This window comes from Mobula hypostoma, chromosome 24, assembly GCF_963921235.1.
Source record: "Mobula hypostoma chromosome 24, sMobHyp1.1, whole genome shotgun sequence".
NCBI lineage: Eukaryota > Metazoa > Chordata > Chondrichthyes > Myliobatiformes > Myliobatidae > Mobula > Mobula hypostoma.
In genome coordinates this window covers 38,787,544-38,859,632 of record NC_086120.1, presented here as the reverse complement: position 1 = coordinate 38,859,632, position 72,089 = coordinate 38,787,544, and the positions used below count along the sequence as shown (strand labels likewise).

General features: G+C 41.5%; 1 protein-coding gene across 2 annotated transcripts; it reads right to left on the bottom strand.

Moving 5' to 3' along the window:
* Positions 1-28,881: 28,881 nt before the first annotated feature.
* On the bottom strand, positions 28,882-64,998 carry fstl3 (follistatin-like 3 (secreted glycoprotein)). 2 transcript variants are annotated; one of them, XM_063032105.1, is made up of 6 exons: positions 64,877-64,998; positions 47,946-47,980; positions 46,026-46,211; positions 37,652-37,870; positions 35,163-35,390; positions 28,882-33,062 (listed from the first exon to the last, which is right to left on the bottom strand). In XM_063032105.1, exons 3-6 carry the CDS (start codon positions 46,156-46,158, stop codon positions 32,989-32,991), a joined length of 654 nt encoding a protein of 217 aa, XP_062888175.1. In that variant the 5' UTR covers positions 46,159-46,211; positions 47,946-47,980; positions 64,877-64,998; the 3' UTR covers positions 28,882-32,988. The 2 variants fall into 2 exon arrangements, with proteins under 2 accessions (XP_062888175.1, XP_062888174.1); XM_063032104.1 differs by lacking the exons at positions 47,946-47,980; positions 64,877-64,998 and adding an exon at positions 61,901-62,036.
* Positions 64,999-72,089: the final 7,091 nt, after the last annotated feature.

Sequence of the window (72,089 nt, the reverse complement as noted above, 5' to 3'; positions counted from 1 at the left end):
GGCTTTAGGTCATTAGGAGTTTGAGAAGTCTTGGTACGTCACCAAGAACTCTTGCAAATTTCTACAGATATACTGTGGAGAGCATTCCGAGTGGTTGCATCACTGTCTGATTTGGAGAGGCCACTGCGCAGGATCAGAAAAAGCTGCAGAAAGTTGCAAACTCAACCAGCTCCATCATGGACACAAGTCCCCACCCCCTGCCCCCAATATCAAAGAGAGCGTCAAAAGGCAATGCTTCAGGAAGATGGCATCCATCATTAAGGACCCCCATCACCTAGGACCTGTCCTCTTCTCATGGGTACCATCAGGGAGGAGGTACAAGACACACATTCAACATTTTAGGAACAGCTTCTTCTCCTCCGCCATCAGATTTCTGAATGACAATGAACACTATCTCGCTATAATTTTCTCTTTTGCACTACTTACTTAGTGTAAGTTAAAAAACAACATACTGTATTTATTTCCTTTTGTACTGTACCAATGCTGCAAAGCAACACATTTCATGACATTTCAATGACACTAAACCTGATTCTGATTGTGTGAAGCTTAGGGAAAACCTGCATGTGGTTGTGCTCCCATTGACTTGCTGACCTTGTCCTGCTTGGCACTGGAGGTCATAGGTTAGCAATGTGTTGAAGTAAACAAGGCCAGAAATCACAATTCATTTGGTAAATAACATGGATCCACAGAGCCATGTACTTACAAAGCACAGAAACAGGCCATTTGGCCCATCTCATCCATGCCAACCTGAGCTAATCATATTTGCCTCTGTTTGGCCCATACCTCTCTAAACCTTCTCTATCGATATCCCTGTCTAAATGTCTACCTCTACTACTCCCTTCAGCAGCTCATTCCATACACCCTCCACATGTGAAAAAGTTGCCATTCAGGTCCATTTTAAATATTTCTCCTCTCATCATACACCTATTCCCTATGGCTTTAGACAACAGCATCATTATTATGTGCTGTGTCATATGACGTGGACGATTATGGTCTTTCTATGACCATAATTGTACTTGGCAACTTTTTCTACAGAAGTGGTTTGCCATTTCATTTTTCTGGGCAGTGCACTCATTAGTGCTTGTCTGTCTGGCATTAGTGGTTGCATAACCAGGGTTTGTGATATGCACCAACCGTTCGTACAAATATCCATGACTACAAGAGACCCTGATCGTTGGGGGGCTGTGCTAAACAGGTGCTACACTGTAAGACATAGGAGCAGAATTAAGCCATTCAACCCATCAAATCTGCCCTGCCATTCCATCATGGCTGATCCCGGATCCCACTCAACCCCATACACCTGCCATCTTGCTATATCCTTTGATGCCCTGACCGATCAGTAAACGATCAACTTCCACCTTAAATATTTGCATACACTTGGCCTCCGCCATAGTTTGTGGAAGAGCATCCCACAGATTTACTACTCTCCGGCTAAAAAAATTACTCCTTACCTCTATTCTAAAGGGTTACAGCTCAATTTTGAGGTTGTGCCCTCTAGTTCTGGATACCCCTGCCATAGGAAACATCTTCTACACATCCACCCTGTCTAATCCTTTCAATATTCGGTAGTTTTCAATGAGATCCCCCAGCATTCTTCTAAATTCCAGTGAGTACAGGCCCAAAGCTGCCAAATGCTCCTCATATGTTAACCCCTTCATTCCCAGAATAATCCTTGTGACCTTCCTCTGGACTCTCTCCAATGACAACACATCCTTTCTGAGATATTGGCCCCAAAACTGTTGTCAATATTCTAAGTGTGGCATGTCTAGTGCCTTGTAAAGGCTCAGCTTTATCTCCTTGCTTTTATATTTGACTTCCCTTGAAATAAATGCCAATGTTGCATTTGCCCTCTTTACCACAGATTCAGCCTATAAATTAACCTTCTGGGAGTCTCGCATGAGGACTCCTAAGTGCTTCTGGACCTCGGGTGTTTACACCTTGCCCAAGGGTGACTTGCAGGCGAGCGGATGGAAGGAGTGCCTGACAACTCTGTTGGTAGAGACGTATCTCCACCCTGCCACTCAAACCTACCTACCCTATCCAGGGGAAAGGGCAGTGACCATTTACCTTATTTATGTCTCTTATGATTTTATCTGCCAAAATAAGCTCAACTCTTATCCTCTTACACTCCAGGGAAAAATGTCCCAGCTTATCCAGCCTCTCAGATTCAGATTTATTTATCACATGTACATTGAAACATAGAGTTCAATGCGTTGTTTGTGTTCACAACCAATGCAACCTCAGGATGAGCTGAGGGCAATCGCAAGTGTCACCACACATTCTGGTGCAAACATAGCATGCCCACAGTACTCAGTCGCACAACACAGAGCAAAACTAGCAACAAAGCAAAAACAGATAGACCAGTCACTTTCCTCCCTCACAGACACCCACCTATCCTACACACATACCCAGCCCTTCAATCCCAAGACAAGCTTCCTCCTAACACCAGCCTCAGATGGACTCATGGATTCGCAGACACTGGGCCTTCAATGTCGGCAGTGGACTCACAATGTCATGGCTCTGGCCAATGGGCTTCGAATTCCAGACTTCCGATTGACCACCGGCTGTCCATCTTTAATATTGATCCCAGAACTCACTGATGACAATGTATGAGGACACTGAACTCCAGGTCTTGACTCTAGACTCTCTGATGATGCGACCCCAAAAGCTAGGCCTCAGGCTGTGGTCTCGTAAATTTGCGTACCTAGAGAGGTCACCATTTGCCATGCCTCTTGCCCACATGGAATTCTACCGACGATTCCCCTGATAACTCAAACCCTCCAATCTTGGTAACAACCTTCTGAATCTTTTCTATATCCTTTGCAGTTTAATGATATTCAATCTATAGATGGGTGACCAGAACTATACGTGATACTGTAGTCTCATCAATGACTTGTACAGTTGTAACATGACATCCAACTCCTGTACCCAACGTCCCTGAACGATGAAGGCAAGGGCCAGACACTTTCTTCACACTCCTCCCTGTGTCTCCTCTTTCAGGGAATGATGTAACCTCACCCTTAGTTCTCTCTGTTCTACAACACTCTCCAGGACTTGCCATTTCCAATTTTAGTCACTGTACAATTGTAGTAGAGGAAGTGAATATTTTGGGTGGCTGTCAATCATTAAGAAGTTTTACCCTGGATAGAGTGGTTCCTGAGTATCTTTGGAGTTGGAATCATCCACACAAGGGAACAGAATTCCATCCTCTCCTGATGCATCCTGTAAAAAAGGTTTGGGGCCATCAGGGCATGAGTCACTCACTAAAGCCTCTAGCCAACTTGAGTAGTCGTAGCATTTCTAAGTCTTCATTTGGACACCACTTAATGAGGTAGCTGTGATCAGTGACTCAACGTGGGACCACATCATTGGTGCAGAATGCTGGAGATGGTGGACATTCTTGGCACTCAGTAATCATTCATCTTTAGAAGATCAGTTTACATGTTCCTTAACTTGATGTTTGGAGATTTAGTAATGTATTCTGACAGAACCGAGCTTGGTTTAAAGATGTATACCTAAAAATCCATTTGTCTAATCACAAGAGTCTGTCTCCAAAAATTCATTTCTATTGATTTTAAGATTGATAGGTTATGTAAGACATCACACTGCCAATGAAAGAAGAATAACTTGACAGAGTATTTGACAAGGGTTTTGGCTGATGGGACCACAATTTCAAACTAGATTGAAACCAATGAAATGAAATAAAATTCCTTTCCAATGCAAAATTTATACGTCCACCCCATGAAATGCATAGGTTTCCTCCGGGTGCTCTGGTTTCTTCCCACAGCCCAAAGATGTACTGGTTAGTAGATTAATTGGTCATTGTTAATTTCCCTGTGATTAGACTGGGGTTAAAGAGGTGGGTTGCTGGCGGTCAGTTCTTTGGGCCAGAAGGACCTGTTCCTCTAAATAAAATAAATAAAAAGAGAAATCAAACTTCTCATCTCAAAGAGATTGCGAAAATACCGCTGTGTTTAATATTTCAATAATATTTGTGTAATTTTGTGTATTAGTTTATTAAACATTGGTGTTAATTTAAATAAATCATTATAAGTTATGTGTATAAATATGAGAATTGCATACGTCATCAAGCTATGCCATTGGACATGCACGCCTCACTTAAGGTAAACACAAAGATATACCCACATTCCTGGACTCTTATATCTTCCTTTAAATCCATTTAATGTTTTGAAGTTGCAAAACATAACATTACTGCCAAGCTATTTTTAAAATGAACTCGAGAAGGCTATCAACTTGTTGAAGTGCAGTGAGTTGTTGGAACTGAAAAAAAACATGGTGAGTAAAAAAATGCAGGCCAGCACATGTTTTTCAGAAGGGAAGACACGATAGAGATTTAAAGAAAGGCAGAAAATGGAAAAATTTACAAATTCATAAAGAGTGAGTACTGAGTGACAATAATCATAATAAAGAGCAGAAATGGGTGGCTACATAGGATAAACTGACACATTTGATTACAAAAAAGATAACTGGAATATATATATATATATATACTGAGTTAATTCAACAATATTCTGAAGCAAATGAATTAACTTATGAGAAGCAAGTACCAATTTTGCTGAGTTCATTCAGTTTAAAGGCATATAGTTTGCTTAGAAGTTTGACTGCTCCAACCAAGCCAGCAGAAGTTAGCTTTGCTGATATTGCCAAAGGAAGACAGAAACGTTTAGAACTGAAGCCATTGTTGATTGCAGAACACTTCAAGTTTTACAACCGAATCAAAAGGAAGGGGAGTTCATTTCAGCCTAAATAGCTGAACTGAAGGAATGTCTGTTGTCAGTTCAGCACTGGGTTTAATCATGCTCTAAGAGATCATTTAGTTTTAGTAATCTTGCAAGAAAGCATTCAAAAGTGGCTCCTACTTGAGGGCACAAATTACATTTAAAAGAGCAGTTGAAATAGGTATTTCAATGGAAACCACCAAGAGAGATGCAAGTGAGTTGCATTCAGGAATGTAAGTGAGTGTGAGCAAAATTGTAAAGTCGAAACAGAAACCTCCTTGGCCGAACAAATTGGGTTACCATTGTGGCAAGGGCTCACATACACCAGATCAATGCAGATTTAAAGCCAAAGCTTGCAAAAAATGTAACAAAGTAGGATACATACAAGGAGTATGTCAGGCAGACAAATATAAAAGGACTGCATTGGGAAGAGAAAAAAAGCCAAATGTGGCTTGGTTTTAAGCTGGAAGAGAGCTCAAGGAGCTTCAGGAAAGATGCAAGCATTCTGCTTTTGTGCGTATACAGAACCAGAATCTATTTGGCGTACATTAAGGTTATCGCATGAACTTCAAGTGGGAGGCAAAAAGTTCCTTGTAAAAGTAGATGCAAAGACCAAAGCTGATTTGGATGGATGGAAGGCCAAAAAGAAAGGAGTCAATTGAGGTAGGAAAACAGAGGATTTGTCAGATAATATTATGGATGGGAAAACCAAGAGGAGAGATCCAATCGTAAAGGGAGCAACAGAAGGGTTAATAAAAGAATACTCCAGTGAACTAAATGCACCTTCTCAAGATCAAGATGCACAAAATAGAAGAAGAAAGGTGGCTACTGCTGTCAGAACCACTTCCTCCAGTCTCAGAATCAATTCCTACAACGAGCACAGAGGAGGCCCCAGAAACAGAGATTGCTTTCACGTCACGGCTGCGTCTCACCTGTCAAGCAGAGTGATCCCCCTTGTCAGAAAAGATGTTATCCCACAAGAGTAAGAAGTCCTGCAAGAGTAAGCGATTAAATCTTTAGGCCTGAATGGGAGAATTTTAAATTTACTATGATGTCGATGTCTCTATGTAGCAGTTATATTCTATAATATATTGTGTATGTAGTTGACATGAATTCTCTATTGAGTTGGAGTTTATAGCTAAGCAGGGAGGAGTGTTGTGTATTCAATGTTTCAATAATATTTGAGTAATCTAGCATATATATAATGGCTGATTAATCATTCTTGTTCATTTCAATAATTCATTATGGGTTATATGTATAAATACAGGAATTGCATGCATCATCACACTACCATGTGATACGTGCGTGCCTTGCTTAATGTAAACACAAAGTTAGACCCACATTTCCAGACTCCCATGAATTCCTTTGAATTACTTTAATGTTTTGAAGTTGCAAAGCATAACAAACATGACGGACAGCTGTTTCTTTGATGAAGCTGAAAGAGATATGAAGAAATATTGGATAACTTAATTTTGTGGGACTAATTCATTGCCAATACTGCCATAACTGAATTAAAGAAAGTCCATCCATGAACATCCATTAAATGGTTCTTCCTGCTCCCCTTGTTGTGTTGATAAAAATTTCATCTGTTCATATGTTCGTGTTTATTTAAGTTTGATTATTGATGTTTGCATATGTGACCGTTCTGTTAATTACTGATTGCTCATGGCTGTTTGCATTATATGATTGGTAAATTGTTGGTTGTTATTGTGTTGTCTGTTATGGTATTGTCCTGTGTTTTAAAGTACAGTGCAATAAGTCTTAGATACGTATATATAGCTGGGGTGCGTAAGACTTCTGAACACTACTGTATTTGCCAACATGGAGTGGAGAACGAGTTTGTAAATCTGGTGGAAAGAGAGGGGTGGATTCGCCACAGGAGGGGTGTTGTACCCGTGGCACAGAAGGAGTGCCAGGGTTTGGGGTGGGCATTGGGGGTACAGACACACCCAGCCCTCAGACAACAGGCAAGGTCATTTGATGCCAAACAATTGGTTTATTGATCATCACAGAATGTCTCTTTGATTCACCCCACTCCCTCCCCTCTTCCTTCCCCTTTTCCCAACCGTGATTCCCCTCTCCCTGCCCCCCTTCCCAGTCTTAGTCCACAATAGAGACCCATATCAGAATCAGGTTTATCATCACTCACATATGTCATGAAATTTGATTTTTTTTGCAGCAGTAGTACAGTACAATACATAATATTACTATAGTAGTGTACAAAAGTCTTAGGCACTCTATCTATATACTGTATTTGTGCCTAAGACTTTTGCACAGTACTGTATGCTTGGCACCAAACCAAAATCAAGTCTGCTATGTTTCACATACTGGCAATAAAGTGATTCTGATTGAGTTTTAATATTCCTACCCTTGTTCAGAAAGGAAATTTATTTTAAAATCTTGTGTACCTCTGCCATCAGATTCCTGAATGGACAATGAACCCATGTATACTACCTCACTATTTTTTCCCTCTCCTTTTGCACTATTATTTAAATTTAATTTTTCTATATATTTCTTATTGTAATTTATAATTTTATTATTATGTATCGTAATGCATTGCTGCTGCAAAACAACAAATTTCATATCGTGTAAATGATATTAAACCTGATTCTAATTCTAATCTCAGTATTACTATTGGCAAAAATGGCCTTTGACTTGCCTTTCACAATGTACAGCATACCAATCTCTTAAATAAATTAAAATCTCTATGTCTCATAAATATTTGAACCTCTAGTGTTGGTTTGTGCACTTCAAGCAACAATTGATCTCTTCTGATGCTTCTAACACCTGTTTTATTTTCATAAATAATGAATTACTGATCAATGATTATTGTCACTTTATCATGGGTGTTTTCTTTGTTCAAAGACACAAGAGATTCTGCAGCTGCTGGAAATCTTGAGAAACACCCACAAAGTGCTGAAGGTACTCAGCAAGTCAGTCAGCAGCTATGGGGGTAATGAAACAGTCAACGTTTCAGGCTGAGACCCTTAATCAGGATTCTTTGTTCAAATATTTTACTTCTGCATTTTGAAGCATTGCATGGGATTTCTCATGCTTTCATTTCCATTTTTTCATAATTACGTGCTTTTGCTCTGTTTGAAGAAGGGAACTTGCTGTCCCCTGGGAAGACCGGATTGAAGAGGCCAACGAGTGCAAGCGGGCTAGATACACAGTTCTTGTTACAGAATGCTGGAGCAATGGCTGGAGAGTTCGCTGTGAGCCAATCGAAGTTGGGTGCTGGGGCTTTGCTGGCCATTCATTACAGCAGACTCTAAAATGCCTTGGAGTTAAAGGACTGCAGTGCAGGAGAGCCACTGAGAACATTCTGGAGGTTGCTGAAAAGGCCTCGTGGTGGCTGTGGATCCGGAGGGGGGGAATCTGTGGATTAGTGCGCCACTTGGACACAAGTCGGGGGCTGATCACCCCCGGCTGGGTCGCCCGGTCAAGGATGTCTGATGATTAAAGGACCGAAACACCCTATGACCCCGAGTTCATCACTGAAGTCATGTCCAAATAGCAGCAGGTGTATTCTACAACTGCACATGAGCACTTACTGCTTTGAGTAACTTTAAAATCTAATTTAAACCAGATTTAATCTAATTTAAACCAGAGTGATTCATCTCTGATTTACATTTTGCTCAAGGTCTAAAATATACAATTCCTACAAGTAGCCCAGAGCAGTTGATGAATAATGTATTGAGGATATGTCAGTTTGGGGATGTAGTTAAAATAATAAACTGCGTATCAACATCATTTATTTTAGAAACTAACTGAATCAGAATCAGAAACAGGTTTATCATCACTGATATATGCCCTGAAATTTGTTGTCTTGCAACAGCAGTACAGTAAAATGTATAAATTATAATATAAATTACAATAAGAAATACCTAAATATATAAGCTCAAGAGATTCTGTAGATGCTGGAAATCCAGAGTAACAAAGACAAAATGTTGAAGGAACTCAGCAGGTCAGGCAGCATTTATGGAAAGGAATAAACAGTTGACATTTCAGGCCAAGACACTTCATCATTTCAAATATGTACATTTATTTGCGCTACTTATTTATATATATGCAAAAATAGTGAGGTAGTGTTCATGGGTTCATTGACCATTCAGAATTCTGATGGTAGATGGAAGAAGCTGTTCCTAAAAATGTAATGTGTGTCTTCAGGCTCCTGTAACTCTTCCCTGATGGTAGTAATGAGAAGATGGCTTGTCCTGGGCAGTGGGGATCCTTAATGATGGCTGCCACTTTTTTGAGACATTGTTCTTTAAGTCATTGGCTTTTGAAGGTAGGTAACCTTTGCATTTTATAAGCATGAGAAAGTCTGCAGATGCTGGAAACCCAAAGCAACACACGTAAAATGTTGGAGGAAATTAGAAGGTCAAGCAGCATCTATAGAAATGAACAGAGAGCCGAGACCATCCTTTGGGACTGAAAAGGAAGGTGGAAGATGCCAGAATAAAAAGGTGGGGGAGGAAAGTCGAAGGAAGATATCTAGAAGGTGATAGGTGTGGCCAGGTGGGTGGGAAAAGTAAAGGACTGGAGAGGAAGGAACCTGATAGGAGAGGAGGGTTGACCATAGGAGAAAGGGAAAGAGCAGAAGACCTGGGGGGGGGGGCGGGGATGATGGGTAGGTGAGAAGAGGTAAGAGGCCAGCGTGGGGAATAGAAGAAGAGGGTAGGGTGAGGGAATTTCTTTTACTGAAAGAAGAAATCGATATTCATGCCACCAGGCTGGAAGCTACTCAGATGGAATAGAAGGCACAAGAGGAGGCCATGGAACAACATGTCAGAACAGGAATGGGAATTGGAATTAAAATGTTTGGCCACTGGGAAGTTCTGCTTTTGGCCGATGGAGTGGAGTTGCTTGTCAAAGTGGTGCCCCAACTTGTGACAGGTCTCATCAATGTAGAGGAGGCCACATCGAGTGAACCAAACACCATGGATGGCTGCAGCAGATTCACAGGTGAGCTGTTTCCTCACCTGAAAGGACTGGTTTGGGCCATGCTATTGAGGAGGATTTTCCTAGAAATTCCAAGGCACCTCTTCAGTTTATTTGACAATAAGCAAATGCTAAAATTAGCAGGCAAGAAGTTTAGGCCCATTTGGGATTCAGAAGTGCCCTGAGCACTGCAAAAGGTCGACATAAGTGCCCAAGTGTCTGAAACGAGCAATCAACCTTTCCGATCCATTAACAAGGGCATAGTATATTTTAGAGATCAAGTGACAACGGGAAATCCTTGAATCAGGATGCTGCCTGACCTGCTGAGTGTTTCCAACTATACTTGCTTCCAATTCAATCTACAGTTTATTAATTTTCATGTTCCTGAGTTTGCCCGTGCCACACTGGGGTCTCCCATCTGCACCCAAATAGCCGTCAGCAGAGGTTTTTTCTGAAATAAGAACAAAATCAGAGGAGGTGTGAAGCACTCTCCATCCATAGACAGAGAACAGAGCAAACTTTTCAGGTCAGCGACCTTTCGTCGATCGACCACAAATATGTAGGGTTGTATCGGGAACCACCTGAGCTCAGTCTTTACAACACATTTCCAACTTGGGGCGCCACAGCAGCGTAACAGTTAGTTCAATGCTATTACAACTTAGGGCATCAGAGTTAGAGTTCAATTCCAGCGTCCTCTGTAAGTAGTTCGTACGTTCTCCCCATGGAATATGTGGGTTTCCTCCAGGTGCTCTGGTTTCCTCCCACAGTTCAAAGATGCAGCGATCTGTAGGTTAATTGGTCATTGTAAATCATCCCATGATTAGGCTAGGGTGAAGTCGTAGGTTGCTGAGTGGTGCGACTCAAAGGGCCGGGTGGGTCTATTCTGCGCAACATCTCTAAACAAGTAAATAAAATAAGAATACTAACAGACCTCAGCCCAGAATTTTCCTCTGAGTGATCAGTGTGGTCCTGCAGACTGGGAGGTGCTCAGAGTGGAGGGTGTTCAGATTGGACCTGATATTCCAAACATTGACAATCTTAACCCCTCAGCTGCACTGCAGTGTGATTGTAGTCCGCGGAGCTGAGACAGGTCTTGGATGCATTTGTATCCATTTCACACAATATGTCCAATAGTAAGCCCTCAACACATACTGACAGTGAGGGAAACAACCCTGGCTGATATAGTGAGTCAAAGCAAGAAATTACAGTCTGTTGGACACCAATTACTAATCAGTACCCCACTGTGGATGAATTATTGCATACCTTGAAACTCCTGGTGAATGACAGTCAAACCCCTGGTGTAGGTAGAAGCAACTACAACAATGTGAGAAGCTACGCATACAAAATGCTAGAGGAGTTCAGCGAGTCAGGCAGCGTCCATGGAGAGGAATAAAGAGTCAACATTTCAGAACAATGTGAGAAGCTTCTTCATGTATCACAGGAAAGTTACTGGCATGGTTAGAGCATTGGCTGATTGGTAGGATGCAGCAAAGGGGAATAAAAGGATCTTTTTCTGGTTGGTTGCCAGTGACGAGTGGTGTTCCACAGGGGTCGGTGTTGGAACCACTTCTTTTTATGCTGTATATCATTGATTTTGATGATGGAATAAATTGTTTTGTTGCCAAGTTTTCAGATGATACGAAGATTGGTGGAGGGGCAGGTAGTGTTGAGGAAACAGGTAGGCTGCAGAAGAACTTACTCAGATTAGGAGAGTGGGCAAGAAAGTGACAAATTAAATAAAATGTTGGAAAATGCGTGGTCATGCACTTTGGTAGTAGAAATAAGTGTGCAGATGGAGAGAAAATCCAAAAATCTGAGACACAAAGGAACTTGGGAGTCCTTGTGCAGAACACCCTAAAGGTCAACTTGTGGGTAGAGTTGGTGGTGAGGAAGGCAAATGCAATGTTAGCATTCATTTCACGAGGTCTAGAATATAAGAGCAGGGATGTGATGCTGTGGCTTTATAAGGCATCGGTGAGGCCTCACCTTGAGTATTGTGAACAGTTTTGGGCTCCTTATCTAAGAAAAGATGTGCTGGCATTGGAGAGGGTTCAGGGGAGGTTCACAAGGATGATTCCGGGAATGACAGGGTTATCATAAGAAGAATGTTTGATGGCTCTGGGTCTGTACTTGCTCGAATTTAGAAGGATGAGGGGCGATCTCATTGAAACCTTTCAAATGTTGAAAGGCCTAAGCAGAGTAGATGTGAAAAGGATGTTTCCCATGGTGGAGGAATCTAAGACAAGAGGGCACAGCTTCAGGATAGAGGAGCATCCATTTAAAACAGGGATGCAGAGAAATTTCTTTAGCCAGAAGGTGGTGAATTTGCGGAATTTGTTACCACAGGGAGCTGTGGAGGCCAGGTCATTGGGTGTATTTAAGGCAGAGCTTGGTAGGTTCTTCATTGGACATGGCATCGAAGGTTACAGAGAGAAGGCCAGGGAGTGGGGCTGAGGAAGGGGAGAAAGAATCAGCCATGATTGAATGGCAGAGCAGACTCAATGGAACAGATGATCTAATTCTGCCCCTTTGGCTTATGGTCTTATGTGGTGTTAAGTATTCCAACTACACTAAATGTGGCACAATGCTTTACGGGCAACCCAGGTTCAATTCCCACCACTGCCTTAAGGAGTTTATACATACTCTCCGTGTCCACATGGGTTTCCTCCTGGTACTCTGGGGTTTCCTCCCAGTGTCCAAAGACTTTCCCATTGGTAGGCCAATTTTTCATTGTAAACTGCCCCGTGATTAGGCTAGGGTTAAATCGGGGGTTTGCTGGGTGGAGCGCTGTATCTCAGTAAGTTAATCATTTCTGTTGTGAAGTAAAATTTAAATAGGGTTTAGTATTTTTAATTTAATATTTAGAGACACAGCACAGTGGCAGGTCCTTCCAACCCAATGAGTCGCCAGCCTAATTACACCCACCTGAACAATTAACCAACTATCCCATACGTCATTGAGGTATGATAGGAAAGAAAAGCACCCAGAGGAAACCCACGTGGGCATGGGGGGATTGTAAAGACTTACAGACAGAGGCGGGATTTGAACCAAGTTCATTGGAGCTGCAATGACATTACATTAACCGCTGAGCTACCATGCCACCAACCCCCCCGCCCACCAAATAGGAAAGCAGAGGAAATGACTTAGCAAATCCTGTGAAAGCCCTACAGATACTCTCCCTTCTCTCTCAGATGGCAGAATGGCAGATCAAATTGATGGCAGGGCAGATAAGATTAGTGAACTCTCCGAAGACTCTCACAATCCATTGTCATTTGTCATCAAGTGAATCATCAGCTGGATTGTTCCTACCTCCATGGCTGTGCTCCCCACCGAAATGTATTGAATGCAAGTTATCAGTGTGTAGGGTTCTCAGTATCATTAACTGTAATATTAACTGCTAACTGCTAATAATGAGATGGCTTCTGTGTAGTGCTAAAATGAAATGGCTTCTCTGTAATGTTGACTGATGAGGTAAGGTTCTCTGTAGCAGTATGTTTGGGTTATAATTAGTGATAATGGGACTTGTACTCATTTGCTAACCAATGGAAGAGATGTTATTCTTTCTGTCTGTGTGAAAGCTGTTAGTTTGAGCGGGCCTGGGGGTTTTCAGCGAGGAAGAATGAAGAGGAACAACGTGATGGACGCACTCTGGTAGACCACCGTGGTTGGTCCCAGATGGAGGGTCGAGGAGCTCGAAGGGGATTGAATGGTGGAGAGAAGACTCCGTTAATTCAGCTCCAACGGTTGTGCATGAATTGGTTTAACTCTGATAAGTTTGGCGCCTTTTTCTTTTCCTTTTGTATTTGTATCTCTATTAACCACATAGTCACATTAAGATTTATAAAGTGTAATCAGTTAATTGTACCTTGTGTGCTGTCTGATATTTTATGTGTGAGTTTGTACCGGGATGCATTACACAGCATCTACGCAAATGTTAAACACAGTTTGGCGGGCGGACGGGGTTCCCCCTAGACAAATGTGAGTTGATAGCCCTAAGCGTTACAAGTGTAATTGTAAGTTTAGGTTTGGAAGATTAGGCACAACGTAATCTAAACAGTAATACATGCATCCAAATATAGTACATGCGCGCGTACACACACACACACACACACACACACACACACACACACACACTTATCACGGGCATTACATCTGACACCTCCGAAGTCTGACTGAAGTTAGAAGGAAATAATCATCACATTCAAAATCTGTGGAACTCTCTGCCACAGGAAACAGCTGAGGCTAGTTCATTGGCTATATTTAAGAGGGAGTTAGATATGGCCCTTGTGACTAAAGGGATCAGGGGGTATGGCGGGAAGGCTGGTACAGGGTTCTGAGTTGGATGATCAGCCATGATCATACTGAATGTCGGTGCAGGCTCGAAGGGCTGAATGGCCTACTCCTACACCTATTTTCTATGTTTCTATGTAAGATGCTGGAGAAACTCAGCGGCTCAGGAGGCATCTATGGAAATGAATAGACAGTTGATGTTTCAAATAGAGACCCTTCTTCAGGACTGATGAGGAAGGGGGAAGACACCAGAATAAAAAGGTGAGAGGGAGGGGAAGCAGGCTAGCTGGAAGGTAATAGGTGAAGCCAGGGGGGTGGGAAAGGGAAAGGGTTGGATAGGAAGGAATCTGATAGGAGAGGAGAATGGACCATAGGCAAAGGGAGCAGAGGAGAGAACACAAGGAAAAGTGATGGGCAGGTATGAAGGGGTAGAAGGTCAGCATCGGGAATAGAAGAAGACCCAGAAGACCATAAGATATGGGAGCAGAAGTAGGCCATTCGGCCCCTTGAGTCTGCTCCACCATTCAATCATGGGCTGATCCAATTCTTCCATCATTCCCGCTCCCCTGCCTTCTCCCCATACCCTTTGATGCCCTGGCTAATCAAGAACCTATCTATCTCTGCCTTAAATACACCCAATGACTTGGCCTCCACAGCTGCTCATGGCAACAAATTCCACAGATTTACCACTCTCTGACTAAAGTAATTTCTCTGCATCTCTGTTCTACATGGACATTCTTCAATCCTGAAGTCATGCCCTCTTGTCCGAGACTCTCCTACCATGGGAAATAACTTTGCCATATCTAATCTATTCAGGCCTTTTAACATTCAGGATGTTTCTATGAGATCCCCCCTCATTCTCCTGAACTCCAGGGAGTACAGTCCAAGAGCTGCCAGATGTTCCTCATATGGTAACCCTTTCATTCCTGGAACCATTCTCATGAATCTTCTCTGAACCCTTTCCAGTGTCAGTATATCCTTTCTAAAATAAGGAGCTCAAAACTGCACACATTGTGGTCTCATGAGTGCCTTAAAGAGCCTCAACATCACATCCCTGCTTTTATATTCTATACCTCTAGAAATGAATGCCAACATTGCATTTGCCTTCTTCACCACCGACTCAACTTGGAGTTTAACCTTTAAGGTATCCTGCACAAGGACTCCCAAGTCCCTTTGCATCTCTGCATTTTGAATTCTCTCTCCATCTAAATAGTAGTCTGCCCGTTTATTTCTTCCACCAAAGCGCATGACCATGCACTTTCCAACATTGTATTTCATTTGCCACTTCTTTGCCCATTCCTCTAAACTATCTAACTCTCCCTGTAGGCTCTCTGTTTCCTCAACACTACCCACTCCTCCACCTATCTTTGTATCATTGGCAAATTTAGCCACGTCTATTAATTCCATAGTCCACATCACTGACATACATTGTAAAAGGCAGCGGTCCCAACACTGACCCCTGTGGAACTCCACTGATAACTGGCAGCCAGCCAGAATAGGATCCCTTTATTCCCACTCTCTGTTTTCTGCCGATCAGCCAATGCTCCACCCATGCTAGTAACTTCCTTGTAATTCCCTGAAAGGGAGATGGGGAGGGAGGGAAAGGAAAAAAACTTACTAGAAGGAGAAATCGATATTCATGTGATCAAGTTGGAGGCTACCCAGCTGGAATATAAGGTGTTGCTCCTCCACCCTGAGGTGGCCTCATCTTGGCACAAGAGGAGGCCACGGACCAACATATTGGAACCGGAATGGGAATTGGGATTAAAGTGTTTGGACACTGGGAAGTTCAACTTTTGGCAGGTGGAGCAGAGGTGCTCGCATAAGCAGTTCCCCAATTTATGACGCATCTTACCAATGTAGAGGAGGCCGCATCAGGCGATGACTCCAGCTGATCTGCAGGTGAAATGTTGCCTGGAAGGACTGCTTGGGGCCCTGAATGGAGGTGAACGGCAAGGTGTGTGCCTGAAGCCGCTTGCAGGGATAAGTGCTGGGAGGGAGCTTAGTGGGGAGGGACGGATGGACAAGTGAATCGCAGAGGGAGCGATCCCTGTGGAAAGTGCAGTGGGGAGAGGTAAAGGTAGGATTCCACCCAGGGAAATAATCATTTGTAGGATTTGAAATTCAACATGTATAACATTGCAAAATTAATTATTGAGCCGCACCATATTGGCTGTCATTCTGCTTTATACTGTATGAGTCTGTTTCATCATATTTTCAGCCACTGAAGCTCTGCCACTTAAATGGAAATTAATAGAATTATTCAGTGAAATTAAAGTTAATATGAAGGCAAAAAGGAAATTTTCTTAAAATTCTATTGAAGTTGATTGGAATAAATCTAAAATTATTTCAGACAAAATACATCTGGATTTGACAGGGTGGTAGGGTTGCCTTTGCTTTTTGCTTGTTTACTATACATACATTCATTTGACTTTCTTTATGTTGTTATAAGAAAGAAAAGAAAAAAGAAGACATTGTACTTTAGGACATTGTCGGTTGTGGTTAAGCTGACGTCGCTTCACAATAAAAATATTTGAAAACATAAAAAAAGAATACATCTGGATATTACTCAGAAAGACTAAAACTTAAATTACTAAGTTAAAACTAGACTTGATGACCTTCTTTTTGCCAAAGAGCCAAAGAAATTTAGGAAGAGAATGCTGCCACAATACAAGAATTTTCTTTCCAATAAAAATGATCGGAATTCAAAATGTAAAAATACCTCGTGAGTAAAAATAGTTTTGGAATACTTATGGTAACCAATGTTTTCTGATGCTGGCTTCTATAATGTCCTGAGGCGAAGAGTAGCAGTCTACTTAAATAGTATTAATATTCATATGCCATTGTACTACATACAATCAAATTGTTGTATTAACATCCAATTATAAAACACACTAGATTTTTTAACGATTCAAAGAATTAAGATACATTTATTATCAAAGTACGTATGCAGCATACAATCCCGAAATTCGAGTTTCCCACAGACAGTCACAAAACAAAGATCCATGGAACCAACCCGTTCAAAGAAAATCAACTCCCCCACCTGCAAAAACAAATCTTGCAAATGGCAGCAAAAAAAGAGTAAAAACACAGAATATAAAACACAGAATCAAAAGGAATGCTTCAGTTCTGCTCAGTCTGCAGGCCACCCCGATTTAAAAATCACCCAAAAGTAGCAACCAAAAAGGAGTGACCTAAACTAGAACACTTGAGAAAGCTGAATTAGAGACCAAATCTACAAACTGCAGTGATTAGTCCTTGCTCCCGCACCAGCCTCTGACAGAATTGAGAGAGAGACTGACCATTCGATTGCAAGGACCCTTCCCTCGAGAGCAGCAAGTGAGAGGGAGGGAGAGACTGCCACATGAAGACACCCTCCTCTAGCAGCCGTGAGCAAGGGGCTAGTAGGCAGCGCTGAACACTCGCACGCCCTCCGTACCCACCTCGATGATTTCAATCTTCCTCAGCGTTTTAATAAGCAAGATTGGTGAGAGATGGAGTCAATCGTTTTTTTAAATTTTTTAATCATTATTTTAATGGTAAAGACATGCCAATCAATTGGAATTTCTAGTGTTTGTTCAAAAGCTGTGTTGGAATAATGGTTCTGTTGTTTTATGTCTAGCCGTCTTGTGGTTCTTGTCTTATTTCACATTTTCTCTCCTCATTTTTCTTTGCCTCCTCACGCCATACTACAAACCATAGACACTAGAGGTACTGCAGGTGCTGGAAATTTAGAGCAATGCACAGCACACATTGTGCTGGAGGAACTCAGGACCATACAGGAGCTGTGACAATATTGTACAGTGATCTCAGAGCAACAACAGAATCATACAGGAGCTGTGACAATATTGTACAATGATACCTGAGGTAGACAGGACCATACAGGAGCATTGAACCCTGATGAAGGGTCTCAGCCTGAAACATTGACTGATTATTCCCATCCATTGGTGCTGCCTGACCTGCTGATCTCCTCCAGCACATTGAATGTATTGCCATAATACAAGTACTTGGTTACTGCATATCAGAATTCTTAAGATCTTGCTTCAAATTAAAAATTTGTAAGGTTGCAACGGGTAAAGTGTTCTTTAAATGTGCAGTATGTTTGTGTAGTTGTTAGTGCAATTGCCTTGCAGTGCCACCGGTCACCTACGAGGGCTTGGTTCCCGCCACCGTCTAAGGAGATTGTTTTGTTCTGTGTGGGTGTTCCAGTTTTCTCCCACATTCCACACACATGTGGTTAGGTTTAGGATCAGTGAGCTCTGGGCATGCTGCGGGGGCACCAGAAACGTGGCAACACCTGCAATCTACCTCCAGCGCAATCCTTGGACAAACTGTGCTGGTTGCTGATGCGAACGAGAGGAGGCATCTCACTGTATGAACATGTAACAAACAAATCTAATCTAATTCAATTCAAAATTAATTTGTGGCATCGAGAAAGCACTAACAGGATTGTGAGGTATTAACTCTATACCCAACATATTCTATTATAGTCAGTTTACCCATGCCCTCTCATTATCAACCAGAAGGTAGGAAAGGTGAAAATTCAACAACTTAAAGCAGAGGGGGTTCGGGCTGAGGGGTTTCATTTCATTTTTTTATGAATTTACTTTGAAAACGTAACCATGCAAAGTTTGGTTGTAATTGGAGGGGAAAAAAATTCACATGCTTTCTATTGGGTCTGTACAGTACTCTATCCTCAGCAGGGGACCATGTGTGCAGACACTTTCAGTTTGACGTACAGTATTGTTATCTCAATTATCTGGTCTACATTCTTGAAGAGTGAACAACTGGGACTCTTTAAAAGAAATATTGCCATTGACAGCAAGGGGAAAATGATGTGGATCCAGCAACTCTCTGGAGATCTGAGCAACGCACACAAAATGCTGGTGGAACGCAGCTGGCCGGGCAGCATCTACAGGAAGAGGTACAGTCGGCGTTTCAGGCCGAGACCCTTCATCAGGACTAACTGAAAGAAGACTATTCTCTTCTATTTCTCTTACTATCTCCTCTTTCAGTTAGTCCTGACGAAGGGTCTCGGCCCGAAACATCGACTGTACCTCTTCCTGTAGATGCTGCCTGGCCTGCTGCGTTCCACCAGCATTTTGTGAGTGTTGCTTGAATTTCCAGCATCTGCAGATTTCCTCGAGTTTGCAGCTCTAGAGATCTGCCTCTCTATCTATCTCCACTGGTAACCAAAGATGACTTGATTTCAAAAATATTGCGCTTGCAAGATAAATATAAATTCAGTGAAAGTGAAGTTTGCATATTCAAAATACAGAGCATAAAATAAAATCGTATATCACTATATTTTGCAAGCTATACTTACATATTTTTAGACAGAGAGTGGTGAATCTGTGAAATTTTATTTTATTTAAAGATACAGCATGGAACAGGAGCCGCCCTACCCAGCAACTTACCCATTTAACCCTAAACTAATCACAAGACAATTCACAGTAGCTAGTTAACCTACTAACTGGTACATCTTTGGACTGTGGGAGGAAACCAGAGCACCCAGAGGAAACCCACATGGTCACAGCGAGAACGTACGATTTCCTTACAAACGGTGCTGGAACCAAACTCCGGCGCCCCGAGTTGTAATAACATTGTGCTAACCATGATGCTACCATAGCTCCTTTTGTAAAATCTATCGCCACACGCGGCTCTGGAGGCCAAGTCATTGAGCATATTTAAAGCAGATTCTGATATGGGTCTCTATTGTGGACTGAGAGTGAGAAGGGGGCAGAGAGAGGGGAGGAAGAGGGAAGCATCAGAGAAAAATTCTGTAAGGATCAATAAACCGATTGTTTGGAATCGAATTACCTTGCCTGGTGTCTCAACGCAATCCTTGGACAAACTGTGCTGGTTGCTGATGCGAACGAGAGGAGGCATCTCACTGTATGAACATGTAACAAATAAATCTAATCTAATTTAATTCAAAATTAATTTGTGGCATTGAGAAAGCACTAACAAGATTGTGAGGTATTAACTCTATACCCAGCATATTCTATTATAGTCAGTTTACCCATGCCCTCTCGTTATCGACCCACGCTACCCCACCCCGCCGTCCCCGGCTCTCTTGCGCTGCAGCCTGTCCCACAAACTTCCAGTGGCACTCCACCCTTGTCATTCCCAACGTCCTCTGCTCCCGCCAGATTTACAAACTCACTCTTCGCTCCACGTTAGCTAATACAGTACTGTGCAAAATCCTTAGGTACCCTAGCTATCTCTCTCTCTCTCTCTCTCTCTCTCTCTCTCTCTCTCTCTCTCTCTCTCTCTCTCTCTATATATATATATATATATATATATACGTGTGTGTGTGTGTGTGTGTGTGTGTGTGTGTGCACACGACTGTGATTCCTTTGCATTCGTGTTTTCTATCCAGCAAGCTATCTTTATCACTGAAGAAGACATAACATTGGAAGGCTCCTGGTGGAATGCCAACAAGCCAGTGACTGATTGCATCTTATTAACAACAAGGTGCCTTGGCTCTGATGAAGCCACTCTAGGGTCATTGAACACAGGGATGCATTAACATGTCCGGGTGTTGTGTGAGAAATACGAAAAGCAAAGATCCAATATTGAGTGGACATATGACTTGCTAAGTATGTGAACCATAAATGGACATTAGCCAGAGAAGAAAAAATGAAGGAAAGAGGAAAGAGAGGGAAAAAGGAGCAAAAGTCTTCACGTGTGTATTCATTGTCAAGGTCTATGAACTTGAGAGATAGCATTGAGAAGTCATGTCAGAAATTTCAACTTACTTCAGCCAGTCTGATTGGAATTAGATTGTTTTATTGTCCTAGATGTATTTTATGTTTAATAGAAATACAAATAAAAATATTGAAAATTAAACAATTGGACTGAATATCCTTAATTATTTAGTACATATGTAGAAAATTTTAATTGCATGAATCTAGTAATTATCTGATACCCAACTGATGTTTTTCTTTGAATGAGTTCCATGTTTTTCTTTGTTTTGTAGATGTCTACAGCTACAAAAGGCAGGGTTGTATACTGCTTACGTACTTTGATAATAAATGTACTTTGAATCCTTTGAGTCCTTCAACAATACTAAAACAATTCCCTATTATAAGTACCATGACTCTGCAAGCTAAAATATGGTTCCCCATTTTTTCTTTTCATTTTTTTTCTTCTTTTTAGGCAATTCCACAGGAGTGAGGATGACTAGCCAACTTTAGCTTTGTGGGTTCTGATGTGGCCACTAAACCCAAAGAGGGAATCTCAAACCCTTCCAAAGATAGAGCTGGAGGTTTCTGATGGGTCAGCTAGATAGTTGGGGTAAGAGATAGTGTGCTTCTTCTGCCATTTGCGCTGGTCTTCCGTGTGCTCCCAATGCATGGAGTTGAGGACTTTCTCAAATTCTCTCTCTCCAGTCTGTCAATAATTTCCAGGAGTCTTCCCCTTGGCCTCTCACTTCCACAGTTCTTCCTGTCCCATCACCTAATTCCCTTAGCCCGCTCTCCACACACAGAGCCCCTCCCTTCTGCTTCTTCACCCCTCCCTCTCTGAGCACTCCTGCCTACTTTCCAGGCTCCTGTGTTGCACAGCTGTGTAAGATCCTGGCCATATGCCAGTTTCCACATGCCAGATAGCCACATTTCCACATTTCCAACCATACTTCAGCATTCCTAAGGGAACCACACTTGTGGTAGATGAGAGCTGCCACTGGGTCATGGACTTTGCATTGAAAAATACTGTCAAAGGTTGAGCTCTTCATTAGAACATTCTATACAATTTTTTCATGTAGTATTAATTAATATGAGCCATCATATCTACTCATCGTGCTCCAGTTTTGGCTTCCATCATTCATATGTAAATATATATGAAATGTATAGATGAGGTACTGTGTATATTAGCCTGAAAACTTGTACCACCAGTTTAAGGACAACTTCTATTCTGCTGTTACAATACTGCTTCTTACCTCTTCCCCTCACCTGCCTTTAACCTCCCCATAGTGCCCCTCCTCCTTCCCTTTCTCCCTTCGTTCACTCTCCTCTCCTATCAGATTCCTTCTTCTCCAGTGCTTTGCCTTTTCTACGTATCACCTCTCAGCTTCTTACATCACCCCCACCCCCACCCACCTGACTTTAATTATCACCTTCTAACTTGTCCTTCTCCACCTCTCCCCTGCCTTCTTATTCTGGCATCTTCCCACTTTCTTTCCAGACCCATTGAAGGGGCTTGGCCCAAAACATTGACTGTTGACTCATTTCCAGAGATGCTGCCTGACCTGCTAATTCCCTCCAGTATTTCGCGTGTGTTGCTGTTGAATGGTTTTCTAGTACAATAAAATGATTCCTGACCTCACAATACACCTTGTTATGGCCTTGCACCTTATTGTCTGCATGCACTGCACTTTTCTCTGTAACACTTCATTCTGTGCATATTGTTGTGTTCCCGTGCGCTATCTCAATGCACTTTGTAATGAAGTGATCTGTATGGATGGCATGCAGAACAAAGATTTTCACTCTATCCCAGCACGTGATAATAATCAAGCAATTTACCATCTGTGACTTGGAATGTCGACAGCCATTGCTTCAAGATCTTGAAATGATCCCACCAGAGTTCCCAGCTGTATTTGTTGACATGCCAAATCGCTTCAAACTCCTAATAAGGTACAGCCGCTATCTTGCCTTCTTTATGACTACATCAATATGTTGGGACCAGGTTACATCCTCAGAGATCGTGACACCAAGGAACTTGAAGCTGCTCACTCTCTCCACTTCTGATCCCTTTATGAGGATTGGTATGTGTCCTTCGTCTGACCCTTCCTGAAGTCCACAATCAGCCCTTTTGTCTTACTGACGTTGTGTGCCAGGTTGTCCTGCGGCATCATTCCCCTAGTTGGCATATCTCACTCCTGTGCACCCGCTCGTCACCACCTGACATTCTACTAACAATGATTGTATCATCAGCAAATTTGTAGATGGTATTTGAGCTATGCCTAGCCACACAGTCATGGGTATAGAGAGAGTAGAGCAGTGGGCTAAGCACACACCCCTGAGGTGCGCCAGTGTTGATAATCAGGGAGGAGGATAAGTTGTCACCAATCCGCAGAGACTGTGGTCTTCTGGTTAGGAAGTCAAGGATTCAGTTACAGAGGGAGGCAAAGAGGCCCAGGTTCTGTAACTTCTCAATCAGGATTGTGGGAATGATGGTACTAAACGCTAAGCTATCGTCGATGAACAGCATCCTGACGTAGGTGTTTGTGTTGTCTAGGTGGTCTAAAGTCGTGTGAAGAGCAATGGAGATTGCGTCTGCTGTTGGCCTATTGTGACGATAGGGTCCAGGTCCTTGCTGAGGCAGGAGTTCAGCTTAGTCATAACCAACCTTTCAAAGCATTTCGTCACTGTCGATGTGAGTGCTACCAGGCGACAGTCATTAAGGCAGCCAACATTATTCTTCTTTGGCACTGATATGATTGTTGCCTTTTTGAAGCAAGTGGGAACTTCTGCCCACAGCAGTGAGAGGTTGAAAATATCCTTGAATACTCCCACTTGTTGGTTGGCACAGGATTTTCAGAGCCTTACCAGGTACTCCATCAGGACTTTCTGCCTTGCAAGGGTTCGCTCTCTTTAAAGACAGTCTAACATCGGCCTCTGAGACAGAGATCACAGAGTTATCAGGTGCAGCAGGGATCTTCACAGTGGTAGTTGTATTCTCCGTTTCAAAGCATGCATAGAAGGCGTTGAGTTCATCTGGTAGTGAAGCATTGCTGCCATTCATGAAGAAGAAGAAAAAAGCCCTTAACTCCGAGTGGAGTCATCGGGACGCTGTCATGACAGCGTTTTTTTTAGCAGGCTTCCTTGTTTTTACAAGGCCGAGTTGCTAGCTCGACACTCAACCCAGCACGGATGCTGGCTGGATTCGAACTCAGGAGCCTTCACTCCAAAGTCCGGCGCTGATGCCACTACACCACCAGCTGGCTGCTGCCATTCATACTATTGGGTTTTGCTTTGCAGGAAGTAATGTCTTGCAGTCCCTGCGAGAGTTGCCGTGCATCTGATACCGCCTCCAACCTTGTTTGAAATTGTCCCTTCACCCTTGAAACAGCCCTCTGCAAATCATACCTGGTTTTCTGGTACAGGCTTGGGTTGCTGGAATTGAATGCCACAGTTCTAGCCTTCAGCAGACGACGTACCTCCTGGATTATTCAAGGCGTTTGATTTGAGAATGCTCATTAAGTCTTTGTAGGTACACACTCATCCACACAGGCTTTAATGAAGTCGGTAACAACTGCAGCATACTCATTCAGATTCAAAGATGAATCCCTGAATACAGTCCAGTCCACCGATTCAAAGCAGTCCTGTAGGCGCTCCTGTGCTTCTCTTGTCCAAACCTTCTTGGTCCTCACCACTGATGCTGCAGTCTTCAGTCTCTGCCTATTCTCAGGGAGTAGAAGTACATCTGGGTGATCTGACTTCCCGAAGTGAGGGCGTGGAATAGCACGGTAGGCATTCTTCATGGTGGTGTAACAATGGTCCAGTGTGCTGTTTCCTCTGGTACTGCAAGTGATCTGTTGATGGTAATTGCTTAGTGATTTTTTTCAGACTGGCCTTGTTAAAATCTCCCAAAACAATGGTGAAGGCATTAAGGTGTGCTGTTTCGTGCATGTTGATCCCATTGCTCAGATCATCTAAAGCCTGCTTGACATTGGCCTGAGGTGGAATGTAAACTGCTACCAGAATGGCCCCAGAGAACTCCTGTGGTAAGTAAAAAGGACGACAATGTACTGCTAGATATTCCAGATCTGATTGACAAGGTCATAACAAAATCGTAACATTGGAGCATCCTTTCTTTAAATTGCCACTATTACTCAGCACTGTCTCAGTAAAGCAGCCAGCTAATCAAAGACCCACCAACCTCCAATATTCTCTCTTCTTTCCTCTTCCATTGTCAGAAGATACAAAAGCCTGAAAGCACCTGCCACCAGGCTCGAGGACAACTTTTATCCCACTGATATCAGACTCTTGAATGGACCTTTTATATGATAAGATGGATCCTTGATCTCACAACCTATCTGATTACAACCTTGCACTTTATTGTTACCCTGCAATGCACTTTCTCTGTAGATTTTACACTTCATTGTTTTATCTTGTACTGCCCCAGTGATTTGTATAAATGGAATGCACATCAAGCTTTTCACTGTATCTTGTTACATGTACCAATAATAAAACAATACTAATACCAATATCAATCCCTATAGATGGAGCCACGTTCCTCTGGGTGCCCTGGATTAATCCTTCATTCCTCTCTCATTAGGATGAGTAAATTGTAGGCGCCAGAAGCACAGCGACACCTGCGGGCTGTCCCAGAGCATTTTCAGACTATGTTGGTCATTGACGTAAATGAAGCATTTGACTGCGTGTTTGAATGTGCATGTGACACATAAAGCTAATCCTAAAAATCTTAAATCTTAGCCACACTTGACCAGCTGCATGGTGAGATTCAAAAAAGTGTTCCCTGGATGACGATCCAGAAATTGTGTATCCCTGATGTGGGAAATCTTCAATGTAGGAGGAACAATGCCAGTTTAATAATTGTATTAGAACAATCTGTAGAGTGTGGCTACAGGAAAATGGGGGTAAACAGGCTGTTGTCACTCGTGAGTAGAGAACTTGGAGGGCGGACAGTGCTGTTAAAGTATTGTCTCTATAGCAGCACTTGGACTGCTATGAAGATGAGGGGCAGTAGGGAGCAAATACTCCTGAGCATATATGGCGTGATCTCACCACATCCTTAAACACAAACATTTCAAAATCTATTGTAATTGCCTTTCACGCATGATTTGTTGAAAAGCAATTTTATTTTCTAATCTAACTTTTCTGTCATTTTTTAAAAAATCAGCTTCAGTTTGACTTCCCAGTCCGTTTCTGACATGTCAGTCCATGGTCTCTTCTGCTGCCATTATGAGGCCAAACAAGTTGGAGGAGGACCAGCTCATATTTCATCTGGGTAATCTCCAAACTGAAGGCACAAACATCGATTTCTCTAACTTCTGACAATTTCTCTACCCTCCCTCCTTTTCTATTTTTCAATTCCGTTCTGGTTACCCACTTCCCTTTATCTTTTCCTCACCTGCCCATCACCTTCCTTTCATTCCCCTCCTCCTTTCCTCTCTTCCATTGTCCACAATTCTCTCCTGTTAGATTCTTTCTTCTTCAACCCTTTACCTCTTTCATCTGTCACCTCTCAGTTTCTCACATTATTCTCCTTCACCCACCTCCCCCTCTTCTAGTCTCACCTACCTTTTCCCCCAACCTTCTTATTCTGCCTTCTGCCACCCCAAAACTCAGCCCAAAACTTCGACTGTGCATTCCCTGCCATAGATGTTGCCTGACTTGCTGAGTTCCTCCTGCATCTTGTGAGTGTTATTAGAGTATATTTTTTCTTGTTCATGACATCTGGATATCATTCATTATGCTGACATTTACCGTCTATCCTTGCTGCCCTTGAACGGAGGAAACAATATAAAAGACAACCGTATTAATGAAACTGCAGTCACACATCAGCCGAGCCAGCTAAAGTGACCAGATTCCCTTTTGTAGAAGGATTTGGTTGACCAGATATGATTTTAAGGCAATCGGGTATTTTTATTCTTAAAGCTTGTTTCCCATGATTCTTAAAGTATGTCCCATCATTGAAATGTTTCAACAACCAATGTGGAAACTTCATCTCATGTTCTCAATATTTATTGCTTATTTATTAATTATTATTGTTTCTTCCTTTTTTTATTTGCAGTTTGTTGTCTTCTGCACTCTGGTTGAATGCCCTAGTTGGGAAGTCTTTCATTGATTCTGTTGTAGTTATAATTCTATTGATTTGTTGAGTATGCCCACAAGAAAATGAATCTCAGGGTAATCTATGTACAGAACATGGTGACATATATGCTGATGATAAAATTTACTTTGAATTTTGAACTTTGAAATTTCCTTTCACTCCAGTGTACATTTAAAGCCAAATTTAGCCCGTTGCATGGTGGGATTTAAACTTGTGTTACAGGATCCATGGTGCAGTTACCTTGCTAATCCAGCTATTTAACTACTAAACTAGTCTCATCATGGGAACTCTTCAGCCTACGAGTGATGCCAATTATATCAGAATAAAGTTTCCAATGCATTGTTCTGCTATGTGTCATCTCTGGGCAGTTATTGCTGTGGCCAATAATTTCATGCACACAAAATTGTCTGGCTGACTGGCAGCTATTAAAGGATGCATGGTGTGCTCCCTGTGAGTGAGATTTCATGCTGGGAGTTTCAGAATATGGGAAAGTTTGAAGCGCATGGAAATTTTCACAATGATGATTGCCACACAATTTCTTTTTAATTTTAAAAAATCTCTCAGACTGTATTACAGAGTCTAGTACATGTGGTAATAATTTGCATTTATTATAACCTACTACAGTACTGTTCAAAATTCTTAGGCACATACTGTATATATGTATGTATGTATGTGTGTGTGTGTATATATATATATAGCTAAGGTGTCTAAAAATTTTGCAGAGTACTGTAGTAATTTTATGCATTGCACTGCACAGTTGCCAAAAGAAAAATCAAATTTCATGACATATGTGAGTGATGATAAACATGATTCTGATCTGGGTATCTATTGTGGACTGAGAGTGGGAAGGGGGCAGGGAGAGGAGTATCATGGTTGGGAAAAGGGGGAAGGGAGAAGCACCAGAAAGACATTCTGTAATGATCAATAAACCAATTGTTTGGAATCAAATGATCTTGCCTGGTGTCTCAGGGCTGGGTGTGTCTGCATCCATGCTACCCCAACCCCTGGCACTGCCGCCTGTCCCACACCCCTCCCGTGGCATTCCACCCTCGCCATTCCCAACATCCTTTGCTCTGCCAGATTTACAGACTTGTTTTCTGCTCCATGTTGACAAACACAGTACTGTGAAAAAGTCTTAGATATATATATATCTAATACTTTTGCACAATACTATATATTTATTACTAATATTTTTAAGTTTTTTAATTGGATACATCATCATGATTCATAATTAGAAGTCCAACAAAAAGGTTAAAAACAGTTGAAGATATAAATTTGCAATGATCGTTACATTCCAATAGATACATATTTATTCATTCACGGAATGCACATACTCCAGTTGCCTTTGCTGAAGTGGAGACTGTCTCCTTGAACCACTGCAGACCCTGTAGTGATGCAACTGAGTATCTCGCTGAGATATTCAGAGGGTATTCAAGAATGTACCATGCAGTAGTGGGTCTGGAGTCACAAAGATACCACATTTCATTCCCTGCTGGATGATTGTGAACCATTGACTTGTAAAATTCCCATTGTACATCAAAACATTTTTTACATTGGTGCATTTCTCTTAAATTATTTCTGTGGGAGAGCCTTCATTACCGATGCTTGGAGATTTAATAAAGTGACTGCATTTATAATTTGTTTATTTATTGGGATATGGCATGGAACAGACCCTCCCAGCCCTTTGAGCCACACCACCCAGCAATCCCCCCATTTAATCCCAGCCTAATCACTGGACAATTTACAATGACCGATTAACCTACCAACTGGTACGTCTTTGGACTGTGGGAGGAAATCAGAGCACCCGGAGGAAACCCACGCATTCACAGGGAGAACGTACAAACTCCTTACAGGTAGCGGTGGTATTTGAACCCTGGTTACTGGTACTGAAAAGCATTGTGCTAACCACGATGCCACCCCAATAATCTTGAACTAAACCTCTAGCAGTATTTTATTTAGCTTAATCTGTTAGATTAGTACTCAAACTAAATTCAGATGGGTCCTTGACAGTAGACACCATGGCTTCATTCTGATAATGATTAACATGTGGAAATAAATTTTCAAACAGCAACTTTCATAAATCAATTTATTTTCTACAAAACTAGTATTACATGAGAATATCAATTCAATATAACAGCAAGCATGTAATTGAGATGCAGAAGTTTGCTATAAAATGGGGGATAAAGCATTGTGTGTTATGAGCAACAAAGACATTCATGGGATCTCCTAATGGTCATTATTTTAATTGATCAGTTCAAGAGACAAATTTCCAACCAATCCTTGTTGCTAATACCAAACAATGTAGTCTTATCCCCAAATGTGTTATTAACTATGTACATCTTTCATCTTACATGACTGATAATATATTCCAAATGAAGATAGTTGTAGGATTCAAACAGCTTAACACAGTGTGGCAAGATGCAAACTACAGTGGATTCACTTTATTGGACTTTTGGTTAATTGGGGCAGCCGCTTATTTGGGGCAAGTCTTAAAGAACAAAAATTAACCGAGAAAATAGTTGGGATTCCTTTTGTTTATTTGGGCCACCATGCCACTGAATTGGGGCAGGAGACTGTTGCTGAACAGTTTCTAACTAGCGTCAGTTGTGTCCGCTTCTGTAGACATGTTAAGAGTGAACAGTTTTTAAACAGTGTAAAATGCATGTGTGTGCTTGTGTTATGTTGACCATTTGAGTCAACAGATGCCAATTTAAAAAGCAGTGATTTTTTGATTTTTTTAAAATTTTGTATTTAGAAGTTTTCAGACCCTTACCAAATGCCATGAAAAGTTTTGACACTAGCCGAAAAAAATTACCCTAGGTGTCTGCAGGGCAATCCCTAGTGTTTGTGACCCTCGGTGTCCGCGTTGATTTTGTTCATTTACAGTCAATGTAAAGAACACGGCAGCATACACTGGGTGAATTCCTCCATTGATTACTGTTACAAACTAATGCACCTTTTTATGGTACTGTAGTAGTATTGGTAGTGTTCTAATTTGTTCTGTATTTCATTTAAGTACATAATCTGTTACTTAGTTAAATGGTAGTTTACCTACTTTATATCTTTTTAACTGCTTCCATGAAACTTTGGCCAATTGGGGCAGCCGCTTAACTGGGCCAAAATATATGTGTCCCAATTAACCGGAATCCACTGTAATTCCATTTATACAGTTGAAAATGTGATCAAAAAATAGCAAATTTTGTGAGAAATAATTATAATTACATCAGATGGTAATGACAAACATCTGATAAAAACATTTATAATAATGTATAAATAAAATGGAGTATTTCTTCGCTGCTTTTCTTACAATAAATATATGGTATTAGTATGTACAATATAAACATTGCAGGGTTGAAATTCCTCTTGCTGCTCTGAGAACATAATGAATTTTCAGGAAAGAACCTTACTGACTTTTGTAATATCTCTTCATGTGAGTCTTATCAGAGGAAACTTGAAAAAAATGTTCCTGAGTCATTAAATGATCTAAATAGGCACTTAATAGGTGTCAATAGAGCATAGTGAGGTTTTCCAAATGTGCAGTATGCAATGCGTAGCATTCCCACAGGGAAAAGGAAGACTGTGACATCCAGTCACGGGAGAAGTTCTGGAAATTATTACAGATAGTTAAAGGCTACAGTAGGGCAGCAGCTCTAGGCAGAAGAATAGAGCAAATACAAAAGACATACAATGTTATTCACAAAGACTATCCACAATAATGTACGGTATAGAAGCAGCATGGACCCTAGAACCCTTTAGAGCTCAAATCTGCTTTGTAAATGAGATCATGGCAGAAATCATCAGTTTTCTCTCTCGCTCCTCATACACTGAAGACAGTTCCTGTATTCCTTAGAATGATTGTCTTATCTTTGCCATTTGAACATGCTGTTAACACAATATTATTTGATCCAGGTGCACAAATGGTTGGAATGTGAACAGCCAGTGGAACTGTGTGCTTGCTGATGCCACACATTCGGTAAAAATGCATCAGGTTCTGGTGCTGAAATGAGGATTCAGATGAATTGATATATAAACAACTTGTTGATGACTTTATTAATTTAGTTTTGAATTGTAACCGAAGAGAATTGCATTACAGCACACTATGTGCTCTTCAGCCCATGATGTTGTGCCAACCTTTTAACCTGCTCTACGATCAATCTAAACATTCTCTCCTATATAGCTTCCATTATTCTATCAACTATCTGCCTATCCTAGAGTCTCTTAAATGTCCCTAATGTATCTGCCTCTCCCACCACCCCTGGCAGAGCATTCTACACACCTACCACTCTGTATAAAAAGCTTATCTCCGACATTTTCCTCCAATCACCTTAAAATTATGCTCACTTGTTTTAGCCATTTTTGCCCTAGGAAAAAAATCTTAATCTATGCCTATTGTTATCTTGTACACTTTAATTCCCTATTGCACTTCTTTTTGGGCCTGATTCTATGAAATGGCTCCAGTCATTGTTAACAACATTCAAAAGGTACAGGTATTTGGTTTTGTTTGCAGTATCACATTGCCATAAAAGGTTTTGGTGGCCTGCTTCTCATGCTCTCTAATCCCCTTGGGTATCCTCCCTTGCTCTTCCCAGATGAGGGAGTCACTTGCAAAGAGTGCTGTCCCAGGAGGTGCTGGAGGTAAGAGAAATGGCTTATTAAGGGGTATTTAGACAGACAAAGGATGGGTGCCAGGGTGGAGATAAGTCTCTACCAAAGGAAGTGTAAGGTGCTCTTTCCCTCTGCTATCCAGCAGGTCCCCTTGAGAAAGGTATAGCACCTGCTTAGCCCCCCCAATCAGGGCCACACGAAGCCATGTGTCCAAGTAGTGGATAGTCATATGAGTAGTTGGTGCATATCACAAGTCCCGGTGATGCAATCATGGACGCCACGCAGACAATCTTTGAGGAGTATTGATAATGACTGGGGTCACCGGTCTTGTAAAGACACTGCCCAGAAGAAGGCAATGGCAACTCACTTCTGTAGAAAATTTTGCCAAGAATAATCATGGTCAAAGATAAACTATGATCGCCCATGTTATATGACGTGGCACATAATAATGATGATAATGACTATATAGGAAAGGTGTAAAAAAGGTGTCACAGGAAGCTGCAAATGCTGCAATCTGCAGAAACACACAAAAAGCTTGAAGAACTTAGTAGCTGAAAACGTAGACTGTCCATTTCCCTCCATGGATGCTGGCTGACTCGTTGAATTTTTCCAGCATTTTGTGTGTTGCTCGCAAGGTATAAACAGATATGCTCCTTATGTAACACACACGAAATGCTGGAGGAACTCTGCAGGTCGGGCAGCATCAATGGAAATGAATAAACAGTTGATATTTCAGGCCAAAACCCTTCTTCAGGACTGAGAGTGAAGGAGGAAGACACCAGAATAAAAAGGTAGGGAGGGGAAGGAGGCTCACTGGAAGGTGATAGGTGAAGCTAGGTGTGTAGGAAAGGTAAGGGGCTGGAGAAGAAGGAATCTGATAGGAAAGGAGATGGACCATGGGAGCAAGGAAAGGAGGAGGGGATCCAGAGGGAAGTGATAGGCAAGTGAGAAGAGGTAAAAGGCCAGAGTGGTTTGAATGTATGTAGGCAAGTTGGATGGATGTGGATGGGCAAAATGCTCAGTATAGACATGATGGGCTGAAGAATCCATACTTGACCTTTTTTGCCCATCTACACCCATCCTCAATGCCTAGTGTGACATTGATGCGAATACATGTATTAGAATCGTAGATTTGTGCTGTACAAGTGGATGACTCTAACACTTCCATCCATGTCACGATAGACCAGGATCTCCCAACTGGAGTCCACAGACCCCTTGCTTATGGTATTGGTCGATGGCTCAAAACTGTTGGGAACTCCTGCTCTAGACTTTAATGTAGAGCAGTTCACTGTAATACTCTTTCTTTCCAGGTCCTGTGTGATTCTTTTGGCTCTGCTTACAGCATTATAAGAATGCAAACGTGATGTCCAACCTGAAGCTATTTTAATTACTGAGATGTTGGAATGGAAATAAAAACTCACAAGCCCTAGGTCTGTGAATGCATGCACCAACAAATCAGACACATAATCGGTGGGAAGAAGTGAATGGTTGTTTTGTTTCTGACCATGTGTTCACACTCAGGTAGCAAAGGGACTACCTTACGAACCAGAGGAATTTTTACCCAATGTCTTTTTCTTCTCTGCTAATAATATCTTCATTCGCTTATGAACTACCATCCGAGGAGTTTTGAAAACACCGTGTTTTCTTGATTGTATCCTTTCTGCTTCATTCCTTCTTCAGAGGCTGCAAACAAAAAGATAATCTTCAAACAAGAGAGACACAAGAGACTGCAGATGCAAGAAACAAAGAGCTAGAGAAACTCAGCAAGTCAGACAGCATCTGTAGAGGGAAATTCGCAGTAGAGTGGATGTAGAGAGGACGTTTCCTATAATGGAAGAGTCTAGGACCAGAGGCCAAGGCCTCAGAGTACAAGGACATCCCTTTAGAATATAGATGAGGAGTAATTTCTTTAGCCAGAGGGTGGTGAATCTGTGGAATTCATTGCCACAGATGGCTATGGAGGTCAAGTAATTGGATATACTTAAAGTGAAGGTTTATAGTTCCTGATTAGTAAGCTCATAAAAGAAATTGGGGAGAAGGCAGGAGAATGGAGTTGAGAAGGATAATAAGTCAACCATGATGGAATGGTGGAGTAGACTCAATGGGCCAAATGGCCTAATTCTGTTCCTATATCTTATGGTCAATGTTTTCATTCATGACTGAAAGACGGGAGGAAGACAGCAGGAATAAAAATGGAGGAAAGGGGTGTTGCAAGAGCTGGCAGGCGATTGGAGGATCCAGTGAGAGGGGTGATAGGCAGATGAGAGATAGGGAGAGTAGGAATGGTGCCTGAAGCTGGGAGACAATATCTGGGCATGGCAAACAGCTGAAAATAATGGAATTTGATAGTAGATGAGGGTAGAGCATGAATGAGGAGAAAGAGTTAGGAAGTGGGAAGAGTGTGCGGGTGACAGGCAGATGGAGGGGGTAGGGGAGAGCAAAGTGGGAAGGTGATGGGGGCTAGTTGGATAAGGAGGAGAGAGAAAAGAAGAACATATCATTTAAACACTGTTGCCTTCTGAATGGAAAATACTTGAACACAAAGAGATGTTGAAGTCCCAAAAACTTGGTGGTTCATGTTATGGGGGATTCTAAAGAAATCAAGTTACAAGTTTAAATTCCTTTATACTTTATACTTTATAGTCGCCAAACAGTTGGTACTAGAACGTACAATCATCACAGTGATATTCGATTCTGCGCTTCCCACTCCCTGGATTACAAATATTAAATATTAAAAATATTAAAAAATTAGTAAATATTTTAAAATTAAATTATATATCATAAATAGAAAATAGAAAAATGGAAAGTAGGTAGTGCAAAAAAAAAAAACCGAGAGGCAGGTCCGGATATTTGGAGGGTACGACCCAGATCCGGGTCGGGATCCGTTCAGCAGTCTTATCACAGTTGGAAAGAAGCTGTTCCCTAATCTTTAAAAATAATATTAGATCTTAATGGATCTGTGGTCAGTCAGTCAAGAGCTTGATAGGTTTTGATTGGTAAGGGGACTAAGAGTCATGGGGAGAAAGGCATTAATAAAATCATCATTATTGAATGACAGGATATGCTCAATGGGCTGATTGGCCTCATTCTGCTCTAAATCTTATGGTCTCATACACTTTGCATCCATTTTAAATATAAGTCAATGAATGCAAAGCACACAGATGTATAAACCAACACCTCCAGATGCAAAAAAATTTAATTTATTTTACAAAACTGGTCATATTTTCTCATGTGTTTAAGCTGAGACCATCTTCCTCAGCTCAAACATATTTGACAGCTTTACTTTCAGAGGAGGCTGAAGAGGAGGACTGTTCTACAGGTGCACCGTACGGAGCATCCCAAAATGCTGCATCACTTGGTTTGGAAACGGCAGACAAGCTGGCTCTACAACAGGTAGTCAAAACTACCCAATGCATCACTAGTACCCGCCTACCCACCATCAAGGACATACAGTATATAGAGAATGGTGCTGGAAAAAGGCCAGTAACATCAAAAAGGATGCCACCTTTCTTCATATGGACTGTTCGTTTCACTCCCATCAAGGAAGAGGCTATGTAGCATCCACACCAGGGCCACCAGACTGAAAATCAGTTACTTTCTGCAAGGAGTAAGGCTAATCCACACCTCCACCCACTAACCTACCCCACAACACCATCCCCCCTCGCCCCACCACCACTACTTTATCATTTCCCGTCAGGGTTACAGTACTTTACAAACACAAGACACAAGAAACGTACAGGAAATAACATTAAACAATCTTAACTCTTGGAATCTTTTACTTACAGTTACATCTTCCATAGTGGGCAACACCAATGGATTTTCCCAGCAAACAAGTGGCACGTCTCAGGTGGCAGACACTATGGTAGGTAACCCCGTTGTTGCCACAGAGCGCCTGCTCAGACGACAATGGTTCCGGACACGGCATCACTCTGCACATCACACAGTGCGCACTGTGAGTCTGGTCTATCACGCACATAGAGGTTCCCGGGCACAAAACCTGCGTGCAAGACTCTGGAAGACATTTGTAGCATACAGTGGTGAGCAATACAAGGAAAGTATATTCTCCATCAGTGAAGTGCAACTTGTAATGGATGCAACAGCAACTAATTGAAAATATGATCTACGTTTACTGATAGACACAAAGATTGTGTGAAAAACCAATCATACTTTAAGCGAAAGTTATTCAACTTAAGTTAAACACTTATTCTGCTGAGGCGTTGCAAGGCGCTAGTCAGGCCACCGTGTGGCCAAGTGGTTAAGGAGTTTGTCTAGTGATTTGAAGGTTGCTAGTACAAATCAGGCTGAGGCAGCATGTGTGTCCTTGAGCAAGGCACTTAGCCATAAATTGCTCTTCAATGGCACTGGTGCCAAGCTGTATGGGTCCTAATGCCCTTCCCTTGGACAACATCAGTGGCATGGAGAAGGGAGACTTGCAGCATGGGCAACTGCCAGTCTTCCATACAACCTTGCCCAGGCCTGCGCCTTGGAAACTTTCTAAGGCGCAAATCCATGGTCTCTTGGGACTAATGGATGCCTATAAATCAGGCCACCTTTGGAATATGGTGAGTAACTTTGGACCCTGTATCTAAGGAAAGACGTGTTGGCTCTGAAGGGGGTCCAAAGAGATTAATGAAAATGATTAGCTGTTTGAAAGGCCTGTTTGTGCCAGCCTAATCCCATGACTGCAGCAACATAAATCATAAGACCTCTTCTTATACTTACTACAGTACTCTTCTCATTTTGTAGCAGCTTTCTAATTAAGGTTTTACAGAATTAGGGTTTGCTCTCCACCAACTGAAACGATGATCTGCATTTATATGGCTGCTTCCACATCCCTTTCTGGATATAGCAAAGTGATTTTTCGCTAAATAAGTATTTTTGAAGTATAGTGATTTTGTAATATAAATGCACTTATGGACCCGAGTCATCCCAACCACAATCTATTCCAGCTGCTACCATCTGGGAAACTGTACCACAGCATTAAAGCCAGGACCAACAGGCTCTGGGACAGCTTCTTCCACCAGGCCATCAGACTGATTAATTCATGCTGACACAATTGTATTTCTAAGCTATATTGACTGTTCTATTATGTATCTTACTGTACATACTATTTATTACAAATTACTATAATTTGCACATTGCACATTCAGGTGGAGAAATAACAAAGATTTTTACTCCTCACATGTGTGAAGGATATAAGAAATAAAGTCAATTCAAAAATCAAATTCAAATTCATTTCTCATGCTGATTTGAGTGTATTTCTATGTTACATTGATTGTTCTATTTATTATAAATTATTATAAATTACTATGATTGTACATTGCACATTTAGATGGAGGCGTAACATGAAGATTTTTACTCCTCATGTATGTGAAGGATGTAAGAAATAAAGTCAATTCAATTCATAAAATAAAAGCACAAACCCCAAGTGTGATCTCTATTTCTGATTATATAGAATTGTATAGATAGTTAATTCCATGTGTACATTGAAGAAGCCCAGAAAACCTCAGCTGATGTATGCAGAGAGAAAGCACAATCCTTGCTTGCTCCAATCATTGTCCAAAGAATCTTTGTGATAAAGAAGAGCCATCAATAGAAACACCTAAAACTTCAACAAACTTCAGTAAATGCACAGTGGAGAGAGCATGTTGACTGGTGCATCATAGCTGTATCAAAACACCAATGCAAGAACAGGAAAAACTACAAAAAGTGGTGGATACCTTCCAGTCCATCACAGGAAAACTCCTCCCCATCGAGCACATCTACAAGGGGTGCCACCACATGAAAGAAGCATTCATCATCAAGAACCTCCACCATCAAGGCCATGCTGCTGTCTTCGGGAAGGAGGTCTTACACCACCAGCTTCAGGAATAGTCATTACCCTTCAACCATTAGACTCCTGAACCAGTGTGGATAACTTCACTCACCTCAACTCTGAATTACTTCCACAACTTACGGGTTCACTTTCAAGGACTCTGCAACTTATATCCTCAGTATTATTTATTTATTTATTGTATTTACACAGACTGTCTTCTTTTGCACATTGATTGTCAGTCTTCGTTTGTGTGCTGTCTTTCATTGATTCTATTGTATTTCACTGCTCTACTGTGCAAGAAAAAGAATCTTAGGGTAGTATATGATGACTTATATGTACTTTGATAATAAATTTACTTTGAACTTTGAAATCCCTTTGATAGTATGAAGAAATAGTGAGAAATCTAAAATGATGGGGGAAACACCTAACATGCCAGGAAAGTTGAATAAAAACTTACTTTTGCATTCTCCCTGATACTGTACTTCTAGTTCTGGCAATCCTCTGCATTTGGCCAAAAGGAGGCTGCATTCATCCTTGTAGATTTTACCGTCAGTTCCGCATACAGGTACTCTCTTTGTGACATTTGAACAGTCAGGCGCACAGATGCATGTTGGCTTATTATGTTTGTTCATTTTGCAGATCTTCCCCGGTCCACAGTCCACACCGTCACAGGTTTCTAAAGTCATAGACAAAAATAATCAATTGCAAACACTGAACTATAGAGAAGATAAAATTTCATAACTAAAGCAGAAGAACAGGGCCACTTTGCACTGCTATTATTAATTTAAGATGAAATATGTCATTGGAAAACCTTGAACTGACCCCTTTGAAAGAAATGTTGAAACACAAAATTGTACACACCCATATATTTCATCAATACTATACCCAGCAGTGCCCCATTATCCATTATAATGGGCGTGATGGATGAGGCTGACACAATCGGGACATTTAAGAAACTCTGAGTTAGGCACACATGGATGTATGAAAGATGGAGGGTTATGGGCTGCGTAGAAGGCAGGCATTGGATTGATCATAGGGGTTTATATTGGTCCTCACAACATTGTGTGACACAAGGGCCCATTCTGTGCTGTACCGTCATTGTCCTGTGTCCTATGTTCCAGAATCCCGAAGAAGGGTCTCGGCCTGAAACTTCCACTGTTTATTTATTTCCATAGATGCTGCCTGACCTGCTGGGTTCCTCCAGCATTTTGTGTCAGCTGCTTTGGATTTCTTGTGCTTATCCTATGTTTTATGCCCTATGTCCGATGCCCGTAAGTGTCTGTGTGGTGAGCCCACTCACCATTATGTAGCCACACGTACAGGAAGGAGCTCATTCAAGACCTTCTATAGAAATTGTAAATTATAACAAAACTTGTAAATTTAGGAAAAACAAACACGAGAAAATCTGCAGGTGCTGGAAATCCAAAGCAATGCACACAAAATGCTGGAGACCCAGCAGGCCAGGCAGCAGCTATGGAAAAGGGTTAGCATTCAACATTTCAGACCGAGACCCTTCTTCAGGACTTCCTTAAGGAAAAACTCCAGTAGTGTTTAGTGATTCGGATTTGATCAATGCACATTTCTTACTTTAAGCTGGTCAGTCCTGTTACTGTCAGGGTTGCAAATGTATTAAGCCTCTACTTTTAAAATGCACCAATTTAATTAGTGTATACATTGCATTTTTTATGCTGCATCGGATCCAGAGTAACAGTCATTTCGTTCTCCTTTACACTTGCGTACTGAAGAATGAAACAATTTTGCATCTTGACTCCGGAATCTTGAATAGTTGCTAAGTTATCTGTACATTTGTAGAAGGGATGGAGCTTGGCAGCATGGAACAACATTTTCCCTTGATGCTTTTAACAAGTGTGTCTCGAGACACATAAGGCCTGCTTTTGACACTCAGTATTCTTTAAATCTCAGAGTGAAACATTAAAATACACCACCAAATTAAGGCTGACACCAGGCTCAAAGACTGCTTCTATTCTACTGTTATAAGACTCCTGAATGTTCCCTGGATGGACAGTAAGGTGGGCTATTGACCTCACAATTTACCTCGTTATGATCTTGCGCCTTATTGTTTAACTACATTGCAGTTTCTCTGTAGCTGTTACACTTTGTTCTGTGGTGTTATTAATTTACCTTGTTCTGCTAAAATGCACAGTGTAATAGACCAGTATGCAAGATAAACTATTCACTGTATCAAGACAAATGTGAGAAAACAATTCCAAGTTCATAAAAAGAAAATTAAAAGTATTCACGCAAAATGAATATTCATTGAAAACGTGGTAAATTAAATTACGGTACTGAAATCTCGCAAAAATATGGTTAAATGAAATAATATCTGTGAGGCAATAGCTGATAAAAATCAGAAGGGTTTCAAATATGTTTAATTGTTTAATTTATAGGTTACTTTCCCTGAGCTCTGCTGTGTCATGATAATAGCTTCAAGTTGATAGGCTACCTTCAGTAATTACCATTAAAGAGCAGCTATCATCAAGGACTCTCACCATCCAGGCCATGGTCTCGTCTCACTGCAGCATTGGAAGGAGGTACACAAGCCTTAGGATCCACACCTCTGGGTTTAGGAATAGTTAATGCCCTTCAGCCATCGGACTCCTAAAGCAGCATGGATAATTTGCTCACCTCAACTCTGAATTAACTCCACAACCTATGGACTCATTTTCAGGGACTCTACAACTCATGTTCTCAGTATTACTTTTGTTATCGTTATCATTTTTATTTTTTTTCTCAGCTCAAGCTGGTAAATCCTGAGGTAAAGGCATAGCCAAGCACACTCATTTCTCAATCGCTAGGAATTTTTGATGTTTTATTTTATTTTCTTGAGATACAGCATGGAATGAGCCTTTCTGGGCCTTTGAGCCACAGCAATCCCCCGATTTAATCCTAGCCTAATCACGGGACAATTTACAATGACCTATTCACTTACCAGCTGGTACGTCTTTGGACTGTGGGAGGAAATCCACGCGGCCACATTGAGAATGAGTAAAATCCTTATGGCAGTGGCAGGAATTAAACCCGTGTCACCTGCATTTTAAAGCTTTGTGCTAACCACTACATTACCACGCCGCCCATTTCAGACTATTCCAGTGGTACTTAGTATTGTGGCTTACTGAAAAACTTCATACTGTAAATATTGCTGTGTAGGCCAAATTGTTCAATGCTTTTGTGTGGTGACTTTGGAATGATACCAGTTGTAGATATTACTATTGGGACAAAGTATGCCCTGTTCATGTTCCAAAGTCTATCAACTTCCTCTTTTAATTCAGCATGTTTCTGGTGTTTTTCACATATTAATTTATTTATGTTATGTGTGTTTGGAATGGCTATATATATATTAAGTAAGTTCTTCTTGCTTGTTCCTGTAATATTATATCCAGATGGTTAATATGGATGATCCCATCTATAATAATGGATCACTTGTAATATAATTTTTGGGACTTTGAGACTAAAACTGGATCAAGCTTGTATTTATAGTAAGATATGGTGTCTATTATGAGTTTGTATCTTAAAGCAAGGTTTTGGTGAATGATGTTTGTCACTTGGTTGTGCCTGTGTAAGTAATCAGATTGAGTTAAACTGCTGCAGGATCCCGCAATCTGTTGGAATGTTTCTGGTTTATCATGGCATTTTATGCATTTGTTGTCTTGAATGTGTTGGTCTTTTATTATGTATTATTGATATTTTTTGTGTTAACCGCCAGGTCCTGTAATGCTATAAGGAACCCCTCAGTTTCTGGGAAGAGGTCTCCAACTATGAGCCCGCCATTTATTTATTATAATTAATATTATTACTTATTATTTTTTATTTGGTCATTTTGTCTTCTTTTGTGCATAGTTGCCTGTTTATCTTTTTCTGAGTGTAGCTTTCATTGATTCTATTGTATTTCTCTGTTCAACTGTGAATGTCCATAAGAACCTGAATCTCAGTGACATATGTGTAGTTTGATAATAAATCTACCTTTGGCTTTGCCTTTCTTTAACTTTGACTTTGACATGAAAGCACATTATTTCAACAGTTTTATGTCAAACATTAGCCAAGTGTCTTCTGTTGTAAGTCTACAAGTGAAGTTGCAGAGTTCTGCAGTGGAACATCTTATAAGCATTCAGTGTAGGTGGGCTAAAGCAGTGGCCCATGTTCTCAACATTATTTTTTGTCAGTGAAAGAAGGGGCCTTGCGGTTTCAGCTAAGAAGCATTGAATAGGGCTTAGGGTGGATTAGCAAGGATAATATTTTGATAATAAATTTATTTGAACTTTGAATTCTACAAATTGGAACTCAAGATTTCAAGAAAAATTCTGGAGTACTATATTTTATACTTTATAGTCGCCAAACAATTGACACCAGAATGTACAATCATCACAGCGATATTTGATTCTGCGCTTCCCGCTCCCTGGATTAGAAATCAATAGTAAATATTAAAAATTTAAATTATAAATCATAAATAGAAAATAGAAAAATGGAAAATAAGGCAGTGCAGAAAAAATCGAAAGGCAGGTCCGGATATTTGGAGGGTACGGCCCAGATCTGGGTCAGGATCCGTTCAGCAGTCTTATCACAGTTGAAAAGAAGCTGTTCCCAAATCTGGCCGTACGAGTCTTCAAGCTCCTGAACCTTCTTCTATTATATTTGCCACATGGAGAAAAGGTTAAAGGGAATATTTTTTAAAAATGTCAAGTTATGAATTAGAGAAATATAATATTTTAAGTAGGGACTGAATCAATGGATACAAAATTAGTTGCTCAGGACAACTTTATTTATTTGAAGTTTGCCTTCTAATCCAAAAATGTTGGAACTTTAAAACAGCCAACAGGATTTAAAAAAGCTAATATTCAATGATGTACAAAACTGAGGCCTTTCAAGTTGATCTTTATGTAGTTAGTAAAGCAGTGAGCCACTGGCACTCATAAAGTATCAGATAATGGAAAGTAAGGAGCTTAAAGATGAGCAATTCCAAAGGCACTCTGGAAAACTTTACCAGTACTTCTGAAGGAAGACAGAAACTAAAGGCAGCCTTCTTTTTGGAAATCAAGTACATTTAGCAATCACCAACATAGGGCAAATGTACATCAGGAAAACTTTTGAGGGGATCAAATCACATTCATTCCCGTTCTGGGTCTTTATTCGTGATGCCATCTCAGGGGTACAGATTCTCTTAACATTTAGTGGAAGAGAGCTCTCATCACTTTAAATAGAGCAAAGTGAATGATAAAGTTGACTTAGCCTTCCCAAAATTTTGAGAGGTCACATGCTGAGTGGTGAGGGTGAATGTAAATGGATGATATAAGTATAACTTCCATTTTTCCAATAGTTAATGTGTAATTACATGGGCCAGGTTGCTGAGTCCTATGTCATAGCAATGGTTCTTACTTGGCGGGTGCTGTGGTAGCAAATGTGGGTGGCAGGGTAGTGTAGCAGTTAGCGTAATGCCTAACACTGCTAGCTATAAAATACACAGGGTTCAATTCTTGCCACTGTTTGCATGTGGAGTTTGCTCATTCTTCCCGTGACCACATGGGTTTACACCGGGTGTTTTGGTTTCCTCATTCCACATTCCAAAGATATACTGGTTAGGGGGTACGCTACGCTGGTGCTGGGAACTTGGTGACACCTGCAGGCTATCCTCAGAACATCTCGAATGTGCTGGTCATTGAAGCAAACAGTGCATTTCATCTCATGTTTCGATGCTTCAATGTAAATATGACAAATAAAGCTAATCTTTAATTTTATCGACTTATTAGTATCTTATTTATTTTATTCTTATTGTGTTCTTTCTTGTAAAACCTGCTTAATTTATGCTTTGCTTGTGGGGGCTTCAGGGTTCTGATGTTTCTATCATATCATTCTATGGGATTCCTTGTTTTGTTGATGTCTGCAAAGAATAAGAGTTTCAGACTGTATACTGTATACATTCTCTGATATTAAATTGAACCACCTGAACTATTTGATTTTAATTTGAATGCTGCTACGTGTGTCTGTGATGCTGCAAGTAATCTTTTCTTTACAGCTGATGTACTTGTGCATATGACAATAAGCTTAAATTTGACTTTGAAAGTAATGCAAACTGCTTAGGAATTCTACTAATTCACACTTAGCAAATCACGATCTTTATGATTTATGTAATGAACACCACATCCTATATGGGCAGCAATCAGACTAGCTGACCTTGGGAAAGGCAGATGAAGGAAGGGATCAGTGGGTCAGGCAGAATCTGTGACAAGAGAAACAGAGCCAATACTTTAACCCAAACATTAACCCTGTTTCCCCTTCCACAGATGCTGCCTGACATGCTAAGTGAGTCCAGTATTTTCTGTTCTTTTGTTCTAGATTCCCAGCATTTGTAGTTTATTTTTATATTTTCATTTTCTGAGGTAAGTGTACTGCTTATTGGGGGTTTCTCTAAAAATGTAGTTTGCATTGAGATACTGTATAACTTCCTAACCCTAGATGATTATTATTTATTAAGCATTATGTTTAATTTGTAAAAAAATGCAGGCAAATTCTCTAGAGCAAAAGATTCTCAAGTGGCTTTATAATTCTGCCGTTTCCGTTTATTTCTCCCAAGGGATGGAACTTTCGATAAGATCTCCGCCACTGCAATATTTTACAATAATAATGCCGAAGGCTCTTAAAATTCTGAAGTACAAGCATGGATTTTTTTTTGTGTTACCAGCTTTGTGGTCTTTTATTTCTTTCTAAATTTGGAGGGATATGGGCCAAATACGACCAAATGGGACCAGCTGAGATGGTCCAGCATGGAGAAGCTGGGGTGAAGGGCCTGTTTCCGTACTGTAATGCTCTATGATTCTAACATTATGTGAGCAGAGTACACAGGTTTAAGTCATCAGAGATGCAGCCTACATCAAGCAATGTGATATGTAGTTCTGGTCAAATAGTATATAGTCCTAATATTTATTCAGCTTCATTGCTTTTTTAAGAAAGACAATTAATTTAAGTAGTAAATATTGCAATAGCACTTCTGATGATAAACCCATTGAACAAATAAGGCATTGGCACGCGACACTACAAAAACAACTAGTAGGTATACACGGCAGCAGTCTTAAAGTGATAAAATGGTAAATCGTTAACAGTTGCCAAGATCAACAAAGTTCCGGTAAAGTTGTTAGGATGCGTTATATCTCAAGAAGCAAAGCCAGACTTCCTGGGGAATAAAACTAATGCAGCGATTAGTGGGATAAAAAGGGATTTATCAAGATTTCTAAGAATTCTGGGCCTTGAATCAAATTTCACTGATGAAACAATGTCACCCATGTAATCTGTGGAATGAGTCCAAGGGAGTACTTTAATGACAAGTTGACAAAATAGGCGATCAGTACATCAGAGGAGAAGAAAAAATAGATAAAAGGAGGTGATTTATCATTCCAAAGTGTAATATATAACTCTGATTTAAAACAAATATATGCGAACTGCTGCTCCCCAATCTTCGTCAGCATTTCCATTTCTCCTCAAATATACCTTGGAGCCGGTGAAGTCAATTTATAATGGATTGTACGTTGGTAACATTGTAAACTTGTTTTATATTGAGGCCCTTCTCAAAACCATAAGACAGTAAGACGCAGGAGCAGTATGAGATCACTCAGGTCATCGAGAATGCACGGCCATTCAATGAAGGCTGACGTATTTTTCCTCTCAACCTGATTCTCCCACCTGTTTGTAACTCAAATGTATTTCAGTATTTGCTTTGCTGCTCTAGATCAGGGGTTCCCATTCTACTTTATGCCATGGACCAATACTATTGAGGACGGGGACCGTGCACCTCAGGTTGGGAACCACCGCCTTAGATGAAGATTCCGGTCAAAATTTGGGACTACATTCCACAATCTCTTCTATGACTTACGTTGCTTGGAGAAAAACCTTCTTTAAAATTAAGATCAGTAGGAGAATAAGTTAACATTTTCCAGACGGAAGGTGCAGGGTATGTGGAATAAGCTGCCAGAGAAATCTGTAGAAGTGGGTACAATTACAATGTTGAAAAGACATTTGAATGGGTACTTGGAGGGACAAAGTTTACAGGGATATAGGCCAAATGCAGGCAGAAGGACTAGCTCAGGTAGATACCTTGGTCTGCATGAAGGGGCTGTTTCTGAGGTGCACAACCCTATAGACTCATTTTTACTTAAGACACATTGGTGCAGATATTTTACCAATTCCTACTGCTTGAGATAGAGGATCTTTGAAAATTCCCTACTACCTTTCCTTCCTTACAAACCCACCCTCGCCCCCTCCCCCATCCATGTACTTATCTAAGTTTCTCCTAAATGTTGAAATTGAACCTGCATCCACCATCTCCACTGGCAGCTCGTTCCACACTCTCACCACCCTCTGAGTGAAGATGTCACCCCTCATGCACCCCTTAAACATTTCACATTTCACACACCTCAGTGGAAAAAGACTGCTTGCATTTATATCCCTCATAATTTTGCCTATCTCTATCAAATCTCCTGTCTTGAGGCAAACACTTAATGAGAATGACCTCATTATAATACTACTTTCTGGACTAAGATCGATTGTAATATACTGTGGCAAATTTCTGAAAATGATCTCATCTACAGGCCAGCTCACAATGAGTTGGGACCCTCACTATAAAATACCATGAGCTAGAAGGGTTAGCCAGAATTAGTGATGTATCTCCATGGCAAGTCTAACCCAAGTTAACTTGGAATCATGGGACAAATCTTTTAAGGCTTGGCAAACGCATACGTTAGATTTTCACACCAATCCATTTCTAAATATTGCACATCCATATGCTTTTAGAGCTGTCCCTAGTCTTTCACAGTTACTCTACTTACTGTGACATGGGTAGCAATTCACTCCACCAAGAATTATAAGTTTTAAGATATCACTTTCTGGTATGTCCTGATTTGTCCATGCAGCCTGGGCACTTCCACTAGTGCAACATTCCTCTCGATCAACCCGAGTCATGGACAAAGCTTGGCATTTTCCATTTCTTCCTTGCTGCAGCCAACATACCCCAGCTGAAGAGACATGATGCAGAGAACAAAAATTAGTTATTTGTAAATAACTGCTGTCAAAACAGTTCTGAACCACACAATTACATTGTAATACAACAATCTAACGTACAACAAAGCTTCATTATCTACAGTATCGATCTACAGAACTTCAACACCTATATACTTAGGAGCCCAAACACAAAATAATCTGCAGATGCTGGGGTCAAAGCAACACTCACAACACGCTGGAGGAACTCAGCAGGTCGGGCAGCATCCGTGGAAAAGATCGGTCGACGTTTCAGGCCAGAACCCTGACGAAGGATTCCGGCCCGAAACGTCGACCGATCTTTTCCACAGATGCTGCCCGACTTGCTGAGTTCCTCCAGCATGTTGTGAGTGTTACTTAGGAGCCCCATTGGTTCAGCATCTAGCTGGTCTGGTGATGTTGAAAACAATCTTCGTGTGTACTTTTATCTATTAAACTATATTGGATAATAATTTCTGCAAGAATAATTCCAAAAAATTTTAGAATTTTCTTCTCATGAAAAATCACATTTTCTCAATTACTTACTTATAAAAGGCTTACACTATATAAGTTGGAATTTGCAAAACAGGGCTGTTAACTCCTGAACTATAATTTGTTGTAAAGAGAGTTGAAATATCTTTACACTAAGATTGAAAATGGAAGTTGAAAAACATACTAATGGAATGGAAGCAAATGTCTGTGTTCAGATATCATTGAACTCAAGGTAGCTCTCGAGAATTACATCAGACATGGTTCCTTTGGCCCACCAAGTCTACATCAACCATCATGTAACTACCGATACCACTTGGACTGTAACTTGGTACATCTTGGTGTTGTAACCACTGTTTTATTAATAATATATTTTATAAGGTTTGCACTTTTTAAGAAACATGTATTTTTTTTACAGTATTTGTTAGTTCATCCCCACTTTTTGGCAGAAAGCGTTATAGCAGTTATAATAACAGTTTATTACCTTTTTTATTTTTCATTGACTAAGTATTAGCACATTACACACACAATGCAATTGTTTTAATTATGTAACCAATTAATTAGTTTATCTTTATTTAAGGAATCTTCCTTATCTTATCTATAAACAGAATGGATTTTTCAGAGTTGCCTTTATTATTTTGTCTTCACATTCTTTACCATTCATTCACCTCTTAGCATCTTTTCTCAGCTCTCTATTTAGTTTGCTTAGTATTTATGTGTTTGTTTGTACTCTAAACTAAACGATAGCTGGCATTAAGGCTGATTGTCATTCCTGTCTCCCAGAAGAACCCGAAGGATCAGAAAGTAAACAGAGATACAACATTGATAATCCACAGCAGACATAGATCCTTTGGCCGGCTATGTCCATATCAACCATCAGGTACCTACCTACACCACATGGTCTGTAACCTCCTACATCTTGGTAATTCAGGTACTTATCCGGCTATTTCTTAAGTGTAATGAGAGTACCTGCCTCCTCTGGGCTCTTGCGTAGCATTTTCCAGATCAGGTGAAAAAAGTTCATCCTCATATTTCCCCTAAATCGCTTACCTTACACCTATGCTCTCTAGTATTAGATAGCTCTATGGAGTATAGCTTCCTTCTATCTACACTGTCTACGCTCTTCAAAATATTTTATAATTTTATCAGGGCCTTCCTCCACTCCAAAGAGTACAAACCCACCCTGTCCAGTCTCCCCTCATATTGAAACTGTCTGTCCCAGGCAATGTGCTGGTGAATCTTACCTGTTCCTTCTTGAGTGTGATCTGATACATTCTTCCTATAGAGTAGACAAACATAATTCTGTTCAACCCTTCAGTCCTTATGAGTTTTGAACATACAGTACTGATCAAAAGACTTAGGCAAATATATATAGCTATGGTGTCTAAGACTTTTATATAGTACTATATTTGTCAACATGGGACAGAGAGTGGGTTTGCAAATCTGGTGGGAGCAAAGGATATTGAGAATAGCAAGGGTGGAGCACCACGCGAAGGGTGGAGGATATGTGGCAGAGGAGTGCCAGGGATGGGGGTTGGCACAGGTGCAGACACACCCAGCCCTGAAACACCAGCCAAGCTCATTTGATTCCAAACAATTGGTTTATTGATCATTACAGAATGCCTCGCTGTTATTTTCTACTCTCTGTCCTCTCCCTTCCCCCTTTCCCAACCATGATTCCCTTCTCCCTGCCTCCTTCCCACTCTCAATCCACAATGGAGACCTATGTCACAGTCAAGTCTATCATCACTCAAATATGTCATGAAATTTGCTTTTTGCAGCAGCAACAGCAGTACAGTGTAATACATAAAATTACTGCAGTACTGTGCATCCTGGCCATATGTAATTTCCCAAGACTTTTGCACAGTACTGTAGATCAGTCAGTCAGTGGGGTTGGTGGCTATGCACCTCCATCTTCTTCAATCTTGCGACAGTACCGAGTACAGCCTCTCCTCCAGTTTGTTCTTGCTGGCCGCCTTGGCACCACCCACCACCGAACTTGAGCCCGAGGCCGTGTCAGCCTCCAGCCGCGGCCGTTTCTTCGAGCTCGGCCCTGCCTTAGGCGGAGGCCCTGGGCAGTCCAGGCACGTGGTGCAGCGCCCAAGTTCATCATATCTCTTCTAACTAGGTGCATGACATACGATGCGTAGATATGTGGTGAGGCTTTAATCTCTTCCACGAAAGATGGCCGTTGGCTCACAAGGAGCTCATCCGCCCTTTGTCAGGTCTTGTTTTTTCTAGTCTTGCTGGGTGTCCTACTAGTACTGTAGATACCATGATGAATTGTCATATAATTCCTGATTGGGTATATATAATAACTAGCTTTCAATTTCTACAGCTTAATTATGACTTGATTTTAGATCTATTGAGAGATATAGCATGGAAACGGGCCCTATTAGCCCAATGAACCTGAACCGCCCAATTACACCCACGTGACCAATTAACTACAAACCAGTGCATGTTCATAATGTGAGAAGAAATTGGAGCATCTGGGGGAAACCCGTGCGATCACAGGGCGAATGTACAAACTCCTTCTGGACAACAGCAGAATTGAACCTGTGTTGTTGATGATGTAATAATGTTACACTAACTGCAATGCTACCGTCTGCCCGTGATTTGATTGGATGATACGCATATGTGATTGGCCAGGCCCATGATTCCAGCTTTTGCCTCCGTTTTTCATCAAACCAAAGGGCAGCGCGACTCACAATAGTTGAACATCTGTTTCGCCTCAGGTAATGAAAATCTGACAATGTGACTGCGTTAACTTCCAAGGACAAATTCAATGTAGCCATTCTGTGGGACAAAATCCTGAAAAAAGGGAGTGCTTTGCTCATCCTTGGCAACTTTTTGGAAAATGGATATTCTGAAGGGAAATTACCACTCCGATAGAAATACCTTGCAACACACATAAAAGTTGCTGGTGGACGCAGCAGGCCGGGCAGCATCTCTAGGAAGAGGTACAGTCGACGTTTCAGGCCAAGACCCTTCGTCCAGACTGTACCTCTTCCTAGAGATGCTGCCTGGCCTGCTGTATTCACCAGCAACTTTGATGTGTGTTGCTTGAATTTCCAGCATCAGCAGAATTCCTCGTGTTATAGAAATAACTTGATCTCCCTCACGGGATAATTTTACTTCAGAATAGTAATGGTTTCATTCAGGATCGGACCACACTGGACCAAGGATAAGTTTCACAACTCACAAGACATGGTTTAAGTGCAGGGCCAGGAATCCTGTCATAATATAAATTTAGGTAAATTGGTTACTACTGCCACATGCGTTGAGGTACAGTGAAAAACAGTTTTGCGTGCCATCCACACAGATCATTTCATCGGTACATTGAGGTAGAACAAGGGGAAAGAAATACCATAATGCAGGAAAACATGTTACTTTTACAGGGAAGTGGAGTGTGGACAGACAGTAAGGTGTAAGCCAAAATAAGGTAGATTGTGAGGGCGGAAGTCCACCTTCTCATACAAGGGGACCGGTTAAGTTGAGTTGCTCTCCGATCTTGGCAATTCACTTGCAAATGTTTCATCACCATGCGAAGAGACGTCGTCAGTGCACTGTTGTTTGCGGTGTGTCCTCCGCGTGCTTGGCAATCAACTGATTGAATGTCACTTTGGAAATTCATTTGTGATGTGGGGAGGAAATCTCATCGCTGATTGGTTGTGTGGCAAAGTTCACCCATTGTAGTCTGCAATTTTGCCCACATCGGCTCATAAGTAGGATTGAGGTCTACGTGTTTGTTTACAAGATTGTTCGTGGAAAACCACGCTTTTGGGATTTTCAATAGTTTAATAGTCTTAAAACAGTGGGTAGAAGCTGTCCTTGAGCCTGGTGGTACATGCTTTCAGGATTTTGTACCTCCTGCCCAATGGGAGGGTGGAAAAAAGTGTGTGGCGTGGCTGGGTTCTTTCATTATGCATATGGTATAATTATATTACACCTTTAACTTCAAGTAGCATTAGTCAATATGCATTAGGAATGAGTATATTATTTTTCATCCTTGAAGAGGGTGGGAGAAAGTGAGAATAACTGATGTTCCTGGCAGCTCATGGCATTGCACAGTTCAGAGTTCAATTCCATCGTCATCTGTACGCTCCCCCTGTGGAATGCGTAAGTTTTCCCGGGGTGCTGAAGTTTCCTCCCACAGTCTAAACTCATACCAGGTAGGTTAATAGGTCATTGTAAGTTGTCCTGTGATTAGGTTAGGGTTAAATCGGGGTTGTTGGGCGTTGCTATGGCGGTGTGGCTCGACGGGCCGATAGGGCCTATTTCGCGCTGCATTTCTAAATAAAGTAACTAAAATAAAAGTATACTTCCCTGTTATTTACTAGGGTTAGAATTACTTATTAAACCTTGGCATGCCAGCCTGCATACATTATATATTAGACTGGAGGTGCCAACTAAGTTAGCTTATGAAAGTTGTGATCCAATCACACAGAGGAGTGATACACCTTGGGAGAGGTCCAAACTATGAAATTCAGTTTATTAGTTCCACATTTACATCCACTGAAACTGATAATGCTACAATTTCAGCAAAGATTTCCATGCAAGGTAGAAACTATAGAACTGCACTTTATGCTGATGTCTGGATTCTATGACCATTTAATAACTTTGATCTTAGTCGCCTGACTTTATCCAAAACGTTGTTTTGAAATTATGATTGCATGACAGGAAGTAGAGATTGCTTTGCATTGGCATTAAACATTCATTGGGTGAGGCATCCATTAGTCTTGCGAGACCATGGATCTGCACCTGGAAAGTCTTCACTCTCCAGGGCGCAGGCCTGGGCAAGGTTGTATGGAAGACCAGTAGTTGCCCATGCTGCAAGTCTCCCCTTTCCACGACACCAATGTTGTCCAAGGGAAGGGCCGTAGGACTCATACGGCTTGGCACCAGTGTCGTCGCAGAGCAATGTGTGATTAAGTGCCTTGCTCAAGGACACAATACATTTTGCCTCAGCTGGGGCTCGAACTCACGACCTTCAAGTCACTAGTCCAATGCCTTAACCACTTAACCACCTGCCCACGCTGACCCACTTTATCAAAGTTCAAAGTACATTTATTATCAAAGTATATATGCAGTATACAACCCTGAGATTCATCTTCTCCACAGACAGCCACAAAAGAAAGAAAACCAAAGAAAACTGTGGAACCAGTTTAAAGAAAAATATCAGACCCCCATGCACAAAAAAACACGGAAAACGGCAACAAAAAAAAACAAGCAAAAAACATCGAACAGAAAACACAAAATCTAAAGAATACAGGCATATTCAGTTCAGTTCACTATCTGCAGGCTACCCCAATCAAAATCGCCCAAAATAACAGCAAAAAAGGAGTACCAAGAAACCAGAGACACATCATAACAGGAACTACAGAGTCCAATCCACAAACCACATCGATTAAACCTTGCCCAAAACCCAGAAATACGGCACCATCCTCCAACAGCTTCAAGAGAGAGAGACCATTCGAACCCAATCTGGTAAATACGGCAAATCTCTAGTAGCCTCTTAACTTCATCTGATAGTCAAAGATATTTTTATTCACCTTGACAGCAAAGAGGTGGAATTCTGGTGCGGTGCCTGTTCCTCAAAAGGACATTCTCTTAGTAATAAATGGCTCCACTTGAGGTTGGCAAGTTGTAACAATTGAGATATCATGGGGATCAGTGCTAGCTAAGATTTTAGATGTCTACAACTGATATTAATGGCTTGGCTGAAAGAAAAGAATGCATTGTATCCAAGTTTGTGATGATACAAACAAGAGGGAAAATTGTGTGGTGAGGAAGATATAAAAATAGCTGTAGGAAAAAAGTTAAATGAGTGGCCAAATATACAGCAAGTAGAATATACTGTAGTATTGTTTGTTCCAGTATGAAGTGAATGATGAAGGAGCATTTAAATACATTCACAAAACTGCTCAAAGGTCGTCCATAAACTTGTCAAGTCAATTGTCATGTGCGCAAGTATAGTAGCGTATGGATACAAACAAAAACTTGTCTTTGCTGCAGCATCACAGGTTTGCAGATTCAGACAATACATAGAACATATGTTATAGATAAATTATACAGGGCGGTGAAGAAAAAGATTCAGAATCAGGTTTAATATCACTGGCATATGTGATGAAATTTGTTGATTTTATGGCAGCAATACAATGCAATACATGATAATAAAGAAAAAATGTGAATTACATTAAGTATGTGTGTGTGTGTGAAGTATATTTTATATATATCTATCTATAATATTAAATTAAAAGTTCTACAAAAATAGAAATTAAAAAGTAGTGAGGTAGTGTCCATGGGTACAATGTCCATTCAGAAAGCAGAGGGGAAGAAACTGTTACTGAATCGCTGAGTGTGTGCCTTCAGACTTCTGTACCTCCTACCTGATGGTAGCAATGGGAACAAAGGATGACCTGACTTCTAGGGCTCTTTAGTGATGGATGCTAACATCAATAAGTAATGAGACAGTGCAACAAAATCAGAGACAAGTTCATGGTAGTGCAAGAGGTGGTCTGCACTGTTCCATTGCTGAGGAGTGTTGAGTATGAGTGTTGTGCAGGTCAGATCAAGGACCTCATGGTCCAAAGAATTAGTATTGTAAATATATTCAGGCTTTCACTATCATTTACCTCCCCCATGACAAACTGCTTTTAAACTAAAGACAACCTTGCATCTTTCATGTCCCTTTCACAGTAAGAACATAATAACATGAGAAATACAAACAGGAGTAGGCCATCTGGCCCATCGAATCTGTTCCACTATTCCATAAGATCGTGGCTGATCTGGAAGGAGTCTCAGCTCCAGCTACCCACCTTTGCCCCCAAATCTTAATTCCCCTGCTATGCAAAAATCTATCTAGTTGTGTCTTAAATATACTAAAAGAGTTAGCCTCTACTGCTTTCCTTGACAGAGATTTCCACAGATTCACTACTCTCTGGGAAAAGCAGTTTCTCCTCATCTCCATCTTATATCTATTCCAACGAATCTTGAGGCTTTGTCCCCTTGATCTAGTCTCCCTTACCAGTGGAAACAATTTTCCTGTCTCTATCTGGTATATTTTTATATGTTTCTATAATTCTCATTCAGAATTCCAGCAAATATAGTTTCAGGTTACTCCACCTTTCCTCATAGGCTAACTCTGTCATCTCTAGAATCAACCAGGTGAACCTTCTCTACACCTCCTCCAAAGCTCAAGTAAGGAGACAAGAACGCTATGTAGCCTCACCACTACCTGTACAGTTGCAACATAATCTTCCTACTCTTAAATTCAGTCCCTCAGGGAATGAAGGCCAGCATTCCATTTGCCTTCTTGATAACCTGTTAGACCTGCAAACCAACCTTCTCTGATTCATGCACAAGCACTCCAAGTCCTCGGCTCAACAGCATGCTGCAATCTTTCATCATTTCAATGATAATCTGATCTGCAATGTTTCTTTCCAAAATGGATGACCTCACTTTTACCAACATTGTAATCCATCTGCCAGACCCCTGCCCATTCACTTAATCTATCTATATCTCTCTCCAGACTTTGTGCATCCTCTGCACAATTTGCTTTTATACTCAATTTAGTGTCATTCAAGATTTAGATATGCTACACTCGGTTCCCTCTTCCAAATTGTTAATGTATACCATGAACAGTTGCACATTCAGCACCCATGCCCTTAGCAGTCCTCTTACTATTGACAGCCAACCAGAGAAACACCATTTATCCCAAGTCTCTGCTTTCTATTGGTTAACCAGCCCTCTCTCCATACTAATACATTGCCTCCAACTCCATACATCCTTATCTTAAGAATAGGTCTTTTTTGCAACACCTTATCGAATGCCTTCTGAAAATCCAAATATACAACATTCATCTGTTCCCCTCTATTCATCGTTCTCAGTATATCTTCAAAGAACTCCAGGAAGTATGTTAAACAGGACCTTCTCCTTTATGAATCTGCCTGACAGAACCATTTCTATCCAAATGTCTTGCTATTTCTTTCTTAAAGATAGCTTCAAGCATTTCCCTAAGTACAAATGTTAAGGCAACTGGGTCAATAGTTACCTACATTTTGACTACAATCTTTTAAAAACTGTGGTATGATATTTGCCCTCTTTCAATCCACTGAGACCTGCCCAGGTTCTAGAGAATTTTGGTAAATTATCACAAACACATCCACTGGAACTTCCACCATTTCTTTCCATAGTTCAGGATGCATCCAATCAGAACCTGAGGGTTTGCTTATCTTTAGACCCACTAGTTTGCTCATTAATATTCAGTGAAAGCAATTGTATTGAGGTCCTCCCCTCCCATTGCATCCATAACATCTCTCTTTGGCAAGTTAGGTGTATCCTGCTGTGAACACTGACATAAAATAGACTTTCGATGCCTCAGCCACTTCCAAATTACCCAATATTCATTCCCCCTTCTCATCTTCTAAGCATCTATGTTCACTTTAGCCAACCTTTTCTGCTCTATATAAATTGCAGATACTTCGAGTATATGTTTTTATATCTTGTATTAGTTTATCTTCATAATATATCTTCTCTTTCCTTCTTGCTTGCTTAGTGATTCTTCATTGCTTTTTAATGGTTTTCCAATTTTCCAGTTTCCTACTACTCTTAGCGACTTTGTAAGCATGAGCTTTTATTTTGATGCCTTCTTTTATATGGCTAGTTATCCAAGGCTGGCTTTCCCCACCTTCCCTGTCCTTGCTTTCAACTGGAATATACTTTTGACGAGAACCGGGGAAAATCTCTTTGAAACTCTCCCACAGCTTCTCAACTGTCTCACCATATAGCCTGTGTTCCCAGTCTTCGGTAGCCAGCTCCTCCTTCACTCTGCTGTAGTCTCCCTTATTTAGGTGTAATACACTATCTCCCTCCATTTGTATGAGATATTCAATCATACTGTGATCACTCTTCCCAACAGGATCCCTAGCTACAAGATCATTAACTTTACCTGTCTCATTGCACAGGGCCAGATCTTGGACAGCATTTTCCCTTGTAGGTTCACTAAAATGCTACTACAGATGCATTCTATGAAGTCCTTTTCAAGACTGCCTTGACTAACTTGATTTTCTCAATCCATATGCAAGCAAAAGTCCCCCGATGCCAACTACTGTTCCATTCTTACACACAAGAAGGGTCAGAGCCATCTCTATTTCCTGAGGAAACTGAGGTCCTTTACATCTGCCGGACAATGCTGAGGATGTTCTACGAGTCTGTGGTGGCCAGTGCTATGTTTGCTGTTGTATGCTGGGGCAGCAGGCTGAGGGTAGCAGACACCAATGGAATCAACAAACTCATTCGTAAGGCCGGTGTTGTTGTGGGGATGTAACTGGACTCTCTGACGGTGGTGTCTGAAAAGAGGATGCTGTCCAAGTTGCATGCCATCTTGGACAATGCCTCCCATCCACTACATAATGTACTGGTTGGGCACAGGAGTACATTCAGCCAGAGACTCATTCCACCAAGATGCAACACAGAGCGTCATAGGAAGTCATTCCTCCCTGTAGCCATCAAACTTTACAACTTCTCCCTTGGAGGGTCAGACACCCTGAGCCAATGGGCTGGTCCTGGACTTATTTCCTGGCATAATTTACATATTACTATTTAATTATTTATGGTTTTATTACTATTTGATTATTTATGGTGCAACTGTGTAACGAAAACCAATTTCCCCCGGGATCAATAAAGTATGATTATGACTATGACTATTAAATCTTTGTTTATTGCCTGTGCCACTACAACGATGTTATTCGGTGGTCAACTCCACCAGTGATTTTTTTTTCTGTTTACTATTCCTAATCTCTACTCAAATGGGCTGAACATTCTGCTTCTTAGATTGTATATCGTCTCTCACCGTCACTCATATCTCATCCTTGGTGAAGAGCATTATCCCACCTCCCATATCTACCTGCCTATCTTTCCATATTCCTTGATGCCCTTGGATATTTAATTCCCATCATTTGCACCCTGCAAAACATGTTTCTGTAATAATCACTAAATCATCCCCCCCTTGAGTCACAAGCTCACTGGCCTAGTTTCAAATACTATGTGCATTCAGATAAAGTGCCCTTATACTCGTTGTCCTTTCAGAATCTAGTAACTTTATGTCCTTTACATTTGACATTGCTGTACTCCACCCTGACCTTTTTTTCTTTTCTAATTTGTGCTTTGGCCTCTGCATTGTTACTCACTGTCTTTCTGTCTGCATTCCCATCCCCCTGCGTGTTAGTTTAAACCCTCCCCAATAGCACTAGTAAAGAATCCCCTGAGGACAGGGGTTCCCAGCCTGTTTAATGCTGTCGAGCCTTACCAGAATCAGAATCAGGTTTAATATCACCAGCATATGTCGTTAACTTACCAGCAGCAGTACGATGTAATACATGATAAATATAGAAAAATAAATAAAATACAGTAAGTTCATATATATATGGATATGTCAAAATAGTTAAAATTATTGAAAATAGCTCAAAAACAGAAAAAAAAGTGAGGTAGTGTTCGTGGGTTCAATATCCATTTATAAATTGGATGGCAGAAGGCAAGAAGCTGTTCCTGAATCACTCAGTGTGTGCCTTCAGGGGGTGTACCTCCTTCCTGATGGAAACAATGAGAAGAGAGCCTGTCCTGGGTGATGAGGATCCTTAATAATGGACACTGCTTTCTGAGGCACCGGTCCTATGGAGGCTAGTACCCATAATGGAGCTGACTAATTTTACAACTTGTTGTTGCTTCTTTTGGATACCAGATGGTGATGCAGCCTGCCAGGGTGCTCTCCACAGTACACCTGTAGAAATTTTCAAGTGTTTTAGGTGGCAAACCAAACCTTCTCAAACTCCCAATGAAATATAGCCATGAACCCCAGGTTAGGAACCCCTGCCCGAGGACATTGGTCCTGGTCGTGCCCAGGTGCTCACTTACTGTTAAGTTGTCACCAGTCCTACCACCCCCAGGACTGGTTCCCATGGCCCGGGAACGTGAAGTGATGATACAAGGTGTTTACAACCAATGAAGCGGTTTGGAACTGTGCCCTCTGCCACACTGCAGAAAAACAAGGCTGCCTGAGCGAAGTTAAACAAATATCATTAAAGAACAGAGTCCATCTTGAACCTTTTACATCACCTGCCACACATTGGTAATTGGTTTATTGTTACCAAGATACAGTGAAAATCCTTTGTTTGCATGCCTTCCAGGTGGATCATTCCAAGTTCAAAGTAGTACAAAAGGAAAACAGTATCAGAATAGAACATAGAACACTTCAACACAGTACAGGTCTTGGGCCCATGACACCGACCTCCTCTAAGGTCAATGGTTCTAACCCTACCCGTCTACAGGGATACAGGATTTATTGTAACAGTTACAGAGAAAGTGCAGCGCACATAGACAAATACAAGGTGCAAGGGTCATGTCAAGGTAGTTTGGGAGATCTAAGAGTTCATCTTTATCTTATGAGGACATATTGGGCATCTCATCGGTAGACTGGCACTTCAGGCAGTCTTTCAACACCAGACTGGAGGTTCAGCTGAGATGTCTGTATTTGAGGTTTCTCGAGGGTAACTTTTAGGCCCAGATACAAAACAGCAACCAGTTCAGCCACCGCTGACGTTTCCAACAAGGCAACACAGATAAAACAAAACTTTCACTTATGAGGTGGTGTCATGGTCTGGATCGGGGTCCCTTTAAATTTAGCTTGTTTATGTTACGATCCGGACTGTTGATTCCCTGTTTTCTCGTGTCCCTTGGCTATGGTGATGAGAGGCAATTAATGCTCGGCTGGACCGGTAATTTATAGTCTCTGGCTTTCAGCCGTTCGGCGCGGGAGCGTCTGCAAAGTCACCAAAGGTATGGCGTGCCAATGTCATCTGGCCGGAGCAAGCCTAGTCTCCACCCGAAGCGAGTGCCGGTAATTTGCCTTTCCTCACCGGAGCAACCCTGTCAAGTTACCTCGCCAAAGCGAGCCTGCAAAGTTTCCTCACCGAGGTGGGTCCATCAGTTAACCTGCCGGAGGGAATCAAGAACCGCTGTCTACTGTTTCCGGGTCGAGTCGAGAGCTCGCCACGACCTGGAGGCTCCAAGTCAAGTCCTGGCTCCGGTGGCATTCTAGCACCAAGTCAAGTCCTGGCCCTGGCGACATTCTAGCACCAAGTCAAGCCCTGGCCCTGGCGGTATTCAAGCACCAAGTCAAGTCCTGGCCCTGGCGGCATTCTAGCACCAAGTCAAGTCCTGGCCTTGGCGGCATTCAAGCACCAAGTCAAGTCCTGGCCCTGGCGGCATTCTAGCACCAAGTCAAGTCCTGGCCCTGGTGGCATTCAAGCACCAAGTCAAGTCCTGGCCCTGGTGGCATTCAAGCACCAAGTCAAGTCCTGTCCCTGGCGGCATTCAAGCACCAAGTCAAGTCCTGGCCCTGGTGGCATTCTAGCACCGTCGAGTCCTGGCCCTGGCGGCATTCAAGTACCGTCAAGTCCTGGCCCTGGCGGCTTCCCAGTTCTGAGTCAAGTCCTGGCCCTGGCGGTCTGTGATTCCTGTCCTACCCCCTTGTCTGAATCCCTTCTCTGCCCCTCTCGCCTCTAGCCCTCGTCTGCAGCCCCTGCCTGCACTTCGGTCTAGTTCCATCGCCGGAGCTAGATAGGTACTGTCTGGTGTTCATTCGTGTTGGTCTTGTCTTGTCTGGTCCTCGCCTCTGTGGGGTAAGTCAGGCCATCTTGCCGTTGCCCCGTGGAGGGTCATGAGTCCCGGCCCTATGTCCTGTACCCAAGGAGGGGTCCCAGCTCTCTGTTCTGTGTGAGAGTCCCGGCCCTATGTCCTGTACCCAAGGAGGGGTCCCGACTCTGTGTTCTGTGTATGTGTCCATGGTTCCGTGTACCTGCTCTCCCGAGACCGAGGCTCTGTTTTCCATGTTCCTCCTCTCCCTAGCCCATGTCATGTCCATGCCTGGTTCTGGGGTCCGAGCCCAAGGCAAGACCCAGGTACTGAGTCCTTGCCCAGTCTCGGGCTCGGAGTCCATACCCTAGCCTCTTCATGTCTCCTCTAGTTCTGGGAGCCGATTCGGAGTCCTAGCCCAAACCCTTGGTCCCAGCCTAGACGTAGTCCACAATCCTTGTCCAGTTCGCCACTCCTGCTCCTGCCTAGCTCTCCTGATATCGAACAATAAACTAAATTTAATTAACCTCACAAGATGTGTCTTGCATTTGGGTCCACTCTTGCTCCCAATGCCCCCACCATTGTGACAGGTGGTCATTTTGTTTCTGCATTTATGTTTTCCTATGCAATGATACCTGGTGCATTTAAATGCCCTATCGCCTACCAATTGAATAGATTATACATTCAGTCTGTGAGGAAATAATCTACAAAAATGGTTTACATCGGAGGTCGTAGTATGTCAAACAAGGCTTTTGTTAAGAACTATATTTGCGAGAAATACTTGCATGGCATTTACTAACGTTAATCTGCGATTCAAGGAATGTTTGCAGCGATGGAATAATTGGAGCACAAATAAAGTCTTGCGGTGGGCGGAACTCATCCCGCAGGACGCTGAGCGTTATTGGCATCATCTTGCTTCCATGCCTGGGAGCGGTCTTTGCTGCTCATTCACAAAACCAAAACTCTCGATATTGCCTCGAGTCCCCGGAGTTTATAATATTTGTATCTTTGTTTTAATTAAACTAGTGGGATTGGGACCACTTTCTGAGGAGCCAATCACGAATCAAAATGCAGACCCTACAGTCAACTTCGACTTCTTATTTAACGTGCTTTCAGCGAATCCGTTTACTTTGCAGTAATTTGGCTTATTTTAAGGTTGTTTAATGCCGCGGTGCAAGATCAGCTACCCATCCTCCACTTTCTAGGAGGGTTGTCCCGGGACGCCCCACGGCTCTACACTGCGGTCCCAGCGACTGGAGGCGGCGGCGGCGCAAAAGTAGTCAGCGGCCTCCCCGCCCAGTCCTACCAGCAACCAGCAAGTTAGCTGAGCTTGGACGGTGCTGTGAAAACTCACAGATCCCGCAGTGCCACACGGTACTGGCAGTGATCATTAACCTTCGGTTTAAGGTCCTTTAACTTCTCCAACATGGCTCACTGAAAATCAAGTCACTGCCTCTTAGTGCGCTATGTGAAGGAATGCGGGATGCCGTTAAACTGAACGCTGGAAGTAAACCGTTTCCATCAACTTTCATCAAAGTTGCTGATGAACGCAGCAGGCCAGGCAGCATCTCTAGGCCTGCTGCGTTCACCAGCAACTTTGATGTGTGTTGCTTGAATTTGCAGCATCTGCAGAATTCCAGTTGTTTCCATCAACTTTCCATTCCTCTCTTCGCCACCCCCCCCCCTTATCAATGGCCCCATCTGCGCTTCCACCCTAACACACAAGCCAAAACAAACACTTGGCTTTCAGTTTATGGACTTAGATTCCTTGTTTGCGCTTCTTCATTCACAGCCCAAACCTCTTTACACTGTCTCTCCTTTCTCCACGCACCTCCTACCCTCCTTCATCCCTCGCTCTCTCTCTCTCTCTCACCACACACACACACTCACAGTTTCAGCTTCGCGTGTTGTTTTCGTTTAGAGTGTCCCTCTCCCCAGTTCTGTCACTTCTCTCTGACTTTTGACACCGAGAGTTGAGAGTTGTCTTTTAAGAAACCAAAAGCAATATATCAAATGGTGATTTTAAAAGTTTTTTAAAAAATCGTTTTTTTAAAAAAACTAAATCCATAGCAGGCTAATCAGAATCTGAAACAGGTTGGCGCTTGGGGCGGGGTCCTCTATGGGAATAGAATGAACCTATCAAAAAGACCACTCTGTTAGATATCTGTGCAACGATTTATCATTAAATTCATCCAAAATGTTAGTACATATTTAATCCATGGGCTTTAGCGGGTGCATCATGAGGACAATCACACAGAAATAAATCGCCAATTTCTAGCACAGGTTGCTACTGATAGCTGCGAAATACATCAAATGAAATATGTTTTTAAAAAAAATCAGAGAATATACTGTTTTACCGAGCACCTCGCGCACCGAACATTTCCAAGTATCATAATTCCATTATTTCGCTATTTTGCTAACAGTATCTCGTATCCCTTCACATATCGAATTACTTACAAGAACTTTAAGCCTCGCCTTTGGTATTAAACCAATTGTTTGCGAGTATACCCGTGTTGCGGCTGCTTCAGACGAAGTACTGGAGAACTGTATTGGCCACCTTACTTACCATAAGTGGGGTTGCCGCCGATGAAATGGCACAGTACGGCGAAAACAAAGGGTGTCACGAAGACGTTCTTGTCCATCACGGAGAGTTAATTCTCAAATCACAGTCCCTGGACTTTCCTGCACTTCTCACATTGAATATGGTCTGCGAATTTCCAACCCCTCCTTAAATAATTGGGCCGGGTAGGCTTGTGAAACAAACGCGTCGTTGTGGGCGGGTTGACAGCAGCCAGTAAGATAGTGGCAAGTTGTGATTTTTTTTGCTGTCTGTCTTTAATGTTACCTCAAACTGGCCGATTCCACCCCCTCCCGCCCCCAGAGGATATCAACCAAAAGTACGCATCCAGGCCAGTAGGTAACTTTTACTAAGTTCTGAACATTAGTCGTTCGAACAATACGCGTCTGGGTTATTGCTGCGGGTTACTCGGTCATGTTTACAACTGTAATTTTCCAATATTTACAAGTAGTTTACTGACTTTGTAACAAGGAAGTTATAAAGACAGACACTAAGTGGCCATTTTATTAGGTACCACCAGTGGTCTTCTACAACTGTAGCCCACCCACTTCAAGGTGAAACACACAAGTGCGTTCAAAGATGTTCTTCTGCACACCACTGTTAGTTATTTGAATTACTGTCACCTTTCTGTCAGCTTGAACTAGACTGGCCATTCTCCTCTGACCTCTCTCATTAACAAGGCATTCCCCCCCCCCCACAGAATCACTGCTTATTGGACTTTCTGTACCTTTTTTTGTAAACGCGAGAGCCTGTTGGGTGTGAAAGTCCCAGATCAGCCGTTTCTAAGATATTCAAGCCACTCTGTCTGGCACAACAATCATTTGACGGTCAAAGTCACGTAATCACATTTCCTCCCCCATTCTGATGTTTGGTCTGAATAACAACTGAACCTCTTGACCATGTCTGCATGCTTTGAATGGCTGACACGTGGCTGGCTGATTAGGCTTTTGCATTAACCAGCATGTGTTCAGGTGTACCCAATAAAGTGGCCACGCAGCATGTTTCTTTTTGCAGTGCATCTGTACAGTATCAAGCACCCGGTGAGTCTTACGTCGAAAATTTCAATGGGCTTAGAAGTTAATAAATAGCCAATTTTATGACTAGACCAGTTTCATTGAATTACTTGTCAGCAGATACTGTGGAGAGGCAGAAGCAATATTTAGGATCGAAGAGTCATCAGCACCTACAGTTCAAATTTCAAAATAAATGTGTTATCCAAAGTACTTATATGTCACATATACAACCCCAGAGATTCATATTCTTGTGGGCATTCACAACAGATACAAAGAAATACAAAAGGATCAATAAAAACATGCAGAAAGACTGATAACGATCAATGTGCAAAAGAAGATGCATATACACACAGAGGGAAAAAACATATCAAGTAAATAAATAATATTGAAACCCTGATTTGAGGAGTCCGTGAAAGTGAGTCAACTCCAAGAGGACTACAACCTTTCATCATTTGGAGGCTTGCATGCCTCAGTGACCCCGAGGGCTATGTTGACTGGAGTCAGGGTCTTATGCTTTGGCTCTTGGTAGGGTCACCCATGACAAGCAGGATAAAGGTTAAGGGCCAGACAAAGAGTGGTCTATAGATCCTCCAGGGGGTTCAGCTCAGGGCTAACAACCCTGACTGGTCAAACAAAACTGTTACAGAAACAGCAATAAAGAACCTTCCATATCTGTGTGCGAAGGTATTCTTGACTCTCCAGCCGGCACTTACATGACTGACAGTAGTGAAAACTGACAGGAAGACGAAGAAAGCCCCGAACATTGCAACCGAGATGGAGAACCTTCATTGCTGCCCTAAACGCCAGCAAAAAAGGCATAATGGACAGCAGGAGGAAGTGAGTCCATAGGTTATAGAATCAGTTTAGTGTTGAAGTGAGTGAAGTTATCCATGCTGGTTCATGAGTTTGATGGTTGAAGGGTATTAACGGTTTCTGAACCTGGTGGTGTGGGACCTGAGGCTCCTGTACCCCCTGTTTGATGGTAGCAGTGAGAAGAGAGTGTGGCCAGGATGGTGGGATCCTTCATGAAGGACGCTGCTTTCTTGTGGCAGTTGTCCTTGTACATGTGCTCGGTGGTAGTTATGAATTAATATTTTATGATGGGGAGGGCTTTCAATGACATACAGTTGAGAGTATATTGACTGGCTGCATCGTGGCTTGGCATTGATATACCATTGGCTTTGAATAGAAATTCCTAGAGAAGGTAATGGATTTGGCCTAGTACATCATGGTAAAGCCCTCCCAACAACTGAGCACATCCGCATGAAACGCCGTTATAGGAAAGCGGCATCCATCATCGGAGATCGTCATCATCCAGGCCATGCTTTCTTCTCACTGCTGCCATCGGGTAGGAGGCACAAGACCACAGGACTCACACCATGAGGTTCACTAACAATTACTATCCCTTAACCATCAGGTCTTGAATAAAACGGGATAACTACGCTCACTTGCCCCATTATTAAGATGTTCCTAAACCAATGATATTACATTGAGGAGTCTTTATTGCATTATTTCATGTTCTCCGTATTTGTTGCTATTTATTTGCACAGTTTGTTGTCTTGCGCACTCCACTTGATCTTTCGTTGATCCTGTTATAGTTACTATTCTATAGATTTGCTAAGTGTATCCACAAGAAAATGAATTGCAAGTTTGTATATAGTAACTTATATGTCCTTTGATTTGAACTTTTTCCTGTGACGGATTGGGCTGCATCCATTGCTTTTTGTAGGTTTTTCCTTTCATGGTCATTTCCGTACCCGGCAATGATGCAACTAGTCAGTATACTCACGGATCTATAGAAGTTTGTTAAAGTTTTAGATGATATGCCGAACCTGCGCAAAGTTTTAAGAAAGTAGAAGACGAACCGTGCCTGCTTTGTTATGGCACTTACGCGCAAGTCCCAGGATAGATTCGCTGAAATTATAACGTCAAGAAATTTAAAGTTACTGACCCTCTCCATCTCCGATCTCCCGATGAGGACTGGCAGAAGGACCTCTGGTTTCCTCCTCCTGTACTCAATAATCAGCTCTTTGGTTTTGCTGACGTAAAGTGAGGGGTTGTTGTTAAAACATTTGGAAAAGACCGTTCGGCTCATCTTGCCCAAGTCAAACATCCGCTCCAAATGATTCTTGTTCTGGAAAAGAATCTCGGATTTTTTTTTAACCGTGGCAGAGTTATAGTCTTAGCGCGCTTCCCCGTCTCTTTCCTATTGAATCTCCACACATTCCACAAACTAAATCGCCAAGAGTTATCAACATTTCATTTTGATGCTAATGTTGAGTTACACAGTTATTACTGTTATTTAGCAATTAACTAATAGACGTTTAATCACACGTTGGAATCCAATGTGGCAGTAAAGGTTACAAGTAATTTTTTATTTCATGTTTTGTTTTTCTACATTAGTTCAAGATCCTATTGAAAAATTCAACTTTTTAAATACAGTACCTGTACACATTACTCTGTCTAAATATTGAAAAGCGTCCCCACGTTCTCAAACAAAGCAAATATGTTGACAAAAGGTCTTAATCTAAGTCTATAAATACTTGGCATGACATTGGTTACAGCGGAAATTGCTAAAATAGCAAACTTGTCTGAATGTGCTTTTCGCTGCTATTTATTGTATCTGGATAATAAGATCAGACTTCGGAAACGAGTACTATAATTGTGCTAAAACACATTTTCTTTATTAGCCGGGATTAGAAATCAGTTAGCGTTTGCGAGGGAAAGTTGTTGCAAAATTGGAGATTTGCGTGTTCCCGCCGCCTCCACATGCCCCGACACGGAGAACGGCTTAATTCCTAGTGTGTTTTCATACAACGTAAATTACAACGATTAACTGCAAACGTCTACGAAGAATATGGTTGGACACACACATCTGCAAAAAATTATATGCATACGCATTCAATTTAACGCAGTTAATCATATCCCCATAAGATTTATGGAAAAAAAATCTCATTTATACAAGAACATTGAATGGCTTTTCAAACGTGTGAGGTGCCTGTAGCTCTAATGAGTCCTTCTACAAAATAAAACATGTATTTCTTTATGATTCTTGTAATTTATTTTTATTGTTATTTTATGGAGTACGGGGTTTGTGAATCTCCTTGGTCAACCTGATACCTGTGGAGAATTAAAATTCGATTGACCCTCCAACCCACGTCATGTTATTCCACTAGCTTCTCTCATCCATGTAATATTTTGGACTCTCATTAAGTTCAAGTTCTATAAACCCCCCTTTCAACAGGCCCCTTCCATGAAATTGGATTCCCTGTGATCCCCACTTCTCTAATAACTTGACATTCTGCGAGACCTTATGCTATCTTGTTCACAAACAAGAGACAGACTAGAAATGGCAGCAGCAGATGTTGCTCCTTTGCCATTCCCCGGTATTTATTGTCCATCCCTAATTGATCTCAGGAAGGGGGCCATGAAATAACGTTCTGAACCACCGTTCTTCGACTGATGTAGGTACTGCCACAGTGAATAGTGATTTGCAGGATTTTGAATGAATTTATTTAGAGGTACAGCATAGAATAGGTTCTTCTGGTCCAACAAGTTGCACTGTCCTGCATCCCACCTATTTAATCCTAGCCTCGTCATAGGACAATTTACAATGACCAATTAACCACCTAACTGGTACCTCTGTGCAATGTGGGAGGAAACTGGAGCACTGGCAGGAAATCCATGTGCTCATGGGAAGGATGTACAAACTTTTAACACCAGTCAACTAATCACAGAACAATTTACAATAACCAATTAACCTACTAACCAGTATGTCTTAGAATTTTGGAAGAAATCTGGAGCACCTGGAGGAAACCCACTTGGTCATGGACAGAATGTACAAACTCCTTACAGATGGAGCCGGAAATGAACTCCAAAATTCAACACTCCAAGCTGTAATAGCAGCGTGCGAACTGCTATGCAACAATTGTGTTGGCGCGTGGCCAAGTGGATAAGGCGCCGGTCTAGTGATATGAAGGTCACTGGTTCGAGCCTCAACTGAGGCAGTGTGAGCAAGGCACCTAACCACACATTGATCTGCGACGACACCAGTGCCAAGCTGTATTGGCCCTAGTGCCCTTCCCTTGGACAACATCGGTGGCGTGGAGAGGGGAGACTTGCAGCATGGGCAACTGCCAGTCTTCCATACAACTCTGCCCAGCCCTGTGCCCTGGAAACCTTCCAAGGCACAAATCCATGGTCTCACGAGACTAAAGGATACCTATAATTGCTACGCTACTTTGGTGCCCACATGACTATATGTTGCCAATGGTGTGTAACCTGGAGGGGAAATCTGAAGTCTCTTTGCCGCTGGGGGTGTGCAGGTTTGCGAGCTGGTGCTGGACTTGCCTGGGTGCATTTTGTAGATAATACCCACTACAAACATCGTAGAATTCTGGCGGAAGAAAGAAGTGTGAAGGGGTTTTGAGAGAGTTCCTGTCATGCTTTTTACGAAGGGTGGGGAGCTTTCTACATTACTGGAACTGGCTTCATAAAGTACATGGAGAGTAATAAGAAAGCAACAGACAGAAAATGCTGGAGGAACTCAGCAGGCCAGGCAGCATCTGTGTAAAAGAGTAAGTTGATGTTTTGGGCTGAGGCCCTTCAGCACTAGTAAAAAAGACTGGCTTTACCTTTCACATGTGCAGCCAAATATATCGAAACGTTCAGTGAAGCACGTTGTTTGTGTCAAAGCAAATCAGCGAGGACTGTGCTGGGCAGCCTGCATGTGTCGCCATATCTCCTGCGCCAATATAGCATGTCCACTACTAACCCTAACCGTATGTCTTTGGAATGTGGGAGGAAACCAGAGCACCCGGAGGAAACCCACAGGGAGAATGTACAAACTCCCACACACAGTGGCAGGAATTGAACCCTGATCCGTGAAGTGCTACTGTCCGTAATACTCCATGTATTAGGAAAGGTGAAACATCAGAACAAAGTCCATAATGATAATTACATATTGCCATTCTGATGACTAAATGGTAGAACTTGGGCAGTTCACAGACACATCTGCATCTTTTCATTAAATTCCTCTGAGTAATGTATTTAGGTAGTGAATGTGTGATTGCTGCAATTGTGTGGGGTCAATAAACTCACATGTTTACTGTGTAACACAGAGTTGTGTATTGGCACTCAGTCATGTTTCCCATTTTGTAACTTCAGTTAATATAGATATTAAACAAATTCACTGGAGCAGACGGTGTTTATGAAAAAAAACTGAACAAAAAGAAATTCACCCTAAGGTTGGTCAGTGACACATAAAATACTCTCTGAATCATTCACTTCTTTACATTGTAGGCACCAGATATGGTCTGCTACTCAAACCTGTTATTATATGTATGTTAAGGTCAGGTTTATACAGTTTGTCTCAAACAAATTGCTGCATATGAAAGCAATTATAGCTGAAAGAAAATGAATTGGCAAGTATTCTATTTCCAATGGTAGTATTACATTTTTAATACCAAACTTCTAAAGGGCTGCCACCATCTCAGTCTGGGGTCTGTGTTTCTAAAGAAGGTCCTTCTTAATTAAGACCATCTTTAGGATGTCTGTAAAATTATAGTGAGAAGGACTGGGTGGATAAAATAAAAGAAAAAAGTGCTACAGTCTCAAACTTTAAATAAATCCACCTCTCTGGTAAGATGGTGCTTTAAGTTGTGCTGGATTCACTCACAAGGCAATGAAGAAAGCATGAAAAGAATAAAAATTGCAAAATTCTGTTCACAATTTTGAAAATGGTGAAATCATTATTTAAAAAGCGTAAACCAAAAGAGATATTAATAGGGTAACAGATTCTTGGATGGACTTTACAGATCAGAATGCTGGGCGTCAACATCCCAGAGGACCTATCCCGAGGCCAACACATTGATGCAATCATGAGGAAGGCACATCAGCGGCTGTACTTCATTAGGAGTTTGAGGAAATTTGGTACGTCACCAAGGACTCTGCGCAAATTCCTACAGATGTACAGTGGGGAACACATTGACTTGCATCACTACCTGATTAGGAGACTCCTACGCACAGGATTGAAAGAGGCTGCAGGGGGTTATAGACTCAGGCAGCTCCATTGTGGGCACAACCCTCCCCACCATCGGCGACGTCTTCTAAATGCAATCCCTCAAGAAGGTGGCATCCATCATTAAGGATACTCGCCATCCAGACCAGCTCTCTTCTCATTAATACCATCAGTGAGAAGTCACAGAAGTCTGAAGACCCCCATTCAATGATTTAAAAACAGCTCCTTCCTCTCCAGTATCAGATTCTTGAATGGTTCATGAACCTGTGAATAACGCCTCACTATCCCACTTTTGCACTACTTACTTATTCATTTATTTGTCACTTATAATTATCTTTTAAAAAACAGAATACTGCAGTGCTACATTTATTCTATCCTGATTTATGGAAGTGAATGCTGGACCATTTCTCCAGCAATGGAAAAGAGACTAGAAGCAGCTGAATTATGGTTCTACAGGAGAATGTTAAAAATATCATGGACCACACACGCATCAAATGAAGAAGTTCTCAGAAGAGCCCAAGCAGTTCGATCGCTCATATCAACAATAAGAGAAAGACAACTCAGATTCCTAGGACACATCATGCGGAAAGATGAACTAGAAAAACTCATACTCTCTGGAAAGATTGAGGGGAGTAAACCTAGAGGAAGACCTCGGCTTATGTACATCAAAAGCATAGCCAGGTGGCTACACATCGAGGAAATGGAAGTCATCCAAAAAACGAAGGATAGATCTATATGGAAAACCATGGTCACCAAAGTCTGCATCAGATATGGTACCTAGACAGACAGACAATTATCTTTTGTCTTGAACTGTACTACTGCCACAAACAACAAATTGCTCAACATTATGTCAGTGATAATAAACCTGATTCTGAACTAATGACCACAGGGTTAAACAGACTGACAGAACAATCAAAGTAAGCATGAAGAAAACTCTTCCGCACATGTAACGTTGTTCTGGAGGGTACTGCATAAAAGGCTGCTGGAAACAGATTCAAAGGTGAATGTTGCAAATCAAGAACAAGTGTGGGGGTACTGGAAACTCAGAAGAAAATAAAACTGATTAGATTGCTCTTTCAAAAAGCTTGCATGGTCTAAATGGGAAAATCACCTTTTCCTTGGTGCTACAACTTTATAATTCTATAGTGCTAGAGATTTCAGAATCAGAATCAGGTTTAATATCATTGGCATACATCGTGAAATTTGTTGCTTTGCAGCAGCAGTGTATTACAATACATAAAACAATAAATTACATTTAAAACTATATATATATATTAAATAAGTAGTGCAAAAAGAAAGGAAAAAAGAAAAAAATAGTGAAGTAGCGTACGTGGGTTCATCGTCCATTCAGAAATCTGATGGCAGAGAGGAAGAAGTTATTCCTAAAACATTGAGTATGTGCCTTTGTGCTCCTGTATCTTCTCCTTGATGGTACAATGAGAAGAGGGCATGTCCTAGATGATGAGGGACCTTAATGACCGTGTCTTTTTGAGGCATCCCCTTTGGAATATGTCCTCGATGCTGGGGAGGCTAGTGCCCATGACTGAGGTGGCTGAGTTTGTAACTCCCTGCGGGTTTTTTTTCCGATCCTGTGCAGTGGCCACTGCATACCAAATGGTGATGCAACCAGTTAGAATGCTGTCCATCGTACATCTGAAGAAATTTGCTGGAGTCTTTGGTTCCATACCAATTCTCCTCAAACTCCCGTGAAATATAGTCGCTATCAGGCCTCCTTTGTCAATGCATTAATATGTTAGACCCAGGATAGATCTTCAGAGATGATTACACCTAAGAACTTGAATTTCTTACTTTTATTGTGTGCACGATTTGTTTTTTCTCCTGCAGTTTGGGTGTTTGACAGTCTTCTTTTTTTTAAAATGGGTTCTATTGGGTTTCTTTGTTTTGGTGCTGCCTGTAAGGAGATGAATCTCAGGGTTGCATATAGTATACAAACTTTGATATCAAATGCACTTTGAACTTTGAAACTGCTCACCTTTTCCACTACTGATCCCTCGATGAGGACGTGTGCGTTCCTTCAACTTTCCCTTCCTGAAGTCCATAATTAACTCCTTGGAAAAATACAAACGTACATCATATGACTGGAATTTTGCTTTCTATTTCTTTTAATTCTGTAAACATTTTCAGTCCTATAATTTTTTACTTCAGATTTAGATTCAGATACATTTATTTATCACATATACATTAATACATTTTGAAAAGTTTCTTTTATGTACTGACTGTTGTATACTCAAAACACTAGCTGGTATTTTGAAAAATTTTCTGACAATTATACTTGGGGATTTTAAAAGTTCACTGTTCATTTCTCTTTTTGATTCCTTAGGGCATGATAAGGATTTCATTTCCAAGTTGTATTTGGCCTATTAAATCCTCTTGAATTAAACAGTCTTCTGATTTTGACATAACTTTTCATCATTTGTGTTATAAAGCACTTCAAATTGTTAAATCTTTGGTTGAATATTTTAGAAGATCTAGAGCCAAACCTTTCATAAATCTCTTTTGTGGAACAGAAACAGACACAAAAACATTATATAGTGACTGGTCAATCTCAGAAATTTTAAATTTCTATTATGTAATGGTACTTCACTTCATAATAATGTTACTGCTTTGTGCAACACACACTTAGAGGCCACCTTATTGGGTACATGTGCTCGTTAATGCAAATATCTAATTAGCCAATCATGTGGCAACAACTTATATACAGACATGGTCAAGAGGTTCCATTGTTGCTCAGACCAAATACCAGAACGGGGAAAAGATGTGAGCTAAGTGACTTTGATCATATAATGATTGTTGGTGCCAGATGGGGTTGTCTGAGTATCTCAGAAACTGCTGATCCTGCAACCCCCACCCCTGGCACACCTTTGCCACCTGTCACACACCCCTCTTGCAATGCTCCACATATATGATAGGTTCTTCCACCATTGTTTCTGGTAGCATATTCCAGTCACCCACCACTCTATGAAAAAAATACCGCACAACTCCTTTAGATTTACCCCTCTCACCTTAAAGTGCATGCTTTCTAGTATTTTACATTTTTATCCTGGGAAAAAGTGTCTGACTGTTTGTGTTATCTATGCCCCTCATAATTTTATAAACTTTTATCAGATCTCCCCTCAGCCTCTGA

Coding starts and splice junctions, on each gene's coding strand:
- fstl3 (XM_063032104.1), bottom strand. CDS start 61,976: ATGGACAAGAACGTCTTCGTGACACCCTTTGTTTTCGCCGTACTGTGC. Junction 35,391..37,651: donor GTATCAGGGAGAATGCAAAA/GTAAGTTTTTAT, acceptor AATGTCTTCCAG/AGTCTTGCACGCAGGTTTTG. Junction 33,063..35,162: donor CCACTATGGAAGATGTAACT/GTAAGTAAAAGA, acceptor TTTTGTTTGCAG/CCTCTGAAGAAGGAATGAAG.